This window comes from Charadrius vociferus, unplaced genomic scaffold (assembly GCF_000708025.1).
Source record: "Charadrius vociferus isolate BGI_N301 unplaced genomic scaffold, ASM70802v2 scaffold333, whole genome shotgun sequence".
NCBI lineage: Eukaryota > Metazoa > Chordata > Aves > Charadriiformes > Charadriidae > Charadrius > Charadrius vociferus.
In genome coordinates this window covers 469,149-535,482 of record NW_009647682.1, presented here as the reverse complement: position 1 = coordinate 535,482, position 66,334 = coordinate 469,149, and the positions used below count along the sequence as shown (strand labels likewise).

General features: G+C 47.8%; 1 protein-coding gene across 1 annotated transcript; it reads right to left on the bottom strand.

Moving 5' to 3' along the window:
- Positions 1 to 15,860: 15,860 nt before the first annotated feature.
- PKP1 (plakophilin 1) lies at positions 15,861 to 58,577 on the bottom strand. Its single transcript, XM_009881315.1, has 13 exons — positions 58,376 to 58,577; positions 51,165 to 51,265; positions 40,865 to 41,289; positions 31,910 to 32,054; positions 30,005 to 30,212; positions 29,112 to 29,289; positions 26,677 to 26,791; positions 25,319 to 25,474; positions 25,039 to 25,215; positions 22,812 to 22,965; positions 22,114 to 22,300; positions 17,200 to 17,284; positions 15,861 to 15,932 (listed from the first exon to the last, which is right to left on the bottom strand). Exons 1-13 carry the CDS (start codon positions 58,575 to 58,577, stop codon positions 15,861 to 15,863), a joined length of 2,205 nt encoding a protein of 734 aa, XP_009879617.1.
- Positions 58,578 to 66,334: the final 7,757 nt, after the last annotated feature.

Sequence of the window (66,334 nt, the reverse complement as noted above, 5' to 3'; positions counted from 1 at the left end):
TGGTGGGGCTTCTCCCGGGCTGGGTCCATCCGCGCCGCTCACACCCCTGGAATGTGGCCGGGGATTGGTGTGACCAGTCGGGCCAGTAAACAGACCTTCCTCCAAAATGAGTTTTTACTGAAATCTGCAAAGAGCTGTTGCAAGCGGATTGACTCACATGGTTTCTCAGCTCTTAGTCATGAGCTTCTTCTCTGGACAGTTAATTAGTTTGTTCTTGTGGAGCGCTTTGAAGATGCAAAGCAGGCTGGGAAAGTGAAGTGTTATTAGCTCATTATCTGCAATCTTTTTTTTTTTTTTTTTTTTTTTTTGAAAGAGCAATGAAGTCCAGGCTCAGCCTAAGATGCTTAACAGCACTAAAACCCGAACTGTCCACACACCCAGTTCTGTCCTTATTTCAGCACAGCTCTTTGCCAAAGCTCAGTGTCTCTTTAGACTAAAGCTCCTTAACACCATCCAGGCACAATAGGACGGCTTAGCATCACTACACAGGTAATTGGCAGTGACTCTGAGGTTTAGCCTTACCCTGACAGAATACCTGAACATTTGGAAGTTGGACCATTCATTTCAATCTTCTTCCTACTAGTTTCCACTTAGAGGTGAAAGGGGAGAATGAGGCCATGGATTTTTTGTAATTTATACCCTGATATAGGTGTATTAAGGGTCAAGTTCAGCATCTGTGAACCTGGAAATCTTTATTGAGAGCTGCAAAATTAAATAGCCCAGAAGGTTATGAATAAGATGACTTAGCATCTGTCTGCGCAAAGTGTGTCTGGTTACATTCAAAGAGAAGTAATATTAAAAGTATTTTTTTTGTGTCTGCGAAGGACATGCTGGCCAGACAGCTGCCATGCCCTGTGGGGTATAGTGGATATAACAGCTTCGTCTTCATAGCTGGTCACTAGTTGCGTATATGGCAATTTGGGGATCTTGCCAGAGGCATTTCAGAAACTGGTGTGTGCAGTGATGTGGCCTGCTGCAAGGAAATGTGCCTTCGTAATTGGGTGCTTGAACTCTTTTGGCCCCGTGGCCCCATTGCAATGGCCTCACATGCAAACCCGAGCCTCTTATTGAATTCAACACCATCCCTGAGCATCAATATCCATCTGTTTCTTAGAGAAAGATTGCGTGTGGGCTGCCCTGATTGCCCCGCAGACCTCCAGCCTGAGTCTCCACCTTGACCTGAACAAGTTCCAGCGATATTGCAAGCTCCAAGCCTGTGGGAAAAGTCCAGGCTGAGCAATGAGCCTCATCCCTCGGGCACGTGCATGTGCCTGCACACACACACACACGCGCATGTGAGAGAAGATCTTCCATGACACAAATGTAAATTAAATACCTAACTGCTTTCCCTGGGCACTCACTTCCTAACTTCAGGTTTCACCTGATAGCATCTCCCCTTGCTGAGCAACCAGACTTCCAGCAGTCACTTGTGCAAAAGTCTGTGATATGAGTCTTGTTTCCTTGTGTCGCTGGACACAAATGATGAATTCATGATATCCCTGTTTGGGGAATAAGACGTCTCGCTTTCATGGCCTTTGCAGGCTACTGGCACCAGTTATACAATTTCCAACCCTCACTTCACTGTTGGATCAAAGCACCACCAGAAAAGGCAATGCTGGACCATCAGCTGAAGCTTTCTTTGCCACCCAGCCTTTCTTTGCATTGCTTTATGCAAACCAGATATGGTGAAAGCAGCCACAAATTGCAAAGGAAATCCATTTAGAAGGGTTTCCATCCGAGGATGAGCAAAATGAATCAAGCTATGAACATGAGTCACAGAGCCCAGCTATTTACAGTGAAGTCCTCTTAATCCTAACCATAAAGATGGCGTTACCCTCCAGCACAAGGGCAGTGCTTGAGCGTGTCAAGCTTTTCTCTGAAGACTTTTGCTTGGAAATAAAGGAAAGTGAATGTCCTAGGTAGCTTAATGACTCCAGGAGGCAGGTTTTTCAGAGAAATGGTGATGGAAGGACAAGAATTGTCAGACCATGGGCACACCACGAGGTTGCAGCAGCGTTGGAAAGCTTCTGCCTGGTTTCACCCCCTTGGGTTGACACTAGTTTTATGCTTATGTCAGAACGACTCAAGAAATGTGTTGTTTACCATCCCATCCTGCCAGGGTAGAGCTAGTCTGACGTCCTAGAAAGAAGATTGTCACTTTGCAATATAGTATTAGAGTGGGTGTTTTTGTGTATGTGCACCCACAAAAGATAAAGGGTGAGGTTCAGGCCACCTAGCTATGTCTAAGCATTGCTTATCTTCATCTGGGCTTCCTTAATCAACAGTGCAAATAGAAAATTATTAATTTGCCCCTCCTTCCCCCTCTGTCTGATGATGGGGTGAACCACATGCTGGGCAGACTATTTCTCTCCACTAGGAAACACAGAGCAACTATCTCACACACTTCAGTGTCTAATTTTAAGCTGCCCAGGTGAGGCTGGATTGATCCTAAGAGATTTCTTCTAACAGGGAATCAGCGACAAAGGCCAGAGTGGCAGGGAAAGTTTTTTAGATGTGGTTGTTTAGCTCAGTTTACGGAGAGCTGGTGTTTGGCAGCTTAAAAAAAAAAAATGCAAGCAAGCCCTGCAAAGTCATGTGACTGAGAAGGTGGGTAGCCATGGGCAAGTGGTAGCTGCCCAGAGCTGGAGGAGAGGGGAGGCGATGGTAGATCTTCTCCCTCCACACTGCCGGCAGTTCTGGCTCAACATACCCCTTGCAGCACCACCACTGCTATCACTGCTGACAAATTTGGGCTGAACAAATTAGGCTTGGAGATCCCCAACAGAAACAAGTAAGCATCTCAGTCCTCTGAATTCACTCATGCCATTTGAAAATCCCAGGGTGCCATTAAAGCATTTCAGGTTTGCACCTTGGAACAGAGGACGATGCAAAATCACCGCTGGCTTTGGACAGCCCTTCCCGGGCAAGTGAAATTTAAAGCCCCGAATGTACGGTCTGGTTTAATTGGTGCCAAGGTCTGTCTGAAGGCAGGAGCCTGGTTGCTCGCTCTGCAGAATGCTGAAAGCAAGAGTCTGGGTTCAGACACGAAGGCTCAGATTTTGGGCTCTCTCCCAGGGACACAGCATGAGCTCTGTGCTGGAGGCAGATTCCTGAACAGTGATGTGCATCCTGGGTGCTGAGTCCTTCGAGCAGCCAGCAGGTATCTGGGGGTATCTCAAAGCACCTGGGGTTATGTGAGGAGTTTTGTGCCAGGATTTCTGGGAATGAAGAGGCACAGCGAGCTCCCCAGGGCTCTTGATCTGCTGCACCTGCAGGGTTTTGTGAAGCCAGCTCAGCACCGAAGCAGGCATCACATGTCAACGGCTTCAGACCCTCCTGAAAAACAGCAGAACAGACACCCAAGGGCCAAAATATGCACCTGTGAATGAGACAAACTCACTCCCAGCTGGGCTGAAGATGTTGAAGGAGAAAGTGAGGAGGTACACATCCCAGCCAGGATGGAGCCTTAGAGACTGTCATGGTGCCAGCACTGGTGTCTCTGCTTGTACCGAGCTCCTCTGCTTTCTGTGGTCCCAATGGAGGATGACAGGGTCGTGACAACAGTCTGAGTAGGGGATCCTCATGTCCCCGGTCATTCTGGGAAGGAGGAGCAGCCCAGTGGCACATCCATAAGCATGGATAGAAAGAGCCACAGTGCTCTCACATGGCGATGGCCCCTGCAGCATCTTGCCAAATGAAACCTGAAGGCACCAACTGTTTTGGCCTGGCTCCTCCTCAGGGTTCAGCCTCGGGTTATGCCACACTGGTGCTCCTGTGGTGAGCAGTCCAGCTTTGCACTGGAGGGCGTGGAGATGCTGCCCTTCAACCACCCCCAGGAAAGTGGCCTTCCCCTTTGGATAGTTTATGGAAGGTGCCTGCAGCTCTGCTGCTGCCGGATCCTGCTCACAACCCCGTCCTTAGCACAGCCATCAGGCTGCATGGCATTGCAGATGTCCCCTCACCATGACTTACTCCTGTGCCCCCACCTCAGGATGGAGGTGAAAACAGTCCATCCCTCTGCCAAACACCAGGAGATGTGTGGACCAAAGCCTCAGCCTTGGTTTCTGGGGATTGCACAGACAATTTTTGCTGGCACTTCCCACTGCAGGGATGTGGTCCATGGCAGGAGGGTGGTGGCAAGGACACAGCTTAGAGGAGAGTCATCGAGAAGATAGTCCCACATACTGTGGTCTCGGCTCTTTCAGCACAGTTTGACCCTTCCCAGGGCAAAGCTGAGCAGTTAGCTACCTGCCCATGAGTAATGTTGACTGCTCATCCCATTCCTTCCTTGCCTGCTGGAGACCTGCCAGTCACTGTCAGTCTCTCTCCCTGGTATGCTTCGATCGCTGGAGGAAAAACTCCTCCATCCATTCTCATTACCCCACCGGCTGCCACGCTGGCTAATTCCGCACACGGCTTCATCCCTTTTGTAACTGCAGCTTTGCAGGCTGCGGTGCCCAGGAGTGGGGATGGGTTCCCGGGGGCCCCCTCATGCTCTGCCTTTTTTTTGGGTGCCTCTCCACTGGCTCTGCTTCCTCCTGTTCAAAGCAAGGTGGGGCTCTGACTCACCCGCATCTGGGTCTCGCTGCGCGGCAGGACTCGCCGTGGCTCCGCTGACTTTCCCACGGTGGCTGAGCCCTGCAGTGATGTTGCTGCTTCACCCAGGAGCTTGCGGCGGGCAGGCTCCAGGGGCAGAAAGGCAATGGGTGTGGATTTTGCTCTGTGTACCAAGGAGTCATCGCTTCGAATAGCATAAACACTTGCCCCAGCCATCTCCTCCTTCTCCCCTTTCTCCTGGCTCCTTCACCCTCTGCTTCTCCACATGCTGCAGGAAATCATTTCTGCCTTGCTTCTGGGTTACCTTTGGGGAAAAAAAAAAAAAGGTATTTGGGATAGGCACAGCCAGTTTCTCATTGCACAGACAGAAATGACAGGAGCACTTGGGAGATGTGCTGCTGCATGGGAAATCCGCAGTCTCACCGTGATGCTGCCAACAGCCCCACTGTGATATTGAAGCAGTGCCTTTCCGCCTCCTGGCTATTTCTCCTACCCTGAAAGGAAACAAGAATCAGTTTTCATCATGGGTAAAACGTGCTAAAGAAAAGCTTAGGGTGGAACTCAAAGACACTCAGATAATCTCCAATTTTTTCCTTTATATTTTTTAAGCGTTTCTTTCAGCCCTGCTGATGAGAGACTGATTTTCCTGTTCTGCCAGGAGAGATCCGTGTTGATGGAAGCAGGAGTTGCCTGCGCTGTGAGATAAAGAAGGTTCCTGGGGAAAGAATAAAAAAATATAAGGAAGAAAGCAGTAAGATGCACAAAGCAAATCTCTGCTATGTTTCGTTGTACAGCGCCCAGTCTGGGTCATCTCTCAGACTGAAACTTGGCCTTGGGACCCAAGAGTAGTTACAGTTATTGCTTGAGCTCAAATCTGTTAGGTAAGATCCTGCAGCGCACTTGTAAGGCTTTTTGTGGAGAGAAGCGCCAAGGAAAGGAGGGAGGAACTCCGGTTCTCTGGGAAAGTATTTAGGTTTTGTACTGCCAGGAACTTCCAATACTGTTATCACTGTTGAAAATTTCTCCCTGCTTTTTTTTTCCCAGTGCGTTGCCTTGGGAAGCCGGGCGCGCCTGTGCAGTGAGGGGGGTATTCACTGCTGCACAGCTGGGGGTATTTCAGCTGTGCAACACAGGGGCGATTTGCTGGGGGTGTTTTAATTGCTTTGCTCCTCATTTTCAGAAATGCAGACAGCTCCACAGGCAGAGGGTCAAGAGAGAAACTGGTCCGGGGAAGGTATCCTGCAAGCTCTGTGTGTGGGTACGACAGTGCCAAGCTCTGGGGTCGCTGCAGAAACAGTGCTCAGATCTGGCCATCTCTCAGCTTTGGGACATCAGAGATCTCATCTGAGACCAGGAATATTGGCCACAGTGTTAATTGAGACCAGATGTGCTACCTGAAAATTACTGCCAGCGATTCACCTTCCCTGTGCATTCCCCCTGTGCCCCGCGAAGATCCCCGCAGTGCTCTTCCTGGTGCTGGAATGGTCTCCTGCTCATCACCAGCTGCTGGGCTGGGAGGTTGGAGCACCAGGGGTCCCATTTCTGCCACCAGGCGCAGCGCATTCAGCAGAGAACGAGTGTGCAGGGGGTGGTAGCAGGGAGGTAATTAACCTCTTGTCAAAGCCTTTCCTGTATGAGATTATCAAGTTGCAGAGGGATGTAACGGGAGCTGGAGCTGGAAAAGCCTCGCTGGGTCTTGGTCGGGTGGAGGATGCTCAGCGTGAGCATCCAGAGGTGGCTGCCACATCCTAACAAACTGCCCAGAGTTTCCTATATTTGAGAAATGTTGCTCGGGATGTCACTACTCCACCCACCCTGATGGAGGTAGGGTGGAGCTTAGGTAGAGCTGCAAGGTTTTCCTGCACCACAGCAGGTCAAAGGAGAGACCTCGTGGTGTCAGATGAGAGAAAGGGATGTGGCCCTGTGTTTAGGATGCCTCATGCCGAGACAAAGGCCAGCTTAGAAAACACCAAGAAAGGGGCCAAGTACTGTCTTGGATAGGTAACAACTTCGGAGCTCAGTGAGATTAAATCTGCGAGGATACATAACTGTGGGAAAGATACAAATGAGGGTTAGACGATAGAGGAGCAAAAAGTCATGCATGCTACGGGGAAGGCAAGTAGGGAATGAGTCACTGTGCCTCACATGGGACTCGTGCTTTCTCCTGACCCAGGCCCCCGGCTCCTGCGGTGGAGAAGCCCTGGGGTGCGGGTGCACGAGTGCTGTGGGGGCTATGGGCTGCGGGTGCCATGCATATGCTGAAGCTCTTCTGCGTATACCTTGCTTTTACGGGGCAGGGCTTTCTGGTATGGGCTGCCACGTGTCCTCCAGCAGTGTGCTGTGTGGGACTGTGGCACTCCCGAGGCATCTGGCCATGGGGCCGGGATGCCACGACAGTGCCTCTGCTTGGGGTGATCTCACCCAGCATGTGGGAAACCGAGACAGAGGAACTTTGTTGAGCGAGTATGTCCCAGCAGGAGATGTTGGTACTGCGGGGTCGCTGGTGCTGTTGTGGTGTGTGGCTGGGGCTTGGTGTTTCCTAGGGGTGCCCTGCGCAGTGCAATGTGGTCTCTGTGCCATGAACTTGGGAACTGCTCTTGGCTGGGAAGTGATGATGCTCTGGTGCGTGGCCTGGGGAAGTCGGGTATTTCTGGGCATGCCTGGGCTCTTTGGGGAAGGTGTCTCATGGGCCTGAAAATAGAGAGTGGGATCTGCTCTGAAAGCATGACGGAGTGATAACGGACTCAAAAGTTGCACTGTGGGATGGGAGAGGGGACTATACTGGGGGCTGCTTTGCTGGTGGGATAAGGCTTTTCTGGTGGCGTCCCATGTGCTATTTGAGATTCCATGGATCTGTAGGGTCTGCAAGATTTCCAAGGACTTAGTGCTCACTCTGTTTTGGAGGAGTGCTCTGTGGGTACTCTGCATCCTGCAGCACCCATTTTCTTTCCCTTGAATTCTGCTGCAATACCAATGCATTGGAGCCTAATCGGTGCATCCATCACTGTCTGCCCCACCAGAAGTCTCTGGCCTCTGACCCAGCCTCTAGAGGGGATGCATGGCTCATTGCATTTAAATCTCACAAGGAGCACCTCGGTTGTCTTTTTCTTGCAAGTTGCCCTGTGGTCTTTTTGTGTCTACAGACTGCCCTGTCCAAAAATAGCTTTTCTTATGGCTTCCTACAAAGAACACAAGTTCAAAAAAAAAAATAAATATATATACACTAGTGTCTTGGTGTTCATTTTACATGCTGCAAATGAATAGAGAGACCTCCAAGCACACAGTCATGTATTGGCTCCATTGCTGAGCAACTCTTAATTTCTAAATTGGAGAATTGGGCTGAGAGCTACGATGACATGTGCTCCCCTTCCTCAGTGTCCAGAGAGCCTGCTGAAGCATATAGAGGTAGGACTCATCTGCATTAATTTTAGACACTCTGCATCTGTGCTAGACTCGGTAGAAGACAATGTGCTCTTCTAGCCTATAATTTATATGACATTTCTTAGACGTGCCTTCAGATGTGATTTGTGCCTGAAGAAGGTGCAGAATGGACATCACCATATCAATATTGGACATATATCAATAACAATATGTGATATCGAGGACTTCTGGATACCCTGTTCTTTAAGGAACCTTTATAAGACAATTACTAAGGAACTACATTCAAAACCAATTGCGAACGTGCCTGCTGCACTGCGGACTAAAAGCAGCTTAAGCAAGGAATGATCACAATTGCTGATGCAATTTAGGTTTTGAAGTGCTGCTGTTAAGGTCCGCCCAAAACTTGTTAAGATGTTTGGGTTTGGGTGCTTTGCCTTTGTGCTTAATCCTTTAATGCTTGCCCACCCTTCAAAAATCTCAGCAGAGCAGCAGAGGGTGCTCCTGGAAAGGAGCTCTGAGCAACGTGGCATGGGGTGACGCCTGTCCCTTTTCCCATGAATGGATTCACAGGATGTGCCAAGCCTGTCCGATAGGCTGTGAATCCTCTTTTCATAAGACACTTGTCAGTGGCAAGGATTATTCCTCAGCCTTGCCTTGAGTAAATGAACAAAACACACCTTGTTGCTGAGATCACATTCCCCTTTGCCAGGTTTCTTCTTTGAAGAGCCATCTTCTGAAGGAGATCAAGAGGATACTGCTTCCTTATTTCTTTTGTAAGGCTGACGCCGGTGTTTATACGCTAGAGTGTCCCCCAGTACTGGAAGTACAAAGCCTTGTCTGCATCCTGCACTTCAGCTACCTCCGTGTAGACTGGGCTTAAGTTACTGTGATGCAGAGACCAAATTCTTAGATGCTGTCCACAGCATTTTCACAGACCAGGCTGGGAAGACCCCAAAGCCGAGACAACCCTAAATTTGGTCCTGATTTGCATGAGACGTCTGGCCTTAAATCTTACATTTATAGACCTGTCTTGTAACATCAACATCTGGATCAACAAAAGACTAAATATCCACCACTGTGTGTTCATCTTGCAGAAGGAGATCTTAAAAAGATGATGCTTGCTAAGGTGAAGCACACAGGGAGAATTAAACTTTACAGGCAGAGCGGACTGTGCTTATCATATTGAAGCACAATCCCAGTGCATCCCACCAGCTAGGAAATCCTTGAGGAAGGGCAGAAGGGAGCTGGCCCGGTTAAGAAGCAGGAGAGGGAGGTTATCAGAAAGTGTCTTTCAAATAGCTGAAGACAAAAATAGGGAAGTCTTGATAAACTCTCCCAGGTTAAACATAAACCATACTAAATATGCCAAAAAGGAGTTGAAGGAACAACTAGCTGAAGTCAGAAGAATAATCCATAAATTGTAAGAGCATCTTCAAATATATGAGGGCCTGCCACAGAGTCTGGGGGGGCGAAAAATATCAAGGGTGAGAGGAGCACTTAGAAAAGAGAAGAGCAGGAAAGACCATGTATTTACTTTTTCTAATTTGTGATGCGTGTGGGAAAGGGGGAAGATTCTACAACATCCTGATACAGGGAAATCCACATTACCTGAGGACTGAAGGTCATGTCCGTATATAAAATTTTGGGGAACTATAGACCAATAAGGAAAGGGTGATAAATGACAGACAAACATCAGCATAGAGAAACATTAAGTGATATACTTGGGGTGAAATAATCTTTTCTTCACATGTAAATGATGGGCTTGGGTATGACCATGGCCACTTGGAGGTAACTCTATGATGGACAGCCCATCCCAGTGACAGCTCAACGCACAACAGAGCTGCAGAAACCAAGGTGTATGTTAGGAATCATTAGGGAAGGTGAAGAGAAGAGAAAGGTGGCTGTGATGTCCCTACATAAACCCATGGCTTACTCACCCTTTGCACACTCTATGCCATTCTGGTCTCCTTGTCTCAGAAAGGAAATAATTTAATTGGGAAAAGTTCAAAGAAGGACACTGCACGTGACGAGCTGATGGCTCTGTCTGTGGAACTGGTCTGTGAGGTAGGACTTTCCAGCCTGGACCAAAAAGAAACTGCGGAAGGATTGAATCATCACACTTTTTAAATACAAGACCTATAGAGCTTCAAACACAGCTCATAAGACCCAGGTTCAGAAGAAACTATGATGTGGGTTTTTTCCCCACAACAAGCTGTGGATCCATAAAGCAGGGTCACAAATGATGCTATTGATAATTAAATTTTTCATGGATTGAAGTGGTGACTGTAAAAGCTCATGGGAGGGAAACCCACTGAGGCTTGCCAAGGATGTAATGGTGGAGGAAATGTGATTTACAGCTTCATTCCTCATATTGGCATAAGGCAGAGCAGCCCAGACTGATCACTGCTGCAGGGTAACAGGATTTTACAAACCTTTCAAACAGATGCTTTGTTCTTTCCTAACATGAGACAACCAAAATAAAACCATCCAAAACAGGAAGCTTGAAGAAATTCCAGCAATTTTTATTGATTTCAGCTTTTCCAATGAAGCAAATACATACAGTACAGCCAAAACAAAACTCTGATACATTATTCTCACATACCTATATCTTACAGAATACACTGTATAGCTATGGACTGGTAGGCTAAGTTGGTCTCAAACTGGTGTGTGTGGTCAGAGAGGAATAAAACTGCCTACTGCCTTCTACTTGTCCATGAGGCTTCTGAAATGCTGGGGTGGGTTGGATTGTACATACACAAAACAAACAAAGCATTTATGAGAAAATAGACCAAAAAGCTCTGCTAAGCCCAGGACAAACAAGTATGGTATTTATTTACATGGTTGTGTGTCCTGTGCACAAATCAGGCCCCAACTGCTCTTATTTCTGCTGCCAGCAGAGCCAATGATGCTGCCAGCTCTGGTCCTTCCCTCCTCAGTAATTCTCCATCACTACCACCCTGGGCACGTGCTACGTGCTGTAGACCTACCCTTGTCCCTATCATTGGTGGTACGCCCTACCTCGGCTCCCAAACAAGCAAGAAACAGGAAAACAGCTCATCGAAGAGGATGTCACAGGTAAAAATATGCCTTTAAGAAGCAATGCCTCCCTAGAATGAAAAAAAAAATGTATTGGAGGTTCAAACAGCATCCCTTTATGATGGGGGGAACCTCACTGAGCTCCCAAAACTGCTGGTTGTGAGCAGCACCAGTTACTCCGACAAGGCTGATTTTCCTTTCTCCTCTCACAATTGAGCATCAGTGTCACTTCACCAACTTGGGTAGAGTCTGTAGTCCAGATTTTAAAAAGAGAGACTGAGAGGAAAATAGAGTTGAGCATCAGAGAATTTCCTGGGGAAGAAATAGCTGCAGAATAGCTCTGGGATGGCAAAGCAGTTACAATTCACACAGCCCACTGCTCTCTCGAGTTAGCTATATTTTGAGGTATGAAAGCAGTAACATACAGCATCATAAAAATAAAAATAAAAATCAGATTGGAAGGAACCTCTCTGGTCTGCCCAGCTCAAAGCAGGGATAACGCCAAAGCCAGATGAGATTGCTCAGGGCTGTGCCCAGTCATGTTTTGAAGATCTCTGAGGATGGAGACAGATTTTATTTTTATCATTTTATTAGCTTTGGAAAAACAACTTTGCTGTACTTAATACAATTTATGTGAAGGATGTATCTGTCTCTTTGAGTCTAATACTTACTAATGAAGTCTCCGGTACTTGTAAATTTAATTGTGAGATGACGATCATATAGCTACGGTTCTTTGTGCCCAGTATAGTGATTCAGAAAATTACATTACCAGTGAAAGCAGCAGCAGTGTTTTAAAATAAAGCTTAAATAACAGCCAATTAGAATGAATTTCCTCAATATTCCATCATTACATTTTGTAGTTAGGTTTCTCCAATTAATTTTACACAGAAAAACATTAGCTCCCAGGACTTCTGTCAAACATGTAATTACAGGAACAAATCTGAATGCAAAATTGCACGCAACATACTTTTACACCAAGATTGTTAACAATCCTGCCTGTGGATACTGCAGGCGTTTTGGACACCCATCGTCTCGGGTCCTGCCGAAAACATTTTGAACCGTGCACCTGAGAGTATACATCCAGCTAGGGAAGAGCTGGCAGCTATGGCAAGGGCATGCCCACGGGCTGGAGCTCCTTTGCTGCTGTTTAAATGATCCTGAAACTGTCCTACCGGATTCTCCTGGTTCTAGCTCTCCACTTCAAAGGTGCTTTTTTTTTTCCTCTCTCATTTGGCTGGGAGCTCTGCGCAGAAAGCTCTGAACGTGGGTGAAGGCAAGCAAATAGTTGCTGCTCATTAAAGTGCACAAGATTAAGCCACCCTTTGTAGTCCAAGAGAAGAACCAGCCAGAAAATGTGGTCTCCCTCTGTGGACACATGCTCCCTCTCTGTCTAAACGGGGGATGAACGAGTGCCACCATGTTTCTTAGCTCTAGAGCTGTGTCAGAGCACATCTGAACTTCATTGACAGTTCTTTAGCGGGCACGAATCACCCTGTTTCTGGGAAGTGAATATGGTGATTTATATGGTGAATATATGGTGATTTCCATCAACTAAGGAGCCTGACACTCACAAAATATGAGACTGCTTTTCCCTTTCTAGACTCAGCTCTATAATTCGTCCTTCCCAAGCACCTCCTGCATCCCTGATATTTGCAAAACGGGGTCCTGTGGCCCTGCACGGTGTGAAGAAGCAATAACCGTGTGTGGGGGACATCCAGCAAACGCATCCTCAGCTGGTCCTTTCCTTGTGGCTCTGAGTTGCATCCCTTATGGGACGGGTAGAGGATATTTTCCTTCTGGAGAGAGGAAGATCAGCCTCTTTCACCACACGGTTACTGTCATAAGGAGCAAGTTGCCCTAAAATGAGCTCAGCAGTCCCCTATCACAGTCTTAGCATCACAGGGCGATCGTGTAATTAAAGACACCAAGAAATAAAATATTTCCAAACCTGACTTCACACAAGCACTTACATTCCTTTGCATATTAATACTATTTCTTTACATTGATCAATAAAAACAAAGTGTGATTAAAAAGGCCACATCTCTCACTTTTTTCAGTCCTGTGTGGCAATCGGTGATCCCAGGGGAAAAAACGCTTTGCCTGTCTCCAGCTCAGCTTCTCAAATGCCACATTTGTCCAGGTACAGTCATGAGATTGAGTTGTTCTGGCACTCAAAATGGCTCGGGACCCGGTAATATTCATGCTCTGCAGATGTGTTGCAATTGTCCCCTCACATATGTCTTCAGAGAAGGGTTACTGAGACCCGGGAGAGAATTTGCAGGCATCAATTTGCTTCTTGAGATAAAGAGTTCACGTGACAGGAAAGAAAATACTAATAACTATAAGAGCTCATTGGAGAAAAATTCATAAGCAGAAGAGAAGCCTGTGTCTATAAACATTAGGAATAACCAGCCTTTGTAAGGAAGAGTATTGTTGTGTGTATCTGTTTATAATGACCATGTGCAGTGGGGGCACTCAACTAAAATTGGCAATTTTTATAATTGTGGGTAAAAATGTGTTGTGACAAGTTTTTAGTCCGGCAGTATTTGGTGCATGGATTGGGTGGAATTGGACAAAACTCTGCAAGGGGGTTAAACTCTACAACTCACACCGACTTTCGGTGGACGACAGGGGACTAAGCCTGTAGGAAGCTCCTACTCACCATGTGTGCGCATGTATGTTGCCTGCATGCACACATACACAGCAACATGTACATAGTGACACAGACACACTCTTTGCAAAAAAAAAATAATTATTGACATTGAGAAAGTATAACCTCAATAAAAGTCCCTTCTCCCCCATAAAAAGAAGAAAATGCTTAAAAATATCAGTATCATCCACATGAAATCCGTATGTTTAGTTTGCTTTACAGTTGAGTTAAACTCAGAAACACTCTACATCTTTAACATCCTAAGTAATTGTGAAAGGGTTGTCTTCCTGGACATGAACCAATTCCAAATTCTGAAATGGAGAAAAACAAAGAAAAACCCAAACCCCAGGTAATTAAAGCATTCAAGAAATCTTTTCATTACATTCAAAACCAACTTTTCATCTTTTTTCTTGGCCTGTACCCAGTTTGTGTACTGCCCATAGCTTTTTCCCCTAGACTTCCATGCTCCTCTGAGTCTCACTGGAAATATCCCAACAAAGCAAGAAGTGAAATCCATACCTGGGCAGAGGAAAAAAATGGGCTTTTGCACCATTTTCTCTTACATCAGGACTGTGCTTAGTCTGATTGCAAAGAGCGTGTTGGGGAAGGGAGCAAATAATTCACTCTGGATAATCTCAATCCCCATCATAGACAGATACGATATTTGAAAAGTGCAGAATGCTTTTACCTGCAGGGGGAATTATGAATCAAAAGTACCTCTCAGATTCAAGCTCTTTTCACACTGCGAAGTGAGCCTGTGTGAACCTCACGAGGTTCAGCAAGGCCAAGTGCAGGGTACTGCACTGGGGTCAGGGAAACCCCCAGTATCAGCACAGGCTGGGGATGAAGGGATGGAGGGCAGCCCTGCTGAGAAGGACTTGGGGATACTGGTGGGTGAAAAGCTGAACATGAGTTGGCAATACGCGCTGGCAGCACACGCTGGCAGCCCAGAAATCCACCCGCATCCTGGTGGATGGGGGTGCATCCCCAACAACATGGCCAGCAGGGCAGGGGAGGGGATTCTGCCCCTCTGCTCTGCTCTGGGGAGACCCCCCTGCAGTGCTGCCTCCAGCTCGGGGGGTCCCAACAGCAGAAGGACACGGAGCTGTTGGAGCGGGGCCAGAGGAGGGCACGGAGATGCTGGGAGGGCTGGAGCCCCTCTGCTGGGAGGAGAGGCTGGGAGAGTTGGGGGGGTTCAGCCTGGAGAAGAGAAAGCGAAAAAGGGGAGACCACAGAGCTCCTTCCAGTCCCTAAAGGGGCTCCAGGAGAGCTGGGGAGGGACTCTGGATCTGGGAGGGGAGTGATGGGATGAGGGGGAATGGTTTTAAACTGGGAGAGGGGAGATTTAGATTAGAAATTAGGAAGAAATTTTTTACACTGAGGGTGGTGAGACCCTGGCCCAGGTTGCCCAGAGACATGGTAGATGCACCATGCCTGGCACACTCAAGGTCAGGTTGGACGGGGCTTTGAGCAACCTGATCTAGTTGAAGATGTCCCTGATCATTGCAGGGGAATTGGAACTAGATGACCTTTAAAGGTCCCTTCCAACCCAAACCATTCTGTGATTCTATGATTCTTTGAATAAAAAATCATAATGAAGCCCTGGAAATTCTGCCCATGATTTCTCTAACCTGGTTTCTCACTGGGATTATTCAGATGTCAGCACGTAATCCCAAATCTTGACATGAGGCTTACAGGTAGATTATTAAATGCTCAAAAAATCCCTAAATGTGATGGTTAATGCCATGGCATGTGCTGGAATTAATTGCATGTTAGTGACGCTATCTGGATTGCATTATTCAAAATTCAGGAATGGAAGTACTGTCAGAGAGATTCCTGTCAAGAGCCCCACCTGAGAGGATTTGGCAAAATGCAATTAATGAGTTATTGCTTGGCAAAGTAAGTAAGACACATGAGGCATAATCAAGTCCAGCAGCTTTGTTTGTCCTATGGCATCTGCGCTGAGCATGCCTCAAATGCACAGCTGCATAGTGTGGGCAACATCTGCACTACACCCAGGAACAGCACAACTTCTGACTTTTCATCAAAACAAATACTTTGTAGTTTGGGCTGATAGGATTCGTGATGAAAATCTCACAAAACCATGCTAGAGGAGATTAAAACCAGCAAAAATCTCATGGGGTTCACGCATCGCTCCTTTGTCCCCAAAACCACCCCTTCCCTGCACACGAGGGCCCCGTTCTCACCTGCAGCCTGAACAGGCATGGAGAGGCTCCTAAAATCTGGAGGAGAGGGTCCTGAAGGTTGTTCCAGCTAAAGATCCCATCATGTTCTTATCAAATCCTTGCTGAAAGATGTATATGGAGAGCAGTGAGTGCATATCAGTTTCAAAACGGACAGTTATCTACTGCTGTGAGAGTGAGCCCCCTGCCCCGCTTCAGCAGCTGTCCTCCACTTAAAAAGTGTGCTTCGTTTTCAAACAACCTCCTCTGTCCTCCCTCTGTGAGCCTTCGGCATGTGAACCGTCACCCTTATTGATGGACTTCACCTGCCTTGCATTGCTTTCCATCCACCAAGAGCTGGCCTTCTCCAGATTTACTGGAGGAAACCTTTACTTAATCCTTCACTGAATATTACTCCTGGAAAAAACAGCAAAGACGTATGCGTGATGCATACATACATCCTTACAGACTCCCATCCTTCTCATCTGATGTATACCTATGCAGTGAACATCTGTGCCAACAGAGGAGTGACTCAGTCACATCAAAATGAGTTGGCAGAGGCTCCCGAGCAGAGCCTGGCACAAAGCTACACAAGCTCCTAGGGAGAAAGTCCCTAACCGTTAATATGAGAACCATGTTTAGGTGCTCTCTGCCTTCCTGCCCCCAGGGTACTCCCCTTTGTGGATGTTACTTCTTCTCTTTAATTTGGCCCTTTGCTCTCTGCAGGTGCTGCTGCTGTTGAGTTGGAAAAACCCAGCTTGTTCAAAGCAAGCCACCGGGAGCTGGAAGCTGGCTCAGCGCCCCGTCTGGCTCTGCGCTTTCGCAGTTTCTGTTGCAGGGAGCAAAACAAACCCTGAATACTCCTCTTCTCAGTTTAAAAGATTACCCTGACTGTAGGGGTGATGTAACCACAGGGGAGGGTTATGGCCAAAGAAGAAAATGGGGGGAAAGAGAGGAGGAACCTTGCCGGGGATCTGTTGGGATGCTCTCATCCTCCATGATGGACTTGCAGTCTCCCAGCTTAGCATGAAATGTCCCAGTCTGTTCCCAGCACAGAACAGTGCCGTGCACACAGGGCAGCATCGACTCTGGGAGCAGCAATGGAAGAGCCCACCTAAGCTAGCACCACCCCAGGGTGCAAACTGCCCGGCGCAGACATGCCACCATCCACATGGACCCTAAAGTCAGTCCCGGCAGCCGCGGTTGTGACTCGCTGCCTGTTGCTTGGATCTTCGGCAGGTGCCCATGTGCTGAGAGCACCGTGGTGCTCCCGGTGCCCCGGGCTCCTCCCAGCCCGTCCTCGCTGCTGAATCATGGCCTTTGCAAACTTCAGTGAGCCAGTCGAGACCCGGGCTGTTCTTGTCAGCCAAAAAGCATAAGCGTTTTCCTTACCTGCTTGAGCACACTCTGGAGCTCCCGGTTCGACCAAAGATCTGTCAGGAGGAGGCGAGCAGCTTCGGCCGCTTTTGGACAGGAGCTGGGAAGATGAAAGCAACCCTGGTGAATTACGGCAGGCCACAAAGCAGCAACCCACATGGTCTACCAACAGCCCTTAAATGAGCCCATCTCCAGCTGGGAGGCTGGCTGGACTTGGCGGGGGACTGTCAATAAAACCTTCCTTGCTCTCTCAGCAATGTTTCGTGACAACAACCTCTGGGACCGGAACAACACAAATGAAAACGAGGGGAGGATTTGCGTGGAAAAATGGGCATTGAATAGAACCGAAGGAGTGTTTCCAGAGTGTGAAGTCTGGGAAAGAGAAGGGAAATGGTGCCGGCCCTTCCCTGGAGTCTGCAGGAACAGTGTGGGCGAATCACTCGGGAGGGCAGCAGAGGAACGGGCTCTGGTGAGGACAGAGGAGATGGGAGCATTCGCAATAACAACATCTGCAACCATAAGTCCTTACTCAGCACAAGTTAATAGATACTTGCTCAAGTAACAGCTCCGAAACCGTGAGTCATAAGCAGTACCTTTTATAATTTTGGAACATTTCATACAACAACCTAGATATAAACCTCCTTGCTGGTTCTTATCGCTGCTCCTGATCTGCTGGACCTCGTCCTGCCTGTGGGAGACTCCTGATATGGGTTCAGTGCGACAGCCCCAGCCTGTCTCAGGCAGGGCGATGGAAAGGTACGGGACCAGGCTCAGGACCCTCCCTGCGTGGCACAGCTTCACAAAACATTGCGTCCTCAAAATAGTCCTCATCAGAGAAATGGGGCTGAGAGTGGACATCAGGAACAACCTGGGACCCACAAGCACCATACTCTGAGTGTGAAAGGACAGGAATGTAACCACATTCAGTAAATTTTGGGGCATTTCTCTAACATACACAGCAGTTGTTACCAAAATTTAGCAAATTTAGCTTGGTCATAGACTCCAAAGGGATTGTGCAGATCGCTTGCGTTGGTATCGCATGGAGGGCTGGAGGAGCTGCAGACAATCAGAAATTCTTGAGCAATGTTTTGGGTCAGGAGAACTAGGTTTTGTTGCAAAATCACTTCTCTGGTTATAACCTTTCTATGCCCTATCATCAGAATGACTGTGTTTAAAAAAAAGAACTGTGGCTGAAAAATTGTTTGTGGCTGACAAGCCATTAAAAAACAATCAACCCAGAGCTATCTATGATTAAATGGTCAGTGCATGTCCTGGACATTGTTTTTCAAGGATATGTTGTTTCATGTTTCTCTTTTTCTGAGCTAGAGGCATTTTCTTTTTTTTCTTTTTTTTTTTTTTTTAATATAATTTGCTTTTAATGATACCAAATATGCACTTTTTGCCATTGTGACTTCAGAGCACACCTCAAAAGAATTTTTCTTTTCAAACCAAAATTACCAGCATCTGGTGTCTGAGCCATTTCCAAATTCAGACAAAAGAATTTGTCCACTCTTAATTTGAAGGATTGATACCGGTTCTGTTTTATGCAGCATCTATTGCTACTGGGTATAAGAAGATTAAGCATGAACTGATGGAGCTGTGATCAGAATTTCAGTACCTAAAGTAGCATATCCTACACAAAAGTGCTGGGAATAGTGTGTGCAGCAGTGTAGAACATGGAGCAAAATATCAAGGACAGCTGATTTTGTGAAAAACTTTCTTAAAAACAAGTTACCTGAAAATCAAAGTTGATTTTAAGGATAGTCTGTTCTTTACAAATAGAATTATTTGTAAGAGTTTGTGGAAAGACAACAGATGTCCACTGGTGACAGTGCCAGCAGTCATCCAAAAAACTATCGACTCAACAAAACACAACCAAGAACCTAATCAGATGGAGATGGTGAGGTGGGGGGGAAGTGTGAGGGCAGCACAAAAGATGTGGGTTTCTTACATGTGGATCAAATAATGGGGGGAAATAATGTTTCCTCAAAGGAGAAAAATATCAAGAACCTGATGTATGTTACAGGAGATGCCAAGGAATTCTTGGAAGGACTTCTTCAGGATGTCATGAGTTTATAAAATTCATATCAAAGTGCAATCTTTGCAAGAAATGGGAAATTGGAAACGTGTGGATGAGGAGAACTCTTCCACAAAAATTAATCAAGGAGGGACCTGAATGTATTCAAAGATTAATTTTGGTAAAATGTTATGGTTGTATTAAACTGCAAAATTGAATCTCATAATAGAAAAGTGAATGGACAAATGGAAACTGAAACAAATCATTGATAAAGGGATTGTGAGACAAACTGCAAATCTGATGTTCTAAAATTACAGAAAGAGATTTTGGAGAAAAGCTTTTAGTACAGCCAGTAGAATTATTGAGAAAAATGATAATTTTATGAGTGAAATAATGTTGCTTGAAAATGAGCAGAGGAATATTTTCAGACAGCTGGAGAAGAAAGATGTAAAGGACATCTGACATCACAATAAATCAATAGCAGTAGCTTGATTTTCAGAAACACCAACAAAAAAACCCCACCAGGTAATAGTCAATATTTTGGCAACTTGGATTAAAAATAGAAAAGAGTGAATGTACACCATCATCACTATGAAGCCCATGTCATAGATGAGCATATATGCAGGAGACAGAGACAATTATTTAATTGGGATGCACCAGGAAGGAGAAGAAACCACAGCTATCAGATGAACTGCTGAACCTTTGATGCCTTTCATTCAGAAAAGAGCTACAAGAAACATCCAGGAAAAAACCCTCATCTTTGAGGAGCACTGGCTGACATTTGAGAATAATATGGGAAAGAAAAGAATCCATAACTTACTTGTCTGTAACCTGGAAACTCTTTCTAAAATATGAATACAACATTGTTTGAACGTATTAAACTAATGATTTACAGCTTCAAATGCAATGAAAGACCAGTTCAAAAATATAGATAAAGAGACATTTGTTGGGTGGCAGAAGAAACATGTGCCAGGGAAGCTCTACACAGCCACATCAACCAAACCAACACCAATGCTGGAGGGAAGTGTGTCCACAGGGAAACCGAGGCAGATCAACAGAGAAAACTCTGAAAAATACTAGCAAGGTCCAACATGGCATGGCGTTCTCTATGGCAATTTGGTCACCATTGAGACCTCCTCTGCTTTCTATTTCTGCTGGCTCTGGTGCTGGGAAGGAGGAGGGACTCACCACACCCAACATCACTGTGGGGTGCATGGGGGCTGCATCCAACCTAGGCAACAGCCTTCCAGAGAGATGTTGGATCTAGTGGATGAGGGTCTTTCTGATGCAGGACTGGATAAATCCCATCCTGAAATTTCTTGTTCATCTTCACAGTCTATACAGGGAAGTGGGAAAAGTTAGCTAATTTGTGAACTGGCAGGTGTCAGAGTCGCTAGAAGGGAGATCTCTTTCACATCTGCTTTATGGGAACAGTCTGGAATGATATGGCTTGAATAAGTAAGATTAGCCCTGGGTGTAAATTGTTGTCATTTTTTTTCATAAGAATTGAACAGCATAAAAATCTTTGGGGACAGAGATGAATAACAGAGGAAAAGGAACAATTAAAGTTTTGGACGTTGTAAGAAGTGGGAAGTTTCTGAGAAGGAATTAATGATAAAGACAGGAGGAACACACTGAAGACATCTCTAGAGTTTAGTAACCCCTCACAGTTCAGTGAGTCATTGCAAAAAAAGCTCATCACACAAAACAGTCAAGACAATTAAGGTACGCACAACCCCAGTTATGCAACACTTCGCTGAAGTAGTAAATTAGCTGACGAGCGGTCTCAGCGATCCAAAGCGGAACTTTAGGCAGAAGTTAATACCATTCAAAACAACAAAGACTTAGAAGAAGGCTGGGTCTCATGTTGATTGGACTTGTAGAGTGGAAGCATATAAAAGCAGCAAACTGACCAATGTTCATTGGCTGAGGTCCAAACTAAACAAGGAGACCTCTTCTAATGACTGAGAGTCTCTGCTGCCGTGAAACAAGTGACAGATTGTAAGTGGTTAATCAAAGGATGATGGAGAAGGCATGTGAATGTCTTTTCACAACAGAAAACAACGGGTTACGTGTATAAGGTATTTTAAAACAAAGACAGATGGTAGGAGAGATGAAAGTCTAGGAAGGAGAATGCATGGTCAAAGACCATGTAAGTTTTACACCAGTTGGGCCAGAAAGGAACATATAGTTTGGCAAGGGGTGACAAGCCTTTGCACAGGCCTGTGGGGAGTATGGATAACAAGCAGGTCAGAATTACTACCACCAAAACTCAAACCAAGTCCTAAAAGAAAAAGGGGTAAAATATGTTGAGATTGCTCAGTTGTAAAATATATGTGAGTATACCAGGGGAGGTACTTGTATACACACTTTATCAAAGCTGTGTCTTTGCCACTTGAGGTGGATATTCCAACAGTAGGATGAACAAATCTGAACATTAAAGCTGAGCACAATCCCATTATATCAACAGTGCCTGAACCTCAGACCTGACCTTTGCGATGAGGTTTGCAGGAAGCTGTGAGCAGGAAGCCTGGGCGCTAGGGAGCCGGGCTGCGTACTGACATACCCTGTTTGAGGGTTGGAATTTTTAACAGGGTTTAAGATGTAGATCCTTCAGGTTTTTTTAGAATTCCCTAAAATTCAGCCAGCAAATTTCTTGACGCTCCTTCACAAATCCCACTATGGATGGCTCATGCCTGTTTCCAAGAAACCAGTGCTGAGGATTTCTGTCTACCAACATGGTTGAATATTTTTGGTTCTCTCAATTTACAGGCACAGGGCAAGAGTAATGCTTTACTGTGGCTCTGAAGGGTGGTGGGAAGACTCTGGGCTTAACCCGGCTTTGCACAGAGTGCATGGGCTCAAAAATGTCCATGCAACGACACTCTCCATGCCTTCTGCCCCAAACTCACCCATTTCGGCACAGGCTTACTACATTATTTAGCATGTTGCTTGTCAAGTAAGACTTTCCCAGGTGTGGGTTGGACATGATGAGGTTCCTCAGAGTGTAACAAGCTGATGTCATGATCTCGCCATGGCTGTTGGTATTTCCAGACTGGAATGACAGGAGACGTGATACATCTGGGAGGACCTGGTGAGCTAAAGAGGTGGAATGTTCCAATCAACATTAAATAAAACCTAGCACAAGTGAATGATACTATTTATGTTAGCACTATTCAATACAAGAACGCAGTGTTATCTCTGGAAGGAGACACTAATAATGTTAGCCAGTAATGGCATAATAGTCATCTATTGATTTTGAGAGACAAACTGAGTGCTGCAGGCCTTTGGAAGGGCAATGACATTGGTTATGGGTAGTCAAGTCCAACTCACTTCCCAAACATTATCAGCCTCATGATCCTGCAGATTTGTCATTATCTATAAAGCATACCACATGCTCGGGGAGAATTTGAGATAGCACAGATTTTGTTAATTAAGCCTGTGGATATCACGTGTAATTGTCCTTTTAGCCAGAAGAAATTACACTGCTTTGCCCAGTTTTGGAGCTTGGTTAAGTCCTATTATGGGGTTTACAAAGTGAGATGGGCAGATATTAGAGAATTAGAAATGAGACATTGTTCTGGAATCTGCTGTAGTGGAAATGACTTACCCATGGTTTTGTGGAGAACAGGATGCCGGGACATGTTGCTCAGCAAAGAAGCCCCAGACCGGACAACTTCAGAGCTGTTGGACTGGAGGAGCCGTGCTATGCGAGGCAAACCTTTTTCCTTCAAACCAATCAATTGGCTCATTGCATTGGACATCTAAAAGACAGAACAGAGGTGTCTCATGACTTCTAATGCTGGAAGGACAGAACTGGAATGATATACAGGGCCAGACAAACATGACTACACTATAAAATAAGCATCTATATAATACCTTCTTCTGCTACCGTAATCCCACTTACTTTGTCATTTACCCCTCTTCTCCAAAGGCATTTGCAAAGTCAGCCTCTCATCCTCTGTGGTATGGCTGGGACTTCTGTCCTCTCTCTGGAGCCTGAGGGGGAACAGTTGCTCACCCAACTGATATTCCCATAAGCTGGAGAAGTTTTACCTTCACGTCCATGTTGCCCTTGCCCTTGCACAACGCTCCTGCAGCTCCCTGACATGCCGCAAGTAATGGGCTGCTTTGGAATAGGAACAGCTAATGATACCTTTAAAAAACAAGCTGAAGACCAAAAATACTCATCTTGGATCCTGATCTCGTGTTTGCTTATGTAAATCTAGAAGATCTCAGGACGTAGCCAATGCAGATGAGTGTTCATGGGTGTTGAAGCACATAAATTGCCCTCTTATTGATAGAGTCTAAACTGAACTTCTGAGCTACTGCCCCACCAGAAAGGCTGCTGGAGACTGTCGTACCACCAGTGACATTTGCCCCTCAACGGTGACATGGAGACAGAGGGAATGGGCTGGAAGGCAACCCTCTTCCATTGGAGTGGGACCCAGTTTCCCTCCCATGCCCCAGCAGGCACCTGTGCCACGTTACAGATCCACACCAGCAGGACTGGGATGTGTAAAGCTGAGTCTGAGAAGAGATTCAGAGTTCTTCTCTATAAGTAAAGGGTTCTAGTAGGCTTTGTAAGCTTGTCCTCAGTTTCCCTTTGTGACAGCAAACCCAGCAACCCACCCCAACTCCAGCTCTGAGCTGGAATAAGATGCTTGAAAGGAGAAGCCACTTTTGCACATCCAGACAAATTCCAACCATTCCCTTCCAGAAGGCTGAAATAAATTGATTCAACACTGTCAGAGCTGGTTTTTGTTTGTTTGTTTTCTTCCCCCCCCCTGCCCAAAAGACATTCTTGTGTAATGATCTTGATTGCTGAAAGCCTGCTCATTTCCACGGAGCACACAGCACCGGCCCCGTTTCTCTGATCAGCTCTACCCATACTGCCACAGCCTCTCTCCACCTTGTTAGTGCCACTGTTTAGTTAAACTGCAAAAAGAAAAAAAAAAAAAAGGTTCCCAAAGTATTTCACACTGAAAGACTTGTAACGAAAGCTCCCAGGAGATTAGAGCTGGCAGGTTAATGCTGTCCTAGCAGCGAAGGCTCCTTTCGTGAGTCACTCCATGTTTCTGGGTGGAACGCTTCGCACACGTGACACGCCTCTCCTACGTATGAAATAATTATCTCTTTATCTCCCTAGCCATCTTATTTAAATTGGAATTGATGAAGTTCGACACAAACAGACAAGTCAAGGTTTGTCCCCGTGAGTGCAGCCTGTGGGGACATGCCCACGGTAGCGATATTGGGCACAGCAGAGCTGCTGTCGTGACGTGGCCCTCGCCGTGCCCTAGCTCCTGCAATACCCACGGCAGCACGCAGCCATGTCACCTCCACGCTGCCATACCTATGTGTTAGGACATCTACCGGAGCTATTTTACAAACAGCTCTGGTGTGAGGACAAGCCACAATCCACAGCACAACCCACCCTGTTATTAGAGCCACCTCCCACTTAAAAAACACGCGCAGGCGGTGGCACACACACAGCCTTTCTCTGCTGCAATGACATCTGTCCGCATGTGCACATCTGTGCACATCCTCACTGGTGTCCTGGGGGGAGGCGCCAATACCAGTAGATGCTGATGTAGATGGACCAACCTAGAGGAGAGCCTGGAAAGTGTATGGATCTGGGACAGGCCCTTGGGATGCTGATTATAGCCCCCCCCCCCCCCCGACCCCATTTTTGCCATTAATAAACACCTCAGCTGAAGCATCCACTGTGGAAAGACTTGCAACAGTGCTCTGAGGTTTAAGGAGGACATTTTCCTTTCTGATCACTGTAAGGTGTCGGCACTTTTGACCACAGGTGCAGAGGGGAGTGGAGCGCTTACCAGTCCTCGGCTCGCGGTGAGGTTCTGCAGAGCTCCAGCACAAGCTTCCAAGGTGGCATCCTTCTTGCTCTGATCCATCAGGCACAGGTAGGTGCGGATGGCATCAGAGTGGTAGAGCCAGCTGGGTCCTTTGGGTTTAAAATCCTCCTCAGGAAGGGGGACACCGTACTCATCATTCTACAAAGAGATGAGAAACTGGAAGCTCAGATCCTGCTCTTCACTTGCAGCCCCTGCTTAGGGCTGAATACCACATTTCCAAGCCCTCTGCAGCACATCTTACCTCCATTTTACCACTTCTGCTGTTGAAACAGCCTGTGAGAGTTTTGTCCATGTAAACGCTCCGGGCCATGTGGTTGAGCTGGGTGTATTTGTTGGGAACTTCGGCATCCAGGCGGTAGGAGAGGTTGTGCAGGATGCAGATGCAATTCTCCACAGACTGAAATCACCACCAGAATAAAAATGCAAGCATCACATTAGGCAGAAAACCATGGAGCAGCACCTGCTATAGCTACAGAGCTACAAATACCATACAATAATTAGCTTTTCTAGCAGTTATTCTATATAAGGTCCTGAACCTGCTTAAGGTAGCAATGGATGGAAAGGAAGTAGGAGGTAGAGAGTAGACATGAATGAAGGCCACACAGCCCAAACGCTATATTGTGGATCTCAGTGAGCCTTGTTAGGTCCCACTGCCACAGACAAGTTGATAAACAGGAAGAGAGTGCAGAGGGTGGTTACATCAAACTGCCCACCATGAAATGCGAAATCTTGAAAGTCTTCCTCTTGCCATAGTCAACTTTCAACAATTTTATTCACGTCGCAGCTCTAGATTAGGGGACACTTTTCACCACGAACAGGCTTTTAAGCCTCCTTTACTTGGTTGTCGGAGTGCCCAATGTAAAGAGCAAGGGAGAATTTCCACTAGATACCTGTAACCAACACCAAAAGATGTGGTTACATCTCCACAGAGCTGTGTTCAGTGTGCGCTGCCAAAACTGGTCTTCTTGCAAAAGCCCTCCCCAAAAAAGGATTTGCTCAATCCTGAGTTCATTTGAAATAATTTTGCTACTTTGCTGGGCATTGAGGACTTCAGGGTGTCTGGCTCATATCACAGGTGTTGAACTCCTGAAAACGTGGCTACAAACACTATTTTGTCCAAGGTAAGTGCCATTTACACATAACAATCAGAGATCAGAGTCATGGTTAGGGGACTGGCAGAAAGATGCCATCTCCTGGCTTCTTGCTGAATGTGATGCCAATCTGGGGCTTATATACTTGAGTCCTATTGGATGAAGAGATGTGGTGGTGGGAAGAGCAAGACATGGAGATTAAGATGCTGGAAGGATCCCAAGGTGGGAGAGGAAGGAAGGAAAGCATATTGGGGGCTCAGAAGACAAAATATTTTGCCATGTCTCTGTGTTTGGTAAAGGGAAATTGTAAAACACACCTCTACTTCAAGCACAGAGGACTTGCAATCCTACCACAGATCGCACTGGGGGTTGGAAGGACAGGAGCAGCCACAAAGAGTCTCATCCCCTCTTGTGTTTGTTTGAAAGGGATTTTGAGATAGTCCCAAAGTTGCAATTATTAACTATGGGGCTGAACTCCAGCAAACAGCTCAGGGTGAGCATCTGGTACCTTATCATCAGGTCGGTTAGAAGCCACGCAGTTCTGGGCATAAGTCATGACTGAGTCGATCAAGCCAGGGTAATTCCTCATGGTCTGGCGCCCCATGTCTGCAGAACTCAAGTTTCTGAAGAAAGCCATCACAGAGCATGTCAGGAGAGAAGGAGGAGAGAGGATTAGTTGGGCTACTTACTAGTCTCTATGGGCCTTTGTTCTGGCTATGGCTGTAATTGAATTCAAGGATATTTTTGTAGATTCAGCAGAGCTCTCATTTTGGAGGCCTTCTGTAGGACTGCATTAGTGCATAGCTCTCTTGTTGCTCTTTAGGATTGATTTCATCTAGGAAAATATCCTGTTAAGGAGCTCTGCAAAGAAGACATCCTCCCAGTGAGAGAAACTATCAGCAGTATTTTGCCTTAGAGGCTATGCATGTGACATTACACAGACTCATTGCCTCCTTGGAGGTGTTTCCAAAGAGAAGACTGAACAAAGGCAATCTAGGATTATTGTGAAAATCAGGAAGGTGCATATGGTTGTAAGCATGGAGCTATGCGGGTCAACAGCAATATTTGCGTGGGAGATGGGGGCAGAGATGCTGAAGAGCAGCAATCACTCTGACCAGAGGGATTGACCAGTTCGTAGTGTTGTAGTGTATTCCTGAGCACCGTCTGCTGTCAGGGGAGTTTTTCCAGTAACAGGAAATGTTTTGGGGTTTTTTTTTTGTTGGGTTTTTTTCTTCCCTGTTTTATTGCCTTGTAGCTTGCAAATGAAAAACAAAGAGAGGTTGGCAGTCGTTGTGAGATATTCACTCCAGGCGTTCCAGAACTGGATTTGATGTTCACTGTGATTTGCAGCCTCCTCATTAACATGAATTCATCTGCAATCCAGAAATGCTTGAGCAGCAATGGCTCAAGCCCAGGGCAAACCCAAGGCTGTTCTCATCTCTGCGTTATGATGTGGCAGTGCAGTGAGTCAGAGCAATCCTGGCTCACCCCTTGGAGCAGGGGCTCCGGACCCAACCGCCTGGCTTTCCTTTCTCGCCTTGCTCCTCAGCCCTGCTCCCCCCAGCCTTTTGAGCTCCCTCGCTGACCTGCCTCTGGCAGTCTTCACTGCGAGTGTGGGATGTTACTGCCCCAGACTGGGATAAGTCTCAGGAGACAGAGCCTGCCTTTAGTTAAACTCCACAGAAAGCTCCTTTTGCATCTATCATCGTATTCTTTCCCTCATTTTAATGGGATATTTTGTGGTATCAGTGAGTTAAGATGGTGAGATGAAGGTGGTGAAACACTGGAACAAGTTGCCCTGAGAAGCTGTGGCTGCCCCATCCCTGGAGGTGTTCAAGGCCAGGTTGGACGGGGCTTGGAGCAACCTGAGCTGGTGGGAGGTGTCCCTGCCCAGGGCAGGGGGTGGCACTGGATGGTCTTTAAGGTCCCTTCCAACCTAAACCATTCTATGATTCTATGGTCTTAAAAATTGGAACACCTCATATGCAACATACACCACACGTCTCAACATACAACTGCACGGGGAAGGTGCCTTCCAAGACAGGGAAGGGAGCAGCACTCGCTATCTTTCAGACACGGTTCCCAGCCACAGAAGACGATAGTATCACATCTCAAAAGGCCCCTACCGTATTCACTCGTTTCGTTTCATAAGCAGATACAGCTCCTACTAGCTGCATGTCTGGTAAGGGTGCGGTCGGCACTGCGCTCCCTCGGGGAGAGCTTCAGTTGATGAAAGTACCTAATTATACAGGGTATTTTTTTTTTCCCCAGTTGTTCCCAGTGAGACAAGAAGCTCGCATCCAAGTGGAGGAGGGTGGTAGGAGAAACAGCAAGTCAGGGCGAAGATCCTCCACAAAAGGGCTCTGGCTCAACCATGAAAAAAATAAACTACTCTGGGCTCAATCTGCACCTCCTGTTTTGTAGCTGACCCACCTGATGAAACGACCAAGGAAAAGTTCAGGGCAATGGGACTGCTCTGTGCTAAAACAGTTATTAAATCAGTGGGAAAATGCTTGTTTTCCCCACATAGGGAATTCTCTTTTTGTCACCTAAAACCCAAACCAGTTTGTTTTCTAGCAACCCAAATTTTCTCTGGAAGCCTCAAAAATCTAAGAGCAGAAAGTGTCAAGTTTCCTGGCCTGAGCTAAACACTGCCAGGTTTCAGTATTGCAGCTTTCCCGCGACAAAGCAACTTATATTTTTTGAGCAGAAACTTAGCAAGAACAAACTTGTTTTCTTAAAAAATAAAAAAAGCTAGTAGGAAAAATACTTTACATTATTTTTTTTCTGCACATTCTCTTAGCCAGAAAAACTTTCTCAAGGAGAATTTTTTACTAATACAATTGCAGTGAGCTTGTCTTTATGTTATTGTAAGGGAATTTAGACAGCTTCAGCTTTTGTCAACAGACACAAGCTACGGTAAGTCCCTGCTTGATGACTCACCTCAAACACCCTGTAGCGTTGAAGAATACTTCTGGGTCAATAATTTCTCTTGTCCTACTGCAGCTGCCATCAGACCAGCCAGAGAAAGGGATGATAACACAGTCTGTCAAGACGGGGAGGGCCTCCTGTATCAACTCTTCTTTTAATTCATCAGTGGAGGAGAGGTTCCAGAGCAGTCCTACGAAGGAGGTGGGAGACAAGCTCAAGCAGAGGGTCACCATGCAGTAGAAACTTTCTTTAGGCCAGAGTGAATTCCAGCAACAAAGTCCTTCTTCACTCCACCCCTCTTTGACTAAGGGTGCAGGGGCTGCCCTAAACCCTAGTCTCTGTCCATTCCTATGGGAGACAGGCAGGATGGGCACCAGGACCATGATGTCATGTGGAGGTGGGCATCTAAGCATCCTCCCTCCTCCCAAAATTGGTGTTTATTGACATTAGGTTGCAGGGGGAAGGCATCACTCTAGGGATCTCATAAAGGCTTGCACACAGGACCTAAGTCACAGCTGAGGGTGACCTGCACCAACAAACTCACATCAACCCTTCAACACCAAAGGGATAACCTTGCCAGCACCCTTGGCCTTCCCTAGGAACAACATGTGGGCCAGTGGTGCTGGAAGGCATGGGAATGGCAGGGTGACCTGGTAGGGGGAAACCTGGGGCGGGTGCTTCCCCAATAGGCACATATGATGTAAGGAACCCTTATGGGACATCGAAAGGCTAGGACCTCCTCTGCTTTCTGTTTTAGGTTGCCATTTGGTGCAACAGGAGCATAAAGTGTCCTCTTTGTGGTATGGCAGCATCATGGCTACTGGTCATTTGTGTGCTGGAGCAACATGGACCACAGGCAGGGAGGACCATGGTCCTTGTTGTGGGCTGAGCATTCTGCTCTGTACCTGTCAGTTGTTTCTGAATTTCAGTGTTCCCTGTCCTCCGTAGGAGGCTCACGCACTCCCTTATCCCATTCTGCCGCCGGGTTTCTATCTTGTTGGTTGGATTCTTGAAGACCAAATTTCGGAGGGCTCCAGCTGCCGCCCGTTGTACGTTCTGGTTTGTGCTGCGGAGCAGCTCGACGAGCTTGGCGATTCCCCCCAGCCGATAGACCTGTAACCAAGAAAGACATGCTGCCATCAGCACAGTGTGCAGGGCATCACTGGCACAGGGACAACTAGAACTGCCATGGCAATGCAAGGAGTCAACATGGCACACGCTCAGGGGAGCTGGAAAAGCAGACGCGGCGGTAAAGGATGGCGAGAGCTTGCAGATGGCATGTCAGGTTCAGGCCATAGGTCATGAGCACAAAGGTGCTGACCTCGAGGTTGGAGCTTAAACTCTAGAAGTGGATGTCTGTGAGTAATGGCCGTGGACTGAATCCTGTGCTGATGTAAATGTGCTTGCTCCCACAAACTTTCACCTACCTACATCAGTTTGCATCAGGTGAAAATGTTGCTCTGTCTATCCGTAGAAGCCATTTATAGCAATATAATGACATGATGTGGTAATTTATCTGCATCCTAAAATCACAGGCTGAGCTTAGAGGGATGGTCATGGTGCAGTGTAAACACCCCCAAGGTCAGCCAGAAGCAATACTGGGCCATACTCAACAGGGGCAGCATCGGAAAGGGGTGTGAACCCAACCTGCAGGACACCACACACATGCCGGCAAGGTTTGAAGGCAAATTCCTCCAGCTGAGCTTTCCAAAATGATGGGGGATGTCCTCTGTACCAGGTCTCCTGAGGACATGATCCCACATGGAGCCCCTCCTGGCACAAACCAACCCATCGGCTAGAGATTTGCTGACAATAGGAAATGAATGAGCACCTTTTAGAAAGGAAAGAAAACAAGCGGGCGCTCGGATGACTCACATACGTGCTCTGACATATCTTTCTGGGAAGCGATGGGACAGCCCAGCGCTAAGAGGCTGTTTTCAACGGTAGCGAAGGGTGTGGCCACCCCAAAATTAGTGACTGTAACGTGGGCTGGGGTACCTGCACTTGGTTCAGCCGCAGCAAGGGCGCAGAGGTACATCCCCACCCCGTGCAAGCATGTCCAGCTCTGCTATTGTGCCAGGAACTGGAAAGCCACCTCTGTAGGGATGGCACCTTGACAAACCCTGCAGGACTGCAAGCGTGCCAGGGTGGGATAAACTTTTGTGACAGTCTTGCTGCAGCAGATCCATCCTTGAGACTGCCTCCTTTGGTGCATGTTGGCATAAAGTTAGCAATCAGAGAGTAAGAGCATAAGAAAAATAAGCTGCTCTCTAAGAAAGCTTCTGTTTGGTCCACTATCTTTGTACATGATTAATAATTAATCCTTCGGGTTAGATAGCTGGAATGGCTGAAAATGGCTGAAATGTCGCTGAGCAATGCACAATGAAGATCACAGTGGGATTTAGGTCAATTTTGTGTGGCTCTGACATTGCAGCTCTGAGATAGCACAAGATTCATGTGGAACAGGGCGCAGTTGCATCCAGAAGAAGACACTGCATCTGGATGGCTGCTCCTGTATCGCCAAAACCCATCAGTGTCACAGCACCTTATGGTGATAATGTGGACACCGTCTTCTCTGCTGCCTGGTAACTATTCCCCTGTGTTAAAATCCTGACTGACTGCTATTTAGAGAAAATGGCAGCTAATATTTAAAAAGTCTACTTAATTAATTCCTGAGTGTGACTAATGAGACACCATCCTGAAGATCAAGGGGGACCTATGGATCCTTGGTACTGAGGAAAACCATTTTCATCCGTCTCATGTGCCATCACATCCAGTGTGACAGCAGAGCTCTGAAGGAGTTTGCTCACCTCTTGCTTGGCAGACTCATCCTGGAAGCAGGTGTGCTGGAGGTAGTAAGCACCCATAGCCTGGTATTTGTCATCAGAGGAGCACAGAAGTTGTATGGCTTTCTGGATGGTCATTGTACCGCCATCTATCTCATCACCGCATATTCTGTGTGAAAGAGAAATACAGTATTGGTTGAGTGCTCAGCAGAAAGGGCTACATCAGTACTGGGAATTATTAGGAAGAAATCAATTACAAAATGTAAAATATTATCACATTGTCACATAAACCACATGGTGAACCTCTAGTGCATTTCTCTGTGTAAAAAAAAAAAAAGAGATTATAAAAGCGGAAAATACACAGTGGTGGACACTAAAGCTAATAAATTGTGGATCCAGTCTGTCCAGAAACAAAGGAGACAGAAAATAAAAGCTCGGTTGAGGTCCTAGATGTCTAATCATGTCTAAAGTGGAAGGTTTAATGAACAGAGAACCAGTATTCACTGTTCCTCAAATAAAAGAATTAGTGGACAAGTGTAAAATTATCCATCAGGTAATTAGGACAATCTAAAGTAGGCAGGTGCTTTTCTCACAGCATGTAAGCCTTTGATGTGAGATGTGGTGGAAGCAAAAATGTGAGAGCAGTTGATGGTCTCTGAGGCCAGAGCAGATCCCTTAGAAAAAGGCGACAGGCATGTCTGGAGTGATGGGATGGACAAACATAGAGTATGAAATACTAATAATAGCACTGAGACATCTTGCTCCCAGGGTATGTTTACATTGGTAGTCTCCAAGCTCTTCATAAAAGTTGGCCACTGTCATCATCCTCTGTTATAGGTAAAGAATGTGTCTGCAGACTCCAGAAGAAGGATATGAATACCTCTGGCTTGGAGCAGGGCTGAAACCTTGGGAAAAATACAAACACCTGAAAATTTGTCCAGTTGTTTAGAAATATGAAGGTCCCGCTGTCTTTGGCTTGTGCTTGTTTAGCATCATCTGTGATAATTTAACCTTGTAAAATTAGAAGAGGATACAAACTTTCAGACTGATGAAGGAGCTCTGAGCTGCAAAGCTTGTCTGTGTTCCCAGTTATATCAGTTAGTCTAATAAAAGTTACTGTCTCTTCTTAGCATCCTTGTGCCTTAGGCCTGCAGCTGGCTGCAGCAGGATCTCCACTCACAGCTGGCTGCAGCCGGGTCTCCGCTCACAGCAGCAGTGTCTGCATTAATTTGTGTCAGAGTAAATGACCACACAAAGTTCAGGACTGAGAAGAAACCCCAAACTCCTGTTTGGTTATTACCATTTCAGCAGTGACGGGATACAAATGGGGAACGCTTTGTTAACAGTGGATGAAATCAAAAAGTGTGTGGGCTTTGCCAGGACAGCTAGGTCATCGTTGTGCTTGACTGCTGTTATTCCCTGCTCAGGATACAGTTGCAGCTGGTGGGGAATTTTACCTGGAGGTCATGGAGATCAGCTCCTGTTTGAACCACATTGTTTTGTATACAAGCTCTTGCTCCATGTCATAATAGTGTCTGACTATGTAGAGGGGCTGATCATCTTCAGACAATCCGATAGGCTTTAAATGAACATATCACATTTGAAGAATTAAATATTACTATGAGGGAGTTGCTTCTTCTAGGAATGGGATATGCAGACTCATTTTGATTGTGCCAAATAAATGTTAAGAATAAAGGTCTAGAAAGGAAACCCGAGTGTGGTGACCACCACCAGCAGCTTACAATAAGATCAAATATTTTGTCCTTCAGCATCCAAAGGTTCACCTCCACACAGCACAGGCCAGTTCTATTCTACCTCAAACCAGGACATTAATATCCACAATTCTATCGCAAATTTAATACAGAATATCAAAAGTCAACAATTATGCTGTGACACTGGAAGACAGCAGGAAAGACTGTTTTGTCTCCCCTACCCTCACTGGTATAAAGTTGCACCCAGTTTAAATTACTCATTTTAAGCACCTGTGTGGTCAATGGAGAGAAAGAGGTGCTTCCAAAGAACAACTTGGCCTTTGTGTCTTAGACATTTTTCCTGGGACAGAAAGACCTGCCCCCTGGAGATACCTCTGCCTCTGTTCGTAAACAGGAATGGCAGACAACAGTCTTGGATTGGACCTTAAGCATTCAATGTCTAAGGTTAGATGAACCTCATTCCACTTTTATTCCTACACTAACAATAAAACATCACTTCATCGTATTATTTTTCATCAGTTTGAACCTCTATTAAAACTTGGCTTCAAGAAACTTCCATCACACTTGCAACAAGGAAACAACAAACTGGAACGATAAAGTTTAAACTGTGGACCCTCGGAAATTTTTGGTTTGGACCCAAGATGCTGTGATTTTCTCTTAGTCTTTTTCATGCTCCTGAGACACAAAACAGAGCCGAGACACCGATGGATCCAGCATGAGTAGCACCGGAAGGACTCCTCCTTTGAGAATGCATACCTGGGCTGGCAGTGTGGGGAGGGAGCATATTAATAAAAATACCTGGTCAATGGCCATGCAGCATATGTAATCGTGGTGAATTTTTTTTTTCTTTTTAATTTACCAAATTGAGAAAACCCCTAAATCAGGTGCACTTTTTATGAGAAAGAAGGATGTCCCTTGGTCCAGCTATTCAAGGAAGGCAATTTTCTACACATCCACTCCGAAAGAGGGCCAAATCCTCCTTTAGCAAGGAAAAACTAGGCATCCAGGTCCAGTCCTGTGTGGGAAAAGATGGGGCAGGTCCCGTTTCCCCTACTGGCTCACCAACAGGCGAAGTTCACAGAGGGTGAGCAGCCGGGCTCAGTCATGCCGCCCATGAAGAAGCAGTGATTTCTCCTAGCTGGTAATATAATCACCCTGGCAAAGCCCATGCTAATGGGAGATTGTTCATCAGCCAATCAGGGATATTCCTAACCAGATCTACACTACAAGAACAAAAGCCTGCTCCAAGACAAATTCTTGGACTGTGGCCATCTCCAACCTGGGCCAATGTGCCTGGTAGGAAGAGCTCCAAAGATTGTTCTTCTTCCACAAGAAAGAAGCAATCAGAATAGGGAGAGACCTCAATTAGAAATGATTCAACAGGAGACAAATTAGATGATCAGATTCAGGTGTGGAAAGGAAACAAATACTTGTGAGGATCAGTATCACAGAAAGGCAAATTCCCTCATTTGATACTAATATCTTTTGTTCACTTTGTATTAGCAGATTGGTTTATGTTAATCAGATCTAAGTCTCCATCCTGGCTGTTAGAGCTACAAGTCCCAGGAGAGGAGGAAGCCAGAAAACTGACAAATTCCATTGATCATTAACAAAATCAGAGTGAAGACACTCAAAATGGAGTGTCTGGCACATTTAAGCTTTCCAGGGTCAGGCCACGTTGGATCAAACCAAGTTCCACGCCAAGCAGCCGTGTCCACCTCTGGGACATGGCACCAAGGTTTTGATGCCACTGAAAGCTCAGCTGGAGCTTCCCCTTGGGCTTTGCTCCATGGGTTGATACCAGAGAAGATGGGCACAGGCTGACACTTAGTCAGAGAGGAGGGGATCCTCACCATGTGCAATGAAATGAGCCCTACCAGGACAGCATCACACACAGCTCCACAGCAACAGCTTCGGCTGCAAATGCACAGTGCAGACAAGTTCACCTCGCAAAGAGGTCATTTTTAGAGGCATTTTATCCCAAATAAGAACAAACCAAAATGAAGATGCCTGTCATTGTACTTGGTTCTGCTTTCACTGGGTGGCATAGCCCTGGAGAACTTATGTTTTAATACTGAGTGCCTTTATTCACCCCAAAAGAGAGGAGATCTACCAGAAAACACCCTCAGTACTGTTTCTGTCTCTCCCAATAACTTTTGTATGTTTTCACTGTTTATAGTATTTCCAGACTGATCTCCTGCCTAGAAATGAATGGTTACAGGACACGCACTTACTGCCCCTGAACTTTAGCCACAGCTCACAGAGGCTGCTGCAAGCTCGACTGGGGACAAGTCAGCATCACCGTAGACAAATACGAAATGTCCATGAGGTAGCCCCAGCCTTTGATGCCTCCTCTGTAGCTGTCAGTCAGAGTATTAAAGGCCTTTAACAGAATAGCACCAAGATATTACATATTTCCAGGTGCCTTGAGAGACACTTGCTTTCATATGATCTCTAATGAGATGTTTTAGTCTCTTTCTGCCATATACAGAGAGCACCAAAGCGAAATGCATCCTCATCTTAAAATGAGGCCAAAGGTGCATGTGGTGTTATGGAAGACAACTCACATTGTAGGTGTCCATTAACGGCTCCTGATCTATATCAGCAACCCTTAAGCTGGGGAATGTCTGCAGACACCCCAGCTCACCTCTCATCTTCACAAATGAGAATACCCTGAATCCTTCACAAGGGCTGAGATTAGTCTGGCCTCTCAGTAATGTCTCCAGCTCAGACACCTGGGTTTCCCCTGAAGTCAGCCAAGAGGCACTGACTTTTTTAGGGGGTAACTCACTGACCTACCTCAGATTTCAGCTCCATTGGCCACTGACTGCATCTCTGCAAGGAGAGCGACCTGGTCTAGTGGGAGGTGTCCGTGGCCATGGCAGGGGGATTGGAGCTAGATGACCTTTAAGGTCCCTTCCAACATAAACCATGCTATGATTCTATGGGCAACAGGGGCACCCAGCTCAGATGCAGCCATCTCCTAAAGTAATATGCACATAACCAGTTGACTACTGCACAGACTGCTGCAGAGCCACAACCACCACGTATCACAATCTAGTCTGGCCCTGGGCTGTCAGTCTCATGTGCTGGTGGTATCTGAAGCACTACATGCAACACGTCTGCAAGCAGAACTAATACAATGCCAGCTGGTGGTAGCCACAGTTTTCTTGTACCTCAAGTCCCAGCTGGCGGCGGACAAAGAGTCAAAGTTTTCTGGGATGTATTAAACATCACAACCTTTATCACTTTTTCTCATTATCGCTACCTGATGACCAAGGAGGATGTAGAAACTTTCTTCCTGACTGGGCTGAATTGCAACGTGTTATTTAGCTAAAAGCTGGTGTGCTCAGGATGACACACTGTCACTTGGAGCATGTTGCAAGTACCACCCATGAGAAGAAACGGTTAAAAGCAGGCAAATATGCATAGTCTGCACCAGCTGCTGAAAACGCTGTTGCTGCCAGTTTCCAGGATGAAAGGCTGTGGGATGTCACAAGAGCCCAAATAGGAGAAGGGTTCCAGGGAGAAAAGGGAGCCTCCAGCTCTATCAGGTAGAAGGACTCACTCGAGAGCTGTATTGTAGCAAAATGTGAGTGCTGCTCATGGAGAACTGCCTTTGTCCTGGAGCCACCAGAATAACGCATGAACTGCTGAGCCCAGAACAGATATACTGAGCTTGGAAACGTTGTTCCAGATATGACATAATGCTTACAAAGGCTTAAACTCCTGAGCTGTTATAGAGAAGTATGTCTGGAAGGGACATGAGAAGGTCCCTCTCTGCTCACTGTGGCAAGATCATAACGACAGGGGTGGTGGAAGAGAACATACTTCAGGAGGAGTTTTCTCAAAGCAAGTCAGTACTGTTTAACCTCTTGATTTGAACAAACAGTGCAAAAGTCAGATTTCATCACCAGAACCAATACTATGAGTAACACCCTACATCATGGTTTACTTTATCGTAGAACATTTTTTTCCAAAAAACATTTAGGTGTTAATCTACTCATCAGCTAGCCGGAGGAAAGGTGCCTTCATCAACTAGAGTTTCTTCTGTAAGAGGAAGGACTCTCCTGAGAGATAGTTATCAAGGACACAGCTCTTCCACGTCTTACACAGCCAAAGCCAGTTCAATAAATGGAAGCAATCGCACAACCAAGAGTAGTTGCAGAAATTAAATAACTTTGTGACCAAATGCAGAGGAACTGTTCAGAACAGGTAGTTTGACGGTTCTTGCATACTCAGTATTTTAATATTTACATTCCACTCTCACTACCCGAGAACATCCAGTGACCCCTTTTTCATCTCACACCATCCAGGAAGATCAGTCCCGTAGCACAGGATGCCTGAGAAGCACCACTCTTGAACCAGTACTGACACTGTCCACAGTCACCGCATTACAGAGCAGTTTTGTATCACAGACAGACCCAGCGGATCACAGGCCCCTCTGCAAGTCCTCTCACAGCAATGGAAATCACCCCACCGGATCACATCTGAAAGCGTGGAAACTCTCTAGCCCGTCCCTTGCTCATAGACATGGTTTGCCAACCTGCAGACAAGATATCCACCTACACGGGAGATTTGCAGCATGAAAACTGAACACAAAATTGTCCTTGGTATAAACGCAAAACCTCTACCTGAAGAACTACTGGAATAGGAGGAACATAAACCCAAACAGGGAGCAACAGCTATTACCCAGCTAAGCTCTCTTCCTGCATACATCGGTTAATAATGGGATTCCTACAAGCAAACTTCTCCCTACTCAAAGATCAGGCTACCCAAATGAAGATCGAGCTCTCCAAGTGCAGAATTCCCCAGCCAGAAACAATCCTACACAACAGAGAGGGCCCAGATATGGTCCTACTCCATCTCTGAAGGCCAATTCCCAAGAAAAGCATACTGCAGACCAAGGCTAAGAGTGACCTTTTATAAGCCACTTTATAAGGGCCAATGGCCTTCCAAATAGGTAATTTTTTCAAAGAGGACAACTCCATAGTAGGTTTTCAATGCTTTAAGGACAACTGCTGCTAACCTCATCTGCTTTGAGCCAAGAGCAGAAGCGCTTGTACAAACTGCCCTCTGAACTAATCCAGCTCTGCAGTGAGTTTCACGCGAAGCAGGGGGGTGAGCCCCAGCCAAATCAGATTTACTCAGGGGACACAGCCCCAGCTGAGCCTACAACTTGAAGCCCGACGTTTCCACATCAGAACCAGTTCTGCCAGATGAGCCATGCCCCAAGCCAGGAGAAGTGTATAAATGGAACCACTCCCTAACCAAAGGGCACCCAATGCTGGAGAGTATTCTTCTCACAACAGCAGTTCTCCTTCTCTTCAGAAAATGCCATTATTCTTCAAGTGACCTTTCCAAAGCAATGACCAAGTCTACAACCATGAGCGCTGTGCGGTGCAGAGCAGGGATGGCTTTGGAGAGAGCCTGCCTTCCTGGCACTTCTCCAAAGCAATATTTTCCCTGGGCAGAAGACAGCTGCAGTCCCATGTTCAAGTGTTCTGCCATCCCTCCCACTACACTTCAATGCTCTTTACTCAGAAATTCTCTAGAACAATTTAATTCCAGTTTACGCAACATCTCTGTTTCTTATTACAGAGGAATTACAAAGCTCCTGAAAGCAGCAAGCCAATGCCACTGGTGCTCTGGGTTGGCCAGGGCTTATTTTGCATATGTTAAATATGAAGTAACTGGGCACATGGGAAGCTACGGTTTCGTGACAACATGCTAACGGGCATCTTGGCATACACACTCTGGGACACACTTCTCCTACTCAATGCAAAATAAGGGAGGCTAAGCAGAGAATTAGCCAGAGAAATCTGGAAATAGACATTCATATGTGAAAAAGGGCATGATTTGGCTCACGCTGCTGACTGTGAGGGGGGATTTCTCAATAACTACACCATGACTTGGGTCAACGGCTCATCAACTCAGGCGTAACTCAGGTGTGAGTTATGACAAAGTCTATGGGCCTTGTTAATTAGTCTCACACTTATGCTGCAGTGTGCAAATTCTCTTTTGGACCAGGGACGACCAGAAATGAGCTAGGGAGCTTCCAGGTTTTGTGTGGCAAGCTGGGAGTCTGCTGGGAGTTGCGATAACTTCTGGGTTGGTGCAGACCAGGCCCTGTATGACACTGATGCAGCAACGGTAGTGCAGTAGCCCCAGGGAACACTTGTGGAGGATGCAGACCCTCCTTCTCCAGCCCAATAAAACATTGCAACCTTGAATTGCGATCCTTTGCGGTTCAAAACATGCAAACTGCAGTCTTCCAAGACTCTAGCTTGTGCAGACCAAATCTTTTCCCAGACTATGGCAGAATATAGTGGGTGCTCCAGAGCCAGAAGCAGTGTAGCCATCAGCATCAGGGGCAGCTTTGAATCAACATCCCTCTAAAGCCATCAAAACCCCACTAGGGTTTTTTTTCAGTGGGAGCTCTGTTGCATTGTACAGCTGTATTGCTTATGAGTGTCTGAGCTCACCGGTGTATTTTACACGCCTTATTGTTGTAGGCAACGTTTACAAGAAGGGACCTGATGTTAACAGAGACATGAAGGACCATCCTCCATGCTTGCATAATTCTTTACCCCAATGGGAGGTTCTGAACAGGAAGGAATTGAACACCTTCCGTTCCCTCCTATTTCCTGCCTTGGTAAATTATTCTAGTTCAGCTATTTATTTCAATTTCTGACTCATTTTTTTCTGGAACCCAAATCAGACCTTTTGAGTGAATGAATCAAGGACTGGGTGGAAAGACAGAGAGGTCAATATGACCGCTCACCAGGTCCTCAGCTCTGCTCTGAGCCAGGCTCTCAGGAACCAGCTCCATCAAAGCTAGTTGATTTTTTAGGTTTGTTTTCTGCCAAATAAAAGCAGAGTGACAGCCAGCAGAGGCACCAGACTGCACACCTGGCTTTCCGCTCTTCACCTCCCCGCCTTCGTCTTGCAAAGGAGCTGTTGGCTAATACCACCACAGAGACTGGGGGATCATCTTGCCCAACATCACACAGCTACAGCAGAGATATATAGAGTGAGCCAGTCATATCAGTTTCCCTCCATAGCCCAAGAAAAGAAATAAGCCCTTTAAGAGTGTGACTCATCTGACCCACTTTAGACTCTACTGCAGGATGCGATTAAGCGCAGTGTGCACTGATGAACAGATCTCCAGTGGCTATAAAGCAGCTCGGGTGACTAGCTCTGATGGACAGACCTCCACAGCAGATGTCTACATTTACTCAGATTCATCCCACTGCAGCAGACTTACTTGGAGCTGGACTGAGTCTGTCCATAAACCACGTCCTGCTTGCAGCTCATCACGGGCTGGGCATAGACCACGTCGGGCTTGTTGCTTGAGGGGCAGGAGAGGGCCCGTGCTGGCATTTTTTTACTTGTCCTGGTAGTTCCTTGCTGGGTGCTACAGCTGCTGTAGATGCTCTGGCGGTTCAAGGTTGCCTTGTGCTCTGCCCGGCCCCCCACCTGACTCTTCCTCAGCGTGCCCCGGGGCGGTTCGCAGTAGAGGTCAGGTTCACTCCGGCTGCTCTTGATGTTCTGCACAAAGCAGTAGTCGCTGCCGGCCCTGGCGGGGCTGCAGACAGCCTTGCTGTAGTGCTTGCTGCCCCAGCCCTCCATCTGGCTGTATGAGCTGTAGCGCCGGTTCTCCATGTCCCGCTTCAGGGTCCCGTTGTACATCTGGTCAATGAGAAAACAGGAGACAAAACAATTAGGAAAGGGTTGAGCTGCAGATTGACATTGCCAAGCCCACCATGCATGGGTTTCACGGCTACCACATACCTTTTAGGTATTTTTGTGGCCCAAAATTTGGGAGGGGGAGGAGCTGGAGAGGGACTTTTTACAAGGGCGTGTAGTGATACGATGAGGGAGAATGGCTTCAAACTGGAAGAGGGGAGATTTAGATTAGATATAAGGAAGAAATTCTCTCCTGTGAGGGCGGTGAGCCCCTGGCGCAGGTTGCCCTGAGAAGCTGTGGCTGCCCCATCCCTGGAGGTGTTCAAGGCCAGGTTGGACGGGGCTTGGAGCAGGTGGGAGGTGTCCCTGCCCAGGGCAGGGGGGTGGGAATGGATGGTCTTTAAGGTCCCTTTCAACCCACACCTTCTATGACTCTATGATTCTATGAACATTTACAGGAGGTTAGCCCCACCTGCAGCCCTTACAAAGGTGCAAACCCTCCTGTGAAACCTGGGGCATTAAGTGATCAGGATATGGCATCCAGGAACCTGAAAGCAGAACTGAAAGCTCAAACATGACCCTGGCATTAGAGAAAATTCCATAATTTCAACATATGAGGTCTAACCCAACCTGTAATTAGAGGAGCTCACATCACATTTCTTGCCACTGTGTTACCTGCAAAACAGAGAATGATGCCCTGTTCTGACCTTCCAGTACTGCCTGCACTTATTTTTAGTTACTTTATGCTATTTGTTCCCCTTCCATGTATAAGTTCCTTAGGAAATGAGTAAAGAGTGAAAAATCAGTAAGAAGGGATTCTTGAATCTCATTGTGCCAAGAAACAAGTGGAGACAATGAATATCTGCTTATGAGTTACAAGGTGTGTAGTATCAGCTGATATAATGAGATGTTCTGAGAACAATGGGGAATATGCAATAAGGACTGAGATGACTAAGGCAGGAAGAAAAAAAAAGAATAAAGGACAGTAAAAAAAACCCCAACTGCAATTAATCAAATGAAAAAATGGCTTTAGCTGGCCTGCTGTCAGGTCAAAATGTCCTCACTGCTTCACCAAAAGTCCTCCAGGTTTGCCCCAAGTGCACCAGGATTGAACCCAATGTTCTTTTGCGATATTAAACCTTCTGGATATCATTGCTGGCACCTGGAAGCCTTCAGGGTTGTATCCAAGTGCAAGGCAAGTCACTATGGTGTGTACTCCAGAAAGGGAAAGAATTAAAGCTGTTTCAGTGCTGTTTGCCCCATGATTCTGAGTTTTTCCACTGCATCCCCCTCAGCACGCTGGCAAGCAGATCTCCAAGGCATACAACAAGGATGCATAAAAAGAACTAAAGAACAAAACTGCCAGCTCCATCCCCCTTTGTTTTATCTCAGGAAAGGTCAACCATGGTCTCGTGTTGGGCCAAGGTTTTTTTCCTCACCTAACTTTAAGCCTCTTTGCCTTGGATGCCTCTTTCTGCAAAAGCCACACAAGGGTCTCTTGGGCTGCGAGAGAAAAGTCAACACTGGTACTTTATTATTTCCATGGAAGTTCAAGGCACAAGGTGTGAAAAGCCTGTGCCTGGTGCAATAGTTCATCTCACTGAAAAAAAATCCATATTTCCTAACCTAGAAACACCACGTGACAGAGAAATTGGTACCCTCTGCAGGCTCACCCTGAGTCCCGCTGCTCTGTCCCAACTTCATCCCAGCCCTGAGCACGCTCAGCATCATTCCTGTCTCCAACACTCTGCAGAATTGTCATTATGTTAATTAATTAAGCCAAATAATTCCATTAACAAGCTGATCTTCAGGAATGAATTGAATCCTCTCTGCTGTGTCCCAGAGAGTTGCACAGGTAACGGCTGAAAACATTTAAAAGGAGCTACGGATCAGGTGTGTTGTCTGGATAAGAAGAAACCCTTTAGTCAAGCTATGCCAATACCCAGATTGCTCTGCCATTTGAGCACCAGTCTGAAGGAGTTTTCATACTTATTCTGCAGGCTTGCATCTAAACAGGTGAATTGCTGGAAGGGGAGAAAAGGGGAGCAAATTTTTTTTGCATTTACTCCAGAGGACCCAGAAAAAACCTGTCAGTACTGCAGCAGAGCAGGTAACAGGTTTGGTGCATAGTGCAGAGCTCCTGGGGATTTGGAAAAAAGAATTTGCATGTGATAAGAAGGGCAAGGACGAGGCACATGAGTAAGTCCAGTGAGTCTCGGAGGCTCCCCGGCAGTGCGGTAAGGCCACTGAAGTTCCCAGGGTGGCCGTGCATGGGGGTTTCCTCCATCCTGGTTTTGCTTTGGTTGCAGCACGCACGCAGCAACGACAACGTGACCTTTCATGAGTCATGATCCACCCCACTGCAGATGAGTATGTCCTTCTAAGGGTGATATCATCCTCATTTTTTCTTCACTTTCCCGTGTTCAGAAACCCTCAGGACAGTGAGGGTCGGGGCAGGGCTGCGGCAGGAAGGTGCAGGGTGGACTTTGCTGCTCGGTGGAGTGGGGAACCCACTCCCAGGGCTCAGCGCCGGCAGCGGCTGGGGGGAGGACAGAGCAGCAGCTTGTTAGATGTGAGCCCTGTCGTTTTTCTTTATGAGTCAGTATAAGCTGGGATTGTTTTGTAGGGCTGTCAGAGGTTTGGCAGAGCCGTGGAGCCCCTGGGCATTTGCTGAAACCAATTCAGCTAACCATGGAAGAGCTAACTTGTTATTTATCTAAAGCTATTGTGTGCTCTCCAGTGCACTCACATGGGCTCTCCGCCAGCAGAGCGGGCGAGGGAAGGTGTGAGTGTGTCTGTGTTTGCAGATATGGAATCATCAATTCTGTATTTCCTGCTGTGTTTTATAGTGGCACATAGCATTGTCCTCTTTCTCGCCAGCCCGGAGATGGGTGAAGCAAAGCGACCGCCTGTTTGGAAAGACACCTTTCTGCAACACAGGGAGCCCTGGGCGGCAAGTCCGTGCAGGTCCTGGCAGGGCGGGGAAGCCTTTTGCAAACTCATGGGAAAATAGTTCCCGTGTGATGTGAAGCTCATTACCAAAGTCAGAGCATGACTTTTATTGCTGATTCTACCAGATGCTTGGCTGAGCCCATTTTAATCTCTTTCAAGTGGCACGGACCTAATTGGTATCTTAGAATTCCTCTTTGCAGCAGGAGCCTGATCCAAAGCCTCCAAATCGATGAGGAGTCTCCTGCCAGCTTCAGCGGATTTCAGACCTGCTTGCCAAATAGTCTCTATGAGTCCTTGCAGAGACATAGCCGACCTGTTCGCTTCTTCATCTCCGCAAAGTGCCTTAAGAGCAGCTTTCTCAGACTAAAACCTGTGTCCCCATTACAGTTGTTCACCAAGCTAAGGCAGACACCTCCACTTCTCACACTGGAGCAAACGTGGCCAAGGGAATGGAGTTCCCCGTGTTGTTATCTCTTTGCTGGGCGCAGCGATCAGTGAGATAGGATGCATGGCAAGGTAGAAGTGAGGCGCTCTGCCGTCTGGAGAAGAGATGACATCTCTGAAGGTGAAGGTGATGCTATTACATTGTCTGTGGTTTGAGGAGCCACCTGACAAGAATCTCGTAACTTTTGCTGATGCCATTACGTGTGTAGAGTGAGCTCTCCTCTATGCAGAATAGCATTAGTGAAAGGAAATAATCAATCTCTCGCCTTCAAACCTCATAAACCGCCCAGATTTCCTAACACCCTGAATTGCATCTGCCCACTGCTTGTGGGTGTTTGCATGGGGGAGGTGGGCCAGGTCCACACCTCCTCCCTTTATGAGTGCGGAGAAATGCTGGAAAAGAGACGGAAGTTCCTCAAAGCGGGGTGGAGACAGAAAGCAGTGATTCCCTCTGCACTGCAAGATCTGGAAACCATTTTAGAAGAGCACAGGCTGTAACCACAGACTTCTCCCCATGGAACCTGAGAAGTTGGGGCAGCTTGGTAGGCCTCTGCTTTCAGCCTGACACCATCACGCACTGGTAGTCCCCTGCACTGGTAGGATGCAGGAGGATGCTCACGTGCAGCTGGGCAGCGCCGACATCCTGAATTTTAGCTTGAACTTCTCCTCCCTACTGTGAAACAAGCCTGTATGTTTGAGGCCAAGCCTTGGGAGCCCTTCATTCATATTAAAAACAAGGAGGGGAGGCACGAGGAGGAAAGGCAGAAGATGAACACTGATAGCGTGCAGATGCTCTTATCAGGCCCAAGGAGTAAGGGCTTTCCTTCACTGGCAGCAGCAAAGACCTGCCTTTAACGTAACAAGCATTTGTTCTCAGCCTGCAATGGGGGACCATTTCAGGAACATCAGTTGGAATATCTAACAGTAACACAAGACAGGTAAATAAGTATCTTTAACTTCTTATTTCAACTGGAATAAAACTGGTTCTAGAAAGTCAAAATGGCTTTATCCCAGCCATTGACCATGAGTCCTTTTCTGTCTGTTTCTTCCATAAACCCTTTTGTGTAACAGGGAAAGTCCCTCTCCTCCTCCCGCTTTCCAGAGAAGCACAGAGCAAGGCACACCAGCCCCGGGAATCGCACTCCGATCTCAGCGCTGCCTTTCCACGTCGGCGGCCCTCCCAGATAACTGGGTGTTTCTGACTTCTGCATCTAAGGACGCGATCAGTTCATTACCTAGCTCTCATTTTTTCCCTTGCAATTTGTTTGTTTCTAGAGCAGCAGACAGAGAGAAGTAAAGGACTCCGTATAAACACGTCAGGAGCAGGTTTCTCCCAGGCTGGAGGGCAAAGCACAGGCAATGCAACCTGACAGCGTCCCACCCTGAGTGATGGGTGGGGAAAACTCTTGATGCCACTTGCGAAATGCTTTAGCTGCTGCCTGCTGCACACTCCATTGCAGGGGGAAAAATTGCAAAACCAGCAAAAGTATTGTTTATCTATTTCTGAAACGCTCTTTCCCACCTCTCCTGGGTGCTGCCTTTCCATACGCTTTTTCATCTGGTTCTTTATGCAGCTGAGATTTAGGTCGCAATGGTCCAGTTTGTTCTGGCCAGGGAAGGTCCCTCTCTTCCAACTTGCTACTCCAAAGCAAAAAGCCTCTTGCAAAAACCTCACAGGGAGACCAGGGTCTGACCAAGCAATAATGTGCAACAACTATAAATCTTTGTTTTCTTTGATAAGATTGCCCAAACCACACTGTTTTGGAGGTTCTTTTAAACTTGAATGTGTCGTCACAGCAAATGTCAAATTTGTCTCATTGTCGATAAGAGAGTTTTGTCCACTGAGGCAAAGCCCGCCAGGGAGAGCAGGGAGTGTTCCCTTCTCGTGGCGATGACCTCTTGTGCAGCTAATGCACCCAGGAGAGAAAGCTCTGCCACTTTCTCCCATGGAGAACATTTGTTTAAGAATATACATACAGTCTCTAGTGCTGAGGGATCACCAAAGTGCATGTTTTTCATTAGAGTCATAACGGACATCAATGCTACAGAAACCAAGCTGGGTGGGCCAGTGCAGCACAGAGCCGAGACTCCAGCAGTGGTACCTGAAGAAAGCAGTGGTGAGCGCTGGTGGCCCAGTAGCCCCAGGTGTTGTGTGCCAGGGTCCAACTCACTTAACTGCTTTAATCAGAGCAGCATCCTACATGCCAAATATTCATTGGTCTGCGAGCAGGGCTGCTTTCAGAAACATCACTCACTACAAGCCCCAGGCTGAGGGCAGCTCTGTGGGGGTGATGATCTGCTCACCCCGTTGGAGGCAGAGCACCCTAACATCCGAGATGCACCTCCTTCCTTACCCAGCACACCAGGGGCTTGTTTGCCCCTCATTCGGGGAACTGTGGGGAGATACGCACTATGGCTTACACCCACTTCATGCCGCTATATTTCCTTCTTGTGGAAGCAGCAGCACGAGGAGGTTGGGTGTGCTTCTGCAGCTTGTCCTGATCCTGCATCATCTTGACAGATGATGCCAAAACAGACATGGGACTTGGGACCCCCCCCTGACTCTCAAGCAGGGATGGACTTGCCAACCCAGTAGACCCAGGCAATTACAGCATTGGTGCAGGTGGGAATTAAGCCTTGGAAGGTCTTTACTGACGGCATGCATCCTGGCTCCACATACTGCCTGCCCTTGCTGTTCGGGATTTAGCTGCGCATCTCCAAAGCTGCAACCCACGGGCCACTGAACTGTGACAGTGGCCTTGAGCCCAGTGCTGAACAGATCCCATTTTTGGGGTGGTATTTAGGTGTCAGAGCCAAGGGTGGAGCTCACGCTGAGACTTCTCCTGCCATGACTGCACTGCTCTAAGTGCCATGTTTGGCTTACTAAACCTCCCTCAGGTTTGTCTGTGTAAATTGTGGTCACCGCTGTACCTTCTGTGGGACCTCAGGCACTGCTCAGGCCTTACAGGACATGGCATAGCCAGCTCCTGTGGTCGGCTGGCTTTGGGAACTGGTGGCCACTCATAACTCACATTGTCAGTAGGGTGACCAATGTCTCTAAGGGTCTCCTGGGCTCAGCAGCACCTGGGTTGAAAGATCATCTAACACAGAGTTTTGCAGTCACTAAAGCACCCATTTCTGCAACCCACCGAGGTCACTGTGCAAATGGGTCTGGGGATTCCATCCCTGGAGGCTGAGCCAACCCCTGAGACGAGCCAAGGAAACGCTGCAGCCAAGTGCAAACCTGCTGCCCTCAGAGCACCCATTTCTGGAACGGTCCCACTGATTTCAGTGTTACCTGCACTGATAATGAGCAGGTATTCATTGCAATGCTTGTTACAGTAATGCTACAAACCAGGCACTCCACAAAAGGAATAAACAGAAAATATTTTTTAATAATGGGAAAAGAATAGAAGTCAGAAGTGTTGGCTGACCAGAGAGAGCTCTTCCTCCAGATCTATCACTTCTTTTGCTCTAATACTTGAACGTCAGTATCATAAGGTAGGGAAGAAAACTCAGAAGCAAAAAGCTTGAGACCTCCAAGAACATACAAAAAGACAAGAGGAGGAAGTCAGGAATAATAGTTTTTAAGAGCTGTGGGTGAGACAGGATACCTCCTGTCATTTAGAGTCACCATCTAAGGCAATGTCTTAGATTAAGGCAATCTAAGAGGAGTGTCTAAGTTGCAGGTGCTGTGGAGCAGCAACATGGACATGGATTGCCTATTACACCTTTTTAACCCCAAAAGTATTAAGAGTAAGTAATTTTCCTGAATACTATAGTGGGTCGTTTCCCTGAGATATCTGAATTTGCCTGTGCATCTCAAAGGACTTTGCAACTTCTCAGAACCATTCATGGCGCCAGCTCCATCTGGAAAGAAGTCCAGCAATTTTTGTCTTCAAAAATACATTTGCTTTATCTTTGTTTTCATGTCTTGCAATCCAGGAATTACAAATAGGATTTAAAAAATACATTTTTTAGAATGCCTAGAACCTGCACAGACTTCAAACAGGTCCGTACACAAAAGTTAAAGTCAACCCAAGCTGGAATCTGGTCATGGATGTGTATAAACCTTTAATACTTTTCTGGAAGAAGCAAAATGGAGGAGGTTCCTCAATGCGGTTGGGGAGTATGATGTCTGTTAAGCTTGTTAAGCAGATTTAGGCTTGAGGTTATATGTTCCAATGTGCCAATGGCACTTGGGACTCATCGCCCCTAACTGCAGTCATCTTCCTGTTAGGTGACTGCTCCAATCCAGCCACCAGTGGAAGGAGATAGGCATCCACAGGGGCTGATTCATCCTGACCTGACAGATCTCCAAGATATAGGAGATGAATCACCTCCTCGTACCTCTCTCTTTGTTGGCTATGGGAGGAGTCTAGACAACTTGTTAAGACTAAATGGCTGATTTTCAGATAGACACAGTTAGGTAAGACAAATTTTACCGAGAATCTTTCACAAGTCCCAGTCCCTTTTTCTAAAGTTGCCCAGGTCCTGAAGACCTTTACCAAAACTTTCTTGAATGAAAGGTTTGGAGAAAGACCTTCCCTCATCAGTAAATGCAGAAGAGTCCTTCAGAAAAAAGCCATGAGCCTCGTAAGCCCATGGTGAACCAGAAGTGACTGAACTGCTATGTCCTCAGTACTCTGTGGTGTCTAATGTAGGCCCAGATCTTCGTAATCATCTTGTGAGTTGTTCACCAGAACACCAGCACTGCTGGACTGAAATCTCCAGGAACCAGTGGCATTTCTAACTACCTCGTGTTTGTCCAGCTGTTGTAATGATTGGGAAGAAGATCAGGAATGAACAAAATTAAACAACAATCCTCACACCAGAAACACTAACTGCAGTACCACCTTGCTAGCATGAGCACGAGCTGGAGGGGCAACTGCAGAACTGGGGCATAGCTTCCTCTCTCTTTAACAAAAAAACAACCCAAAACCAGCTAGAAACTACTAGAATGGCTGGAACAGAACAGTGTTGTTTAGACAAAACATAACAAGCTCCCTTCAGGAGTAACAATTGACAAACACCAATATATCATCAAACAAAACATCACAATCATTTGATTTATGAAGCTCAGAGACTCCACTTCTGGCTCAGGAGATCCCTCAGTTGCAAATTTCTGATGGCCACAAAAACACTCTGGGATGCATCACTGTCTGCTTACGATGCTTAGACCCTTCTGCAGAGGCCCATCACTGCCTTAGTGATGGAGACAGGACACTTGGATGGATGGACCTCTGTTCTGACCCATCATAGTCACCCTTTTGGTCTTAAGCCAGGCAGAAACATCACTGTCTGGGATTTAACCAGCTCAGCAAAGAACATTGAAAAAAGGCAACAGACAGTCTGTAAATAGAAATTTCAAAGACTTGCCAGTGCTCCCAGTCCTTCCTACTGAGCATGCAGCAAACCCAGTGATGCAAACCTAGCAAGTGACATCGTTGCCTTGAAGCAAGCATGCTACACCAAGGCCATTAAGAAAGACAACAGATAAATCTTTCTGAAGCTGAGGAATGCTGATGCTATGAACCGGCAGAGGATCTGGCAACTACCAGGAAAAGCTTCAACCCTCTGTCTGTGTGTTTGTAGCCAACAAAAGCACCTTTCCTGGTTAAACCCTTTGATGGTTGACAGGGAACTGCTTTACAGTCCCAGAGCTGTTGAAAGGAGCCCTTTCTTTTTCCCATATTCAAATCCCAGACCTGTGAATTACACCTTTCTACTTTATAGCTGATGAAAACCAAGGAAGAACAGAATACAGGTCTGAAGTAGAGGGGACAGCACGAGCACAAGTTGTCCCAGTAGACGATGGAGTGGTTTGGAGTGATTCTCAATGTACCAAGAGTCTGCCACCAAAGACAAGACCAGGACATCTGTGGGATGTATAAGCTCAGATTGCACAAAGACAAGTACTATCTCACCTGTGCTTTTTCTGGCAATGTGTAATATTTTCTTTGGAAATCACTGAGAGAAGCGGGCCACCTCTTTTCCAAGCTCAGACAATATCTGAAAAGGGTCTGCACTATCACTGAGATTGGGAATAGCTACACCGTTATAACGCAAATCCCCTGATCATCACCACTCAACCATATTAATGTTGTTCACAAAGAAGTTTTTGGTACATGTTCCAGGTGAGCAATAGATGTGTTCCAAACTTGAACGGAGTTGTAAGAGTCTGAACCCATGACTAATCCTTCAGACAGCTTCAAACCTCTTGTGCTGTGTGGATATTAATCCACAAAACCAGACTAAATTTTGTCCACACTAAAAACCCGAAGCACATACAACATAGATCCTCAATCATCCTCTTCCATCGCATTGAATTACTTTCTAAGACAGCCATAGCCATGCATAATCTCTCGGGCAAGTTTCTGAAGGGCTATGACCTTGCTACATGACTGCTCCTGCTGGAGGGTGCTTTCTGCACAGGTTACCTCAAGAGTATGCCACAGTTCCCAGATAAAAGAGTATCTTACCGGATATGCCCAGCTGCTGTTTCCTGTTTGGGTTTTGGCATAATAGCTGCCCCGGGATGTCCCGTAGCCATAACCATCAGCTAAACCGTCATACATGGAACCTGTAAATGGAAAAAGCATGGTCAGCAGGAGAAAGTGGTCCCCGCAGGCACCCCTTCAGAGCATAATGCTCTTTTTTGCCAGTGAGTTTAGAGACTGAAGAACAGCAGAGTTAGAAACCTTAACAGGAATGTAGGAAAGACAGGCAGCAAGTTGAGCCCTTGCATTGCAGTCAACCCATAGAAGATGTTCATTTCAGAAAAGCTCTTGGACACTCCAAGACTGCAAGCAACAGCCTGAGATTTTCAGCACAAAAGACCAAGTGTCATAAAATCTACAGTGGACAAGAGCAGACAGGGTCAGAGACCAGGCCAATGTCTGAGGTCTTTGCGACATGAGAGGAACTGGATGATATTTCGTGCTACACATCCTGGAAGGTCTGAACCTGGAACATACTTCCCTTATTCTGACTTGGACGTAAATAAAATTTGCCTCTTCTCTGAAGGCAAAACCCACCCCTGACCCTTTTGCCAGTCTGGCTTTCCTGGTCTGAATACTAAATATCACATCAACACAAGCAACCTGAGCAAGGCTTGCTAAATTCAATAAATAGTGTATAACAAACATGATGGGTAAATGATGATCAAGTCTATTTAACACCTGGAGGTCTGAAATAGTCAAACACTAAAAACCTAATTGCATTGCCTTAAATTTCAGTCTCCGGTGTCTAAAAGATCACTCTGTATATTTGTACTTTCTTTCCCTGAAAAAGTATTAAGCTCCATTGTTGTTATTGGGGCACTGGGGAGATATGTGAGACCAGATCTCAGGTACATTTTGTAAAGATGCAAATATCTTGAATCGAGAGGAACCCATCTGCCATTTCTACTGTCTCTCAGTGCTTCATTCATAGTGTTTGGATATACACATCCCAGCCCCACTAAAAGCAGTTCCAGCTGCCTCTCACTCTTAGCCTTTGGCAGTGCAATCGCTGGGTCCCTCCTAAAAGTATTTTACTTAATGCTACATTCATCACTACAAGAAAAAATTAATCAAGTCATTCTCTTTCCCCACTGGAATTCCCTTAGCCCCCTTCAGTTGGTCCAAAAGAGCTTAAGGTCATTTAAGCTTCATTTTCAAAGGTGCTCAATGATTGTGGCATCCCAAGTCCCGTTATGAGGAAGTGCAAACCCTACACTCCAATTAACTTCCAGGGGAAGCTCTGAATGTCTAACGAAGTACAAAATCAGGACTTACCTGTCTTAAGTTATGCACCTAAACTGGTGGGTAATGTCAGAAATATCCTAATCTCTCTGATTGTTTGATAAGACTCATCTCTTAGATAAACTGGATAAGCTCGACCACAAAGGCCCTGAAGCCACTCAGGTCTTCTACAGCCACTGATCCTTGGAATAAGTCTAGTTTATTGCCTTGCCTGAGGCATCCAGAACCTGTTATGGTGATTTGATTTGTGGCTAAAAATTCTTGCATTTTCTCAGGAAGATGATTCCCGTAGATGCAGTATAAATAATGAGATTTGCTTTCTATTGTCAACAAGAGAGGAGCAAGACGGCATGGATGGCTGCATCTGAAGAACGTCACTGAATGCAGAATAAGCAACAGCAGAGTAGTTTCACTGACATACACTCGTGCAGAAAACCACAGGATCTCATTTTCCATAGTCTATAGACTTGTCGGGCACTGTTCCCTATTAATATCTAATATATCAAGTTGCACAGAACTTGCTGATAAGGCAAGGAAATGGCCATCGACATGCAATGGGAGATACAATTTAGCTGTGTCCTTCACCTTATGCTTTCCTCCCCATCCTGGCATTTCCCTGAAACTCAAGGTCAGGACATTAGCGTTGGGCTTCAGCAGAAGCAAGGCATGGCTTGAAATGGTATGTGTTGGCCAGGTGATTCACCACTGTGCAGAGTTAACTAACAACAGTAGTTCTGAGCACAAACATAAAACAACTCCATGATAACAGTTTCCTGGGAATTTGTTCTTGCAATCAAATTCTTATTCTGTGCAAACATCATGTAACTGTGCCTGGGAGCATTTCCCTGACACCATGAGTGAGCAGTAGGAAGAAAGGGTTTCTGGGCATGACTCACAGGTTAATCTGACCAGTCCTCCCTTGGGACCATGCTTTTCCTTTCAGGATCCATTTTTGCCATGCGCCGCACTAAAGATTTTGGAGTTGAGCAAGGAGACACCAAAACTAAGCCAGTTTAGACACGTCTGATTTTCTTGTATAAATTCATTGCTACATGGCCAAATTCAAGAGACCAGGCAGTTCATGCAAGTTTATGTTCTTCAGCTGTTGAAGTTGCCTTCACCTCCGAGAACTTGTATATAAGAGCTTATAAATATGTAATTACATATGGCCTCAAATGTTCAAGGCATTTTGAAGCCGCCTTGCTGGTTGGAGAAGGTGCTTCTACTGCCACCATGCAACTGTGATTTATTGCTTGGGGAGCTCAGTCTAAAGGCCAGGAAGAACCTGGGGATTTTCTGATGGAGGTAGCTAAAGAAAACATCATCTTTATTTAGTCCTGCAAGTTTAAACACTTCTCTGCCTAGTTCATCTTCAGAGCCAGCTTGAAGGGGTATCGCCAGCCCTCGGGGAGAGGAAGGATATTCCTCTTTTCAACCACCTCAAGGGTAAAGACCATACCATCTGGTCACTGGTCCTGAGAATCTGGGATAAAAACAGACTATCTCCTGAAAAAAACATTTTGGCAGAGGGTGGAAATGCTCTTTGGGTGACATGCCTCCCTGATGCCTTTTTTTCTAGCTGTGTCCATATGTCTGTGTCACATTTGTTGTCATCCAAGCAGCTGTTTAAGTCTCTAAAGTGCCCACTTGCACTTGGACAAACACAGAGACAATTGAAACCACTGTATTAGTAGTACATAACAGGTGGGACGGAGGCAGAAAAGATATGGATGAGAATCACTCAGATAAAGCACAGCCTCCCAGCGACCATGGTTATGGGCAGAAAATACCCCTGAGGGTGGCTCAGGCACTGACTGGGCTGTCGTAGGGATCCCTCACTCCCACCCCCAAATTGTCATTCCCCCAAGGAATTTCCTTCAAAACTTGATCAATCTAAAATCTCATTTAACTTCAGTGGGACAGTTCACGGGGCTAAAAACTAACTACACCAGGTAAGGACTGCAAGATTGTGCACTTTATCACTGCGAGCCCCACTACGTGCTCGCCTTGCCCTCATTCTCCTCTCTATCGCTGTTACGGGTGATTGCGGAGCAAACTGAGACTTCCATCTAAACCAATATGCTTGTGCTTGATGAGTTATTTACTTTCTTCAAAGGTGACTTTACACTCCTTGAAGCTAAGAGACTGATGGCCAGGAGAAGTATTGTGTTAAAAGTGCCATTTTTCAAGCACGACAGTGAAAGACTTTGGCCGGACACATAAAGCTAACAGGGAACACTGTGGAAATGGATGCGTGTTAATAAATATTAATCTGTGGCAGGGAAAGGCAAGACAAGAACCAGTCACTGGTAGTGCAGGCTAGACAAGTTAAATAGCAAACTATGCACAGCTTTAAAACAATAAGGATGATTAAACATAGAAAAAAAAAAGTAGTAAGAGAAGAGGGCCTGTGGGAGGCACAAAGCAAAGCCTGGGTGCCTCCTAGGAGAGAAGTGCTAGTGAAATCCCAGAAGTTCAGATTCTTGCAGGAATGACCAAACTCCATTTCTGCCTTCTGGCCTATGAGATAAAGGGGTTTGGTACTTTTTCTATAGCAATAATCTAAGGTTTGTGGAAGAGTGCGTGGCTTTCACTGAATCATCTCATGCTGGGAGAAGGTTACAGAAGTCTTCAAAGAACTTACTAGCCGCAAAATCTGTTCTTCCCTTCACATCAGAGTAATGACCCCATTAGAGCTAGGTGGGATCCCATTAGAGCTAGGTGAGATCCCATTAGAGCTAGGTGAGATCCCATTAGAGCTAGGTGGGATTTATCCTCTCTCAGCCACAGCCAGCATAGCAAACCTCTGAAGTTCAGCTGTGAGACAGTTGGATACGACACTCCTCAGCTGGGTTTCCTCAGATCTTTGCTCCCTACTCTACCCTGTCAGCCAGTGACGAGTCACTGGAAAACCTTTTCTTTAGCCAGAGGACTTTGTAGACTATTGCTGTTGGCTATGAGGAGCTGGTTCAGCTTGGCCTGGCCTTTTCTCCTGCCATGCCACTGAAATTCATTTTCGCTGGAAATTTGCATTACTCGCAAATTCAGAGGGAGCCATCCAGTTAGCTATTCCCATGGTGAGAAGGGCAGGTATGCCCTGGGGCAGACCCCACAGACCCAAAACCCAAGTAAGGCAGACCCCACAGACCCAAAAGTCTGCAGCCATCCTTGGAAACACCCATAGCTGCTGTGCTGAAAAAAAGGCCCAAATCTTCAGACAGTGACCACAACGCCTTGATCTGCTGCACTCCAAATAATCAACTGATTTTATGTACCCATCAATTAGAAGGACATTCAAGGGACGTCTCTTGACCCTCTAAAGAAATATGGGATACAACAACACCCATCCCTGCTACAAGCAAGAGGGGTCCATGTTCATGCTCCCTGTCCTACGTACACAGGCGCATGCTTTCCTGAAGCTGGGAGAAGCTCTGTGCCGTGCTTCAGCTCCTGCTCAAACCACAGATCAAAATGCAGCAACAGAAGCTGGACCTGGACCAACACCTAACCAGACACACACAGGAGACTGTCTGGGTGCAGAGGGAACAAAGCACTCGAACGTTTATCAAGGGGCTTTGTGATTGCCCCAGCTTGTGCTGCCTTTGAGGAGCATCTCTGAGAAATCATGGGGGGATGTGGGTAGCTGATGTTGGAGGAGCATTCAAACAGGCAGACATCCACGCCCAACAGCCTGTTTGTAGGAAACATTAACGCTTCTCATTCAGTCTGCTCAGCTAATCTTTGAACCAATAGCAGTAAAAAACAATACAACACCCTCCGGTAAAAGTTTAGTTGGACCCTCTTGGGCTCCAGCCCAGAAGAAAAGCCCAAGAATAAATGGCAACTTCTTGCCCTTCTGGGATTCTCTCCAGAAATGCACTGAGAGAGCAGCCGCCGGGGTGAATCAGCCATCAGGACCTTCATGCTGGCCAACCTCCCCGCGGTGGGAACGGGTCAGCCTCAGCCCCATGTTTGGAGGCAGCTCCTGGGAGCTGGATGTGACTCAGCTTCCCTGGGACACAGAAACCAAAGCTGCACATCTCCACGCAATTCCCACTCCCAGACATTCCCAAAAGTGTCTGGAGGAGGGGTTTAGCTTCAGCCTCTCGAGCTGAGACAGACAGCTTGGGAATTTGCTTTTTTTTTTTTTTTTTTCCTATCCCAGAGGTTTCACCTGGGCTCCTCTCCAAGTAGAATAATCCCTCTGCCTCCCTTCCTTCCTGCCCATGGGCAGCAATGGAAGACATCTCTCTGCCCGCTTCCCCGTGAAATGCCCCTCCGTGGGAAAGGGAGGTTGGCAGTGTCCCCGTCCCCATCCAGACCCTCTTGACCTGGTTTGTATTTTATTTTGTCACATAATACCTTAAGTAATAAGCCCTTCTGAAACAGGAGGACATTTGCATCTCCCATCGCCTTCCATTTTGGTGGCAGAATAAAATTCTACTCGCTCCATCCCCAACCCATCCCTTGGAGTCTATGTCCACAAACACGCAAAAAAAGAGAAAGCAGAGATTTGTTCCTGGCGCTGCCCGTCACAGGTCACTGCACACATGCCATCTGCCGCAAAGATGCTCTGTTCCCTCTGCTGCAGCAACTGCAATGTATACAGCCAGGATGGCTCCTATGGGACCACCACCTCCACTCCTTGTGCCACCCACCAGCCTAGTGCCACCCGGCTTCTCTTGGTAAACTAGCCCACAATGTGTGTCTGGACCACGACACCTCACCAGTGCTGGATTCAGCCTCGGGATCCAGCTTGGAAAAGCTGCTGGTCGAGCCACAGTCCCTGAAAGAGGTGGCAGAGCCTGTCCCAGCTCACACAGCTTTCCAGCAAACACCCCTCCACATGCAGCCCACTCCAGACATGGCTGAACGGTTCAGTCCCAGCCCCGGCACCCCCTCTCCCCCAAAGCCTCGGGCTTTGCTCTTCCCGGTGAGCTCCCTGCAGCTGCTGGTGAAAGCACCAAGAGAGCCAGAAGGTTTTGTGCTGTGGCTGTCGCAACCCTCTGGGTTTGCAGCTTCCAGCTGGGGGAAATCTGGGGTTTACCTCCAAATCAGCTTTCTCCAGACACAAAGACGGTGAAGAAAACCACTTGCCAAGCCTTAACCTAAAGGTAAAGGTTTTCCAGTAGGAAACCCGGCTCCAGGACTCAGCTGATTCCTTGCTTTCTGTGGCACAGACTCAGGGCATGGAGGTGGACCGGCTGCCCGGACCCCGACACCTCTTTCTACACATCTGCAAAATGGAGGGGGCTGCGAAGCATCCCCACTGAACCAACACAAGCCACTGCGGTAAAACCAGGACATCTCTCCTCCTAACTCACCCCCTTCCTACCACTCACACTGGGGTGTCCCGGAGGCTCCCAAATTTAGCCTGCAAATGGGAGACATGTTGGGAGCTTCAGAGGCAAATCCCGAGCTGAGGTTTGTGTCCTGTGTGTGGGCAGAGCTGCCTGCTCTCCACCGGCCGCAACGCTCAGGAGACAGCCGAGCCCTGTCTGGTGGCCAGCTCCCGGCCCCATGACATGGTTGAAGAGCGACGCTGTCAGCTTTGGCCATCCACAGGAGGGGACGAGTCTGGTGGAGGGTTCCAACCACAGGGGCACTCACAGAAGAAGGATATGCAAAGGTTACTCAGCCACTCCGGCTTTAGAGCCAGGGAACAAATCGTTAATAGCACCACACTGAAGTGTCCAGGTGCCTCAGGGACGTGGAGCAGTGCGGGAGATCAGCTCCACCGGGGAGGGAGTCGATGCATCCAGCTCCACATCTTGTCCTAACTCTTCCATCCAGTGCAAGAGACCTCAGCATCCCCTGCCTGGGGTAACCCCTGAGAGACAAGAACCAGACTGTGCCCCACAAACAAAACCCCACAAAAGCACCCCATAGCATCTGCTCTGTCCCCAGAGGGGAACCCCGTTGCTGTCTAGAGCGTGGTGGGATATTACCTCGGTTGGAGTGGCCCACACTCGATGACACGGACGACTTTTGCTTCTGCCGCTTCACCGTCATCATCACTTGCTCTTGGACCCGCTGTTTTCCTGTGCCCTTCGTTTTCAGCTTGTGGTCCGAGGGCAGAGCCAGCGTGGAGCTGGCCTGGTCTTGGAAACACTCATACGCCAACGCTGTTTTCAGCGGAGAGTGAAGCATGGCTGCAAGGAGACCGTGGGGCTGGGGGGGAGAGGGGGCTGCACTTCACCTGACGGCGCACGACGCAAGGCGACAGCGAACGTGTCTCGTGCTGGGGTTAATCTCCCGAACCCCTCCTTGCCATACGTCCCCCGGCCGAGGGTGTCTCAGGGCTCCTGCTCCCGGCTCTGCTCCCCAGCCTGTGAGCAGGCACACCCTCTGCCAGACTGGATATACAGCCCTGCCTGCACACACCCACTCGCTCCCCGCCGCAGCTCGCTCGCAGCGCCCCGCTGCCCTCGCCCCAAATCTGCCTCCCCCAGCCTGCGCCAAAATGGAGGGGTCGAGGTGGGTGTGAGGGTCCCAATGGGCAGCGGGCAAGACTGGGAGGCACAAGGGTTGGGGATGGATGTTGCCATCCCCTCATCGTGGAGGGCTCACGGGTGGGGCTTTGTGGATCTGGGTAGGGAACAGTGCTCTTCGGCAGCCGGAGGGCTGGAGGATCTCCCACACAGCTGCTCTTCTAGTGTTTTATTATTTCCATTAGTCCCAAATGGATCAAAACGGTGTCTCAGTGCCAAGAGCCTGGGGACGCCCCTGCTAGTAGGAGGCAGCATCACACACGCCATGGGTCAGAGGAGCAACGCTGCCCGCAGTGCCCGTTCCTGCCTGGGGGTCCAGCTGCCACCCTGCCAAGATGCTCCTGGGTCAATGTGTCCAGCTCCCCATCCACAAAAAGCTTCCTCTGCCTCCACAGGTTGCAAACCCACCCCACTGAGCCCAGGGCTGCAGGGTCACCTGCAGAGCCCCTAAAGTAGGGGTCGTGGAGGGTCCTCCTGACTGCAGCGTGCTGCTGTCTTCATGGGGTGACACCTCTTCCCAAAGGGGGTCCCACTTTTTGTAGGGATAGTCCTATGGAGAAATCAGAGCATCCCTAAGGCAGAGAGTTGGGGCAACCTTTGGAAGTCACTTGGGGTGGCACGGAGAAAAAATAGGACTTTTTAGCAAGCAGAATAGAAGATAAAATGGCTGTACAAGAAATGACATGCCAGGTTATGAATTTGAGCAGAGAATTTTCTCTCTGTCAAGCCACACTGCAGCAGCTCGTCTGCAGAGAACTGAACACCTCGGTGCTGGTGTGACCAGTTTCAGGTCACAGCAAGCACTGACAAAGCTCCTGCCAAGCCACAGGAGGCTGATACAGGAGGAGAGGCACAAACCCCATCAGGAGGGAGGCCGAGGGGAGGGTGTCCAGGGCAGAGGCTTCTTGCTCCCCCCAGGACCGGGTCCTGCGTGCCTGTATGAGCACATAGCCCGGAGAAGAGGCAGGAGGAGTGGGCTCCTCTGTGCTGGCGGGTAGAGGATGCTGTAGTGGGAATCATCAGTGCCCAGGGCCTGGCTGTCCCCAGGCCTGGTGCTTTCAGCTCACAGATGCTGGGTTCCTCCTTGAAGGCAGTGGGAAAACACTTTATTTCATTCCCATTCATCAGGTTTCTTGTTTCCCTGATGGCTTGTGAGCGCGCAGGTGCTGTATTTCGTGTTTTGTAGGAACAAAAGCAGAACCAGAAAGCACAGGGCATGCTCCTGGGGAAGATGAATGTTGTGTACCTTCCTCTTCTAATGCTCCGGGATGCTCCTCCAGTAAAACCCAACAGCAGAAACCCAAGCTTTGTCAGTGAGACACAGGATTGGAGCAACCAGAGGGTGACTACCCCTGGTGCCCTCTCCCCATGTGTCCTGACACCTCACCCAAGGGGCGCAGTGGCTTCACTCTGCTCCATCACCCAACTGGCCTGGACGTTTAGACCATGCCCAAGCAAGACCAGACAGGATGAGGGGGGAGTGCTGCCCAAGATTGGATGGCTGATGCCCAGCCAGATGATGGAGGAGGGCTTTCTGCTGCTCCTGTGCATTTCGCAGAGTGGGGATAAGTCTGTGCGCTTCCAGTCCAGGTAGGGAACAGCGAAGCAATACCTGGGTGTTGTTTTCCTCCGTCCTACTTGTTTCTCCTGAAAGCTTGTTATCGATGCCAAGCGATGTTTTCGCAAATCAATGACAGGCTGTCAGCGTCGGATGGCTTCTGCACAACAAAGTGGCCAGCTCTTGCAAACCTGTAATGTCATTTCCCCCACGGCAAGGAACAGCCCTCACCCTGTCCCTGCACGGGAGAGCCAAGTGTTTATCACATCCCGTCATTTGCTGGCGGATAATACAAATGCTTCGCTCGGGCATCTGCCCTGTTTCATAACTCGCCCAAAATGCTGAGCTGGGCTGCGGCACTGGGGACAGGGAGCTTATAGAGGCTTTCAAGAAACAATAGTTTCTTCGGGCAAGTTTGCACGGTCTAGCCCAAGGGAGGGAATCTCCCGGGTTTCTGCAACAGACTCCAAACCCACCTCGAAAAGAGCAAAAGGTACTTAAATAAAGGAGCTTATTGCACCTCTATGCAAAACTGCTGTTTCTGCTCTGAATCACGGGCTGCGGATGCTTACTTAGCAGGGCACGGCGAGTGTCATCCCCGGCAAGCCCGGCGCAGCGCCCGCGCAGCAGCAGCAGCAGCAGCAGCGCTCGCATCCGCCAGCGCCTGAAGCAAATTCCCCGTCTGCCTCTCTGTCTGGAGCTCACAGGCAGCAGCGGGGGAAGGCTGAAAGGGAAACAAAACCTGTGCTGAATTCGGGGTGCCATTGGACCGAAGGAGGGTTAAAAAAAAACAAACCCAAAATAAAATAAATAGGTAACTGGTGATTTGAGGGATACAGGGGGGCCGTCACTGCGGTCTGAGGGCTGCATGTGCGCGCACCGAGCATCGCATGGCGATGCCGTGAATCACCGCTCCGCACCCCACACAGGGACACGCCTTGTTCATCTGGCCGCTTCAAAGCATTTTTGTACGAGTTCCTGGGATTCCTGCCAACTTGCTGATTGCAATCAAAGGGCTCGCTGGCCCAATACTGCTCCCAGAGCGGTGCAGGGTTTGCTGTTCAAACTTGTCAGGCGTTCCTGAGCTGGAAGAGTCTACAAATCACCATAAAATCTGCCAGGCGAAAAGAGTTGGCCCCCAAAACTGGTGGCAGGGTGTCTTGCTGCATTTTTTTTTAGCACCTAGGGTTCCTTCTTCCTTGGGGCGGGTGGTCACCAGGAGGGACGGAGGTAAGGGTGCTGGGAATTGCTTGTATTTCCCAGGATAATGCCACTTTTTGAGCAGTGACTCCGCCTCGCCCCAGCACAGCTGAGACTTCCTAGAGCCTGGCAATGTTTCTCCAGGAGGAAACCTGCTCTTCAGCCACTCATGAAAGGCTTTGTTTCTTCTGTGGAATCAGAAAGCACCACAGGAATGGGGCAGATGGAGAGCTCAGATCCAACAGGGTAACCAGGATCCAGCTGAAAGTGAGCATGGAGCTGCCAAGTTGAGAAGCCACGCAGAAGCCTGCTGAGACGTGTGGACAGGTTGTTCTTGAGCAAAACCATCCTTCCACTCCTTGCACACGTGTGGCACTGATGTGTTTTTGGGGTGGTGCTGTGGGAGGACGAGAAGGCGACAGCACCGTGCAGATGATGGGCTGGCCCTTGGCAAAGCAGGTAGACTTCACCAAGCTCCAGAGATCTTCCATTGTGGATGGTAGCTTAGATATGGAAAGTAAGGAAATCCCTGGTTTCTCCAAGTAAAGGAAGGATGGCTCATGTAGAGCAGCTACGAGGCTACACGCAGCAAGACAAAAGCTTGGAGATAAAGTACCTGGAGTAATGGAGATAAAGTACCTGGGAACAATGTTCACACATCATTAAGGTGTGCCCTAACAGAAACATGGAATCATTTAGATAGGAAGGGACTGACCCTCTGCCCAAAGCAGGGCCGGCTTTGCTGAACTGCGTCAGGACCCAGTTGCTCCAGACCTTATCCAGTTGAGGTTTGATGGAGATCCCACAGCCTCTCTGGCCTCTCTCCAGGTATTTGACTACCCTCATGGTGAATTTTTTTCCAGGTATCTAAGAGAAATTTCCCGCGTCCCAGCTTGTTCCGGTTGCCTCTCTTCCTCTCCCCATGCACCTCAGAAGATCTGGCTCCATCTTCTCTGCATCCTCCAGTTAATTAGCTGCAGAGAGCTGTAAGATCCCTCCAAACTTTCCCTTCTTCAATCTGAACCAACCCAGCTCTCCTAGCCTTTCCTTGTGTGTCCTGTGCTCCACTCCTGAACATCCTGGGGCTGGAGAGCAAGCCAAGCCCCTGCCCTTGTCAAGTTGGACCTCCATGGGCTCACGTTCCTTGGTTCTCTGCTTTTGCTGTCCCTGTTTGTGGCAGATGGCACATGTGATGCACACAAGGGGACATAAAGCAGGGCAGGACATCTGTGGGTTGTAGAGGACCCTTAAAGCTCTGTGCAGGAACCTGCAGGCGCCTGACAGAAGGTCCAGACTCAGCGCTATCAAGGCTGAGGATACAGGTTATCCCTTCTGCCCTTCCCTAAACTTGGACGTCCCCTCACAAACAGTCACATCCCACCTTTGATGAGCAACAACATTGCAACTCTGAACTGCTTTCAGTTCAAATGGCTGTGCAGGCTTGTCAGCAGCTAAAAAGGGATGTGCCTTGATCAGCAGGTCACTCTGGAAACAAGCACCAGGAGTGACCATGCAGCTGCCAGGGAAGGGCAGGCATCAGGGAGGTGCCCTGGGAGCGAAGGATGGTGATGGAGAAGGAAGGAGCTCTGCTTCCTCTACAGGAGAAGGCCATCAAGTTGGACAACCCACCCAGTTTTCATCTCCTTGTGTCCCCATCTCACATGAGGAACCTCTACAAAATTGGTCAAGGAGCTACTGATCTCATCCCATATCTACCCAGTACTCGCTGCCAGGGCAATGTCCAGTGACCTCAACCTGTAGTTGTCTCTTCACCCATCTCTGTGAAGGAGATGCACTGTGGGGGAGATGGTTCACACCAAGACTTATCATGTGGGACCCCGCTGGCAAAGCACCTCCTTGCTGCAGTCCAAGGGCAAAGCTTGCGACAGTGTTTGTGTGAGTCCGGGGTAACGAACTCCTTGGCAGGCTGAGTCCCAGGAAACCACGCTCAGGATCTTTGAGGCTGGCCTTCTCCCAAGGACTTCCCTGGTGCCGGTGCACCTCAGTGGCAAGTTATTACATCTGCAGAAGAGGACATGTGGGAGGGGATGGGTGCAATGAGGAACTCCTTGTGCTCATGGCACTTACATTTGGTGCTGTTGCATCCTGTTCTTGGGGACCAATTACCTGTGGCTGCTGCAAGAGGCTTCCCTTGAAAGTGGGCAATGCTGTTGAGATAAACATCAGAGGTTTGTGTACATGTCTGCTTCATGCTACTGCCCACCACGTCCAGCCATGTGCAGCCAGAGTTGGGCTCTTGTGTGAGGACGTGCCAGCCCCTCAGCAAGGCTGTGTTTCAACTACGAGCTGCCAAGTGACAGTGACCACTCGACCATGCCCAGAAGATCTGACAGCCCTCTGTAGTAGAGACATTCTCCCTAGCTTCATCTACCTGCTCTGTTTCTCTAGGTCTTGAGGACCACCCAATGACCTGAACAGTGTCTCTCCTGCCTCTAGATGCTTAATGGGTTGAAGAATCCCCTTTTTTGTGCCATGCCATGTCTGGCAAGTCTAGAGGGAGCTGGCTGTCAGTGGAGGCAGTGCTTGAGAATGGCTGGGGTTGAAATAACCACACAAATGTGGGAGAAGAGCCCACACTGACATGAAAAACTCCAGAGATAACTTAAGTGTGTTTCAGAGGCCCCATGGGGTGCATGAATGTTACCTGGGTGGTGCCCTGTAAATGCAGTCAAGTCAGGTCCTGCCAGGCGCATCTGCTGCTTCCAGGAGCGGTTGGAGGGAGGGCTGGGGTGTGGGGCACCATCTCCAGAGGTGATGCTGCCAGGCCCAGGAGCAGATGAACACACTGCACCAAAAGTCAAGGAAAGGACTTGAGCCCATGTCCACCACAGGTGAAGACATAGTTCAGGGAGCTCATTACAACCAAATAGGTGTGAATGGCCTCCTGCAGCTGGGGACCCAGGTGGAGAATGGTAGGTAGACAGACATCTCAGACAGGATGGTACCTGTACTCCTCACCTTCCCGTGGCCACCGCAATGTGGACCAGCTCAGAAACACTGCAGGGAAGGCAGAGCTTGTTCCCGCTGTGGAAGGTGTAGAGACAACAGGGCCAAATTTAGAAAGGGAACGAGTGTGTAAATGGCGTGAGGATGCCCTCGATTCCACGGTGTTGTGAAATCCCCTGCACAGCTGGTGGGGGAGGAAACCTCGTGGACCAGCTTATGTAATGATTTAGCAACATATCCCAGTGTGACCCGACTCGTTAAAGCAGCCTCTGGCGAGGGGAGCGGGCCGAGGGAGGCGATCACGCCACAGTCCCCTGGGACAGATGGGGAACACGGGGTGCGACCGGGAGTGGAGGAGGTCTGCAAGAACCATGTGGCCCGTGACCCATGGCACGGCAGACACTGGCTGTTCCACCAGGTTATGCGTGGCCGCACCATGTGTGACAGCGCCATCGCTCCATCACCATGCGCTCTGCAGGGAGGTGCAGATGGTCCTCACACCAGCGGGACCTTTTCCCTTCCCTCCAGAGCACCATTTCAGTGCAGAGCTTGGGGATAGGGTTTTATTTCTCCCCACACCCTGCGATAGGGAGTCCCATCAGAGTTTCCTCCTAGCTTAAACACAAAGATACTGTTTGACATTGGCACAGTTGCCCTCTCATGGAGAGGATCAGAGCAGCCCGAGCATTGGGATCACCAGTTTGTGGTGATGCCATCTCACTCCCTGTCCTCCAGGCCTGGCCTCTTGCCTACCTGAACTCCAGGAGGGTTTGTCTGCAACTGCCAACATAGGCGAGTCTTCTCCAGATGAAAACACTGGGTTGACCCCGTGTGCGCAGTGTCCTGCAGCATTAATCCCATCAGTATCTGACACCAGCACCACTCAGCACTGCTGCCCACTGGGATCCGTGGTGGGTGACAGTGTCCTTTGTGAGTCACATTGAAGCCACACTCATCCCCTCCTTTGGAAAAGTGGCTGCTGGAGGAGTTTGCCTCGCCATCCTCCTTGAAGCCTTCCCATCCTGCATTTGGGAAGGCTCTGATGCCTGCACAGCGCCTAATTCCTCCCTGGTGTGAGATGCACCAGACCATGCTGATGGAGACCCTCTTCCACATACACATCGGGGCTGTGGTGTCCTGTCTGCAGTCCTTGGAGGAACCTCAGCTGCTATGATGAGCCCTGGCCAAGGAGGACAAGGGCAGATGATTGAGAAGAGGACACAAGCTCCCAGGTTGCTCCCAAGACCAAGCGAGTGGCACTAGGCTCCCATCAGGGAAGGCTCTGGGATGCCATGGACTGTGGTAGCACAACTGCTCCACGCTGGGGATGGTCAGCGGGTGGGAGCTGACCGTACCCAGGGCTGACCCATGGGGACTCGTCCTCCATCCCACCCCATCCCAAGGGCCCAGAGGTCCTGTGGTGTCAGGGTCAAGCACAAGGAGGCAAAATGGGGTGGGGGAATGAAGAGAGCACATGGACATCAACTCTGGGGCAGAGGCAGTCCTTGCAGGACTCACCCGGCATCCACTGCAGGGTGCAGGGAGGGACTTGGATGATAGTAATAATCACAGAATCACAGAATCACAGAATTTTCAGAGTTGGAAGGGACCTCTAGAGATCATCCAGTCCAACTCCCCTGCTAAAGCAGGATTGCCCAGAGCACATTACTCAGGACTGCATCCAGGCGGGT

Excerpts from the sequence above, each read along its gene's own strand:
- PKP1 (XM_009881315.1), bottom strand. The coding sequence starts at position 58,577 with ATGCTTCACTCTCCGCTGAAAACAGCGTTGGCGTATGAGTGTTTCCAA. Across the intron at positions 41,290-51,164 it reads ACAGCAGCTGGGCATATCCG|ATGTACAACGGGACCCTGAA; the intron begins GTAAGATACTCT and ends CTCATTGACCAG. Across the intron at positions 25,216-25,318 it reads GCAGAAGTGGTAAAATGGAG|AATGATGAGTACGGTGTCCC; the intron begins GTAAGATGTGCT and ends ATCTCTTTGTAG.